This window comes from Rutilus rutilus (assembly GCF_951802725.1).
Source record: "Rutilus rutilus genome assembly, chromosome: 20".
NCBI lineage: Eukaryota > Metazoa > Chordata > Actinopteri > Cypriniformes > Leuciscidae > Rutilus > Rutilus rutilus.
This window is the reverse complement of record NC_140225.1, coordinates 6,184,907-6,242,863: the sequence shown is the minus strand read 5'-3', so window position 1 is coordinate 6,242,863 and position 57,957 is coordinate 6,184,907. Positions and strand designations below refer to the sequence as shown.

The window sequence follows — 57,957 nt, the reverse complement described above, 5'->3', positions numbered from 1 at the left end:
AAAAAAAATCTGTCATCATTTGCTCACCCTTAAGTTTTCCCAAACCTGTATTAATTTCTTTCTACTGCTGAACACAAAAGAAGATCTTTTGAGGAATATGCCTAACCAAACAGTTGATGGGCACCATCAATGGGGCCTATCAACTGATTCGAATCTTCAAAATATAGTAAATTATGAGTAATAACGAGTAAATGATGACAGTACTATTTTCATTATGCATCATGCATGCTGTTGACACAATAAGAAACATTAAAAAAAGAAATCCAAAGACAAAATTTGTCATGAAGAAAACAATGTTCCAAAAAAACAATGAAAGCTACAATGAAACGTTTCCCGTGTCGTGTGTAATGCTACACTTCCACCGCTAGATGTCAGTAGAATCCACAGTTCCGCATCAGCGCTCAGTCTCGTGAAGACAGTCCTGACTCCTGTTGCTGCTTCATCCTGTCAGCGCGCGACTCAGACTCGACCGATCGCTCACATGAGGACAAGCAGCGTTTCTCAATTATCCACAAATAAACAGCTGTGGAAACTCTATTACACCCTGACAGGTGGTAAGTAGTAATTCAACATTTGCCTGTCCGCTGCGTTTAATTTCGTTTAATATCAAATTTGCAGAAACTGTATGTCATATTTTATTCAATTTGTTCGTTTGTGAAGGTCTTTCAAGTTCATGGTCTTAAATGACAGTCTAATTGTTCCTTCATCTTAAATCAAATCTCTCGCTAATGCCAGGTGTAGTCTTGATTAATTCACTTTTGAATGAGCATATTCAGCTGCTCAGTTCAAAGAATTATCCTCCATTCATAGTCAGTAATGCTGTTGGTCTTTTTTTTTCATTAATGTCACATCATTATTGTCATGTGTTTTAAATGTATATAAATATATATTTACACAAGTTATTATTTACGATATTAAGCATATTTTCCCCTGGACAATAGCAGTGTAAAATTACAGTGTTAATAGTTTTTTTCATGCAATATTTACACAAAATTCAGAAAAAACATTCAGTCTCATGCTTCTAAATAATATTTGATCAAATAATTTGTTTTAAGGAAACTGGTAGCACTTTATTTTACAGTCCTGTTCCGCATGTACATACTATGTACTTATTATTGCAATTACAATAACTGGGTTATAAACTAGGCACTAACCCTGAACCTATACCCCTATATTACCCAGTACTTTCTTAGGCAAGTACAAGTACATGTACTGTAAAATAAAGGGTTACAATTTATGGTTACACTTTATTTTAAGGTGTCTTTGTTATACTGTAATTAAACATTTAAGTATTAAGTAATATTGAGTAACTACATGTACTTACAATAGGGTTAGGATTAGGATTAGGTAACACTTTATTTTACAGTGTCCTTGTTACATATTTTACATGTACTGTACTTACCATAGTAATAACAGTAAATAAGGCGTAATTACATGCAACTAACCCTCAACCAAACCCTAATCCTACTCTAACCCTATAGTAAGTACATGTTGTTAAATAAGTTAAATAAGTACTCACTACTTAAATATATAAGTACACTGTAACAATGACACCTTCAAATAAAGTGTAACCGGATTAGGTTTGGTTTGGTTTAGGGTCCGTTGCATGTAATTATGCACAATTTATAGTTATTACTATAGTAACTACATGCAACATATGTAACAATGACTCTGTAAAATAAAGTGTTACCCATTTTATTTTGAGGTGTCAGTGTTACAGTGTAATTATGCATTTAAGTACGGTGTAATAACAATTAACTACATGTACTTACTATAGGGTTAGGATTTGGGTTTGGTTTAGGGTTAGCCGCATGTAATTATGCATAATTTATAGTTATTTCTACAGTAACAACATGTAATGTTTAACAAGGGCACTAAAATAAAGTGTTACCAAATAAAGTGTAACCAGGAAACATAATATAGTATTTATAAATATGTTTCCTTTAAAAACATTTTTTTTTATTAAATATCATTTAGAAGCGTGAGATTTAAGTACTGTAGATTAAATTGACATGCCCTGTCCAGATAACTAGAAAATCTGTATTTTGTCTTCTGATTGCAGTGGCCAACCAGTGAACACATTTAAAAGCCCAAAGGCCTCTCTATGGTTCCTAGTCACTCTCTGATCATGGGGAACGGTTCGATCAAAGCTCCTCGACTAGAGGAGACCTGCCTATCCTCCGGTATAAAAGAAGCCCCTGTTTGGGAATCTGTGGAGCCCCTGAAGATGAGGATCGCCCATCTGGAGGAAGAGTTGGTACGGAGGGACCAGGAGTTCCGTGCGCAGGAGAAGCGGTTACAGAGCCTTCAGAGGGAACTAGAGGCAAAAGTTTCCCAGATCGAAAAGCTCCAGGATGCCATCGGGTATAACAGCCTCGGGCGCTCCCCGCCGGCACCACTGAGGCACAGCCGCAGACTTCTGAGTGTGATCAACCAGGGCTCCACACGCTTTCACAGAGTGGCTGTGGAGGTGCATCGACGCCTTAAAGCTAAGGAGGGCGTTTCAGCCGAACCTACATCGAGAAACTTCTGTCATGACCACAGGGTCCATCACATCTCCACTGAGAGACCTCACATCCGCAAAGACTCCAGGTGAGTGTGCGGACACTGACTGCACCACTGGATTGTTTGTTTCACTATGGAGTCACTGGAATACTGACTCCCCTGGAAAGGTGGAGATAGGAGTAAGGTTTAGCCAAGCCTTTGTAGTGTCTCCAACCCCCAAACGGGCTTGAAAGCCTTGATTTCCATAACACACTCTGAAGGGGATGGAGTGGCTAAAGAGAACACAAACCGTGGGCTATTTGTATGCATGGACAGGAATCATTACTGTTTTAATTAAACACGCTCTTGATGGCAGTCTACAAATCTCCGGCACTAATTCATTCATAAGATCCATTTGAGGTCAGTAGAGAGTTTCAGATGTGATAATGAGAATCAGCCATAGTATAGTACTGAAGACAAAAAAGCATCTGAAACTGACATGTAAAATGTAAACGTGTCCCCAAGTCAAGATTTTTCAGCCCTGCAAAAGAAAGAATGAAAAATGTATCCAAGTAAATTTATCCAAGAATTTAAATTCCCCAAATTAAGTCTATTTACACATTTCTACATTATACACATAATTCCATACTCGTATACTTAATTTTCTGGCAAAAAACACCATTAAGTATAAAAACTTGCCTATATTTTAGATTTATGTACTGCATTCCATGTCATGTGATGACTTTGTGTGAGGAGCAGACCAAAACTGAGTAAGAATTAATAAGAATAGGAATTGTTCTTATAACTAGATGTACCGCATGGCGGTACAAAATATGACCGCCGCTCAGGCCTGCACTGGCTTTCCACAAAAATAAATGACGTGGAGCAATTTGGCTGTATTGCGTGTTTATGTATATACCTAAAAAAAGTAGTAGTATGTGCATGTCTGTCTGTGTGTGTGTGTGTGTGTGTGTGTGTGTGTGTGTGTGTGTGTGTGTGTGTGTGTGTGTGTGTGTGTGTGTGTGTGTGTGTGTGTGTGTGTGTGTGTGTGTGTGTGTGTGTGTGTTTGTGTATGTGTGTGTCTGTGTGTGTGTGTCTGTGTGCGTGTATGTATGCGTACGTACATGTGTGTGCGCGTGTGTGTGTGTCTGTGCATGTGGATTTGTATGTGTGTGTATGGGTGTGTGTCTGTGCGTGTGGATGTCAGTGTGTGTGCATGCTTGCGTTTGTTTGTATTCCTGCATGTGTGTGTGTGACTGTATCATCCTAAACCAGCAACCCTTCGCTCAACAGCACCATCTACAGGCCGATGAGTGTACAGTCACTAAATGTGCACATAAATGAATTTATTTTATACCCCCCCATGGATGAAATTCTACGAAACTTAGCATACCCCCAGAGGATGTCAAGTTAATCATACACATGAAATATGGTGCAGTTCTGAACATCTCAACTGAAGATAGGGGCGATTAAAGCAGAATAATATTGCATTTTCATTTTATATGGGAGTGGCGTAAATCACAAATGAGTGATTATGGGCTAGGTTGATGTGGGCCCTTAAGACCAACATACCATAAAAATTTCTTCATCCTCGGTGCCACGGTTCAGGTAGTTATGTAGGAAAAACTGCATTTTTGGGGTTTGGGGGGGCCCAGCTCGGGGGGGGAGTGGCCCCCGGGGACCAAAAGAAATTTTTCCGTAAAAGTCTAGTGGGGCTACATGCCCACAAAATTTCATGTTCCCCGGTGTTTCGGTGTGTCCCTGGTATCGTTGACGGAAAATTCAGTAGGTGACGAAAAAAAAAAAAAAAAAAAAACTTTGACAATCCCTATATGACCGCTTTCGCTAGCTATGCTAGCGGCGGTCATAATAATTCATAATAATTTCTTAATTTCCCCACTGATCATCTTCCCCTCCGCCTCATCATGTAGTTTCATTTGAAATTAAACATACGCTGCCATATAATATTTAGACATTCTTGCACCAGATTTGAATTTTTTACTTAAGTTGATTTCAGTTTAGTCTGTTCCTCACACAAAGGTTGAGAACACTTGAAATGTAAAGCATGTATCATAGCACTTTATACAATACAGATTTTTTACAATACCATAGACAATACAGCATCGCTTCTTTTCCTGTAGCACTAAGAAACTGATCAATGAAGCCATCATGAACAATGACTTTCTGAAGAAGCTGGAGCCTCAGCACACTCGAGAGATGGTGGACTGCATGTATGAGAAGATCTTCCCTGCTGAGCAGCTGGTTATTCAGGAAGGAGAGCCGGGGAACTACCTCTACGTGCTTGCTGGTAAACTCCAGATGTTGTTGTTACCTGCTTTTCATACTTTTCGTATTTTTGAAATCAAAATATTTCACTGTACTCTTTTTTTCTCTGATTTGATTGTCTGTGTTTAGAGGGTTTATTAGAGGTCATTCAAAATGGAAAGCTTCTGGGTCAGATGCGTCCTGGGACAGCCTTCGGAGAGTTGGCCATTCTCTATAACTGTAAAAGAACAGCCACAGTCAAAGGTGTGTGTGTGTGTGTTCTTGTTTTGGTGTATTTTTGTGTTTAATAGTTTACAGCAAGATAATAAATAAAAAACTGTATGAGTAAAATATGAGGGTTTTTTTACAATAAAAGTCAGTGTGGTCTAGTGTTGTTTAGACCACAAAGTCTATGGACAAAAACAATTGAAGCTTTCTTCAAAATATCTTCTTTTGTGCTTTTAACAATCCTTTTAAGAATACTAATAAATCTGGCTAAATGTGAGTGTAGTTCATAATGTTTAAAACATCAAAACATCATATAGATGTGCTCATGTTCTGATCTTTTAGCATATGTGCCTTGTAGACTGTTTGAGTGTATTGCAATGCTGCAGTGGTACTGGTTGAAGAGCTGCTGTAGGTAATGATGTTAATAAAAATTGCAATGTCAATGTAATAATTAAATCCTCATTTATTTATTTTTTCAGTGAAATGATTTTGCTTCCGTTACCTAAAAACTGATAGGTGATACTTTTTACTTAATACAAGTCCAAAGCATTACATTTGGATGCAGTCTGCAAAAAAATTGGGTTATATCAAACATGACCTTTTTTCTATTATTGTTGACCCACTTTTATTGCAAACATTTGATTTGTGTCATAGTTATAGATTTGTGAAGTGGAACTGATGGTGATTGCATTTCATTAGCTGTGACTCAGTCCCACATCTGGGCTCTGGACCGGCAGACGTTCCAGACTATCATGATGAGATCCACTCAGGCCAGACATGAGGAATACTTCAGCTTCCTGCGCAGGTACATTCATGCCACTAACATTTGTGCATATTTATCAGTTGTCAACTTCACACACACTAACAAACAAACACTTCTCTGCTTGGCTGCTTCAACACACGTTCAGCGCTTATTTAAATGCTTATTGTAGACCTACAGTAGTCACAAATGCGTATCAGTGCATCATAAACTGATGTAAAAATGTAACTGTTAAAATAATGTTGGTTGGCGCAAGGGTTGAATGTGTTATAATGAAGAATTTCTGTCCTTATTTTTTTGTGCACCTTTTGACATAATCTTCACGGATTCGATTGCATGCTGTTTACCTTTAATGCTGATTAAACATATTGTTACTTTTTTTTTAGTGTGTCTTTGTTGAAGGATCTACCAGAGGAGAAACTTGCCAAAATAATTGACTGTCTAGAAGTTGTAAGTTTTCAGCATTTTATAATGCATATTTATTTCTGAAATGAAATAAAACCAAATCATATTCATGTTTCAATCTTTTTTTAGGATTATTTTGACAAAGGAGAGTACATTATTCGTGAGGGCGAGGAAGGAAACACTTTCTTTATCATTGCTAAAGGAGAGGTATGCATTATTGCATTAAGTATTAATTTATATATAATCCATTAAATATTATTTTATTTTTTATTTCAATATTGTAGCATTGTGCTATCTATCTGCTTTGCCAACATGAATATGCCTGTAGGAGTCAGCAGACACATGGCCCATCGAAGCCCCAATGAACTAGTGCTTAAATGGGAGTCTATGGCAGATACCTGTACCATTGATTGTAATGGAGCAAAGATTGATGTTAATTAAATAAGAGACTGGAGATTAATTATTTTGAGTCCCACCCAGAAGCCATAATTCACTAGTAACCTGTATGAGTATGACTGTTACTTGCATGGGATAAAATGTTTTTTCATTGGACATTGAGCTGTCAATCCATATATTTTAGAGAAGCCTGGCTTCTCTATATGATCATAGGTGTCAGGGTTCTGTGTAGTTTCTGTTCATGTGTCTTAGTTTCTTGTATATCCTTTCATTTTGGCATTCTTCGGGACCTCCTTAGTCACTGATTATTGTCACCTGTGTCTTGTTTAGTTTCCTTGTTTGTTCTTGTGTATTTATACCCCTGGTTCTGTTCAGTTCTTTGTCAGTTCACGTCTGATGTTAAGTTTGTTTAGTAGTATTGTTCTCTGTGTATTTGATAATCTCTGTGTTTATGAAAAGTTTCTTTGATCGATAGTCTGTGCCATGCGTCTGCTTAACATCACTGTGTATGCGTCAGATAAACCATAATGAAGAAGGACTCTTATCTCCAGAATTCCTGATGCTGGAGGAATATGTTGCAGGCTTCGTGGATCTATACAATGAGTCACGCTGGGACGATGAAACTCTAAAACATCTCTTCTGGAGCAGGATGGACGACATCCTCGGCTAGATGCTGCTGTTAGGGGTTGAGTACACCTTGTGGCTGCACAGATCCTCCCTCACGTGGGAGTCATCAAGGACAACAACACAATCTTCGACTCCGCGGCACATGTTCCATTGATAGTAGCAATCTTACTGGCCGCTCCAGACAGGACTAGTCATCCCAGCCCGGAGTGTCGCAGATGGTATGAGAGATCTTCCGCTATGGAACTGAGTTCGATGCCCTGAAGATTGAGCCTCAGCCAACACACGCCACGGACCATATGTGAGACCTGCCAGCCAACAGGTCTGTCCTGGAGCTAGAGCCGGAAGCCTCCTCCATTCTGAGACTGGAGCCCACTACCAGGTTCCTCCTGGAGCCATGCCGTGGGGTCAGTTCTTTACTGATCCGGTAGAAGTGTGCTGGCTCATCCACCTTATCATGGAGCCATCTCCCACCCTTGTCTCCACCCTTGTCCCCACCCCTGAACTTTTCCCAGAGACTTCTCTAGATTATCCTATCCTCTCTGGTCACCTGGCCACTCCGTTGTCTCCATCACCATTGCTGGCTCCGTCCAGTACCCAGGACTCACTTACTCCACTGGTTTCGCGCAGCTCCTTGGCTCCGCCCCCACCGCAGATTCCCACCAACTCCCTGGCTCTGCCTCAGGTCTCCTCTCCGTCTGCCAAGCTCTTCAATACAGATCCCCTGGCTTCACCTCAGGCCTCTAGGCCCATGACTCCACCTCGGCCTGTCAGCCCATCGGCTCCACCGGGTTCCTCCTGCCTTCTGGCTCAGCTTTGGTCCTCTCTCTCTCGGTTCTCTCCCCGTTCTTCCAAGCCCCCATTGTTGCCTTGGTCCCTTAAGCCGTCTTCCAGCCCTGCGATCGGGTCCGTCAGCCCTTCAGTTATGCTGGGGTCTCCATCTTGCCAAGCTCCGCCTCCGTCAGCCGGCACCCAAAACTCTGTCCATGAAACCCAGCACAGCTCTGCCTTGACTCCTCCCTCCGTCAACTTCGCCATGGTGTTCCCTTCGATCAGCTCCTCCTTTTTCCTGTCCTTCGCCCGCCCCTCGTCTTCCTCCTAAACCCTCTCCCTGAGTTCTGTCAACCTTCTGTCAGGGTTCTGTGTAGTTTTATTGTGTTTCTTTTCATGTGTCTTGGTTTCTTCTATATAATTTTTAGCGTTTTTCATGACCTCAATTACTCCCTGTTTGTTTATATAGTTACTCATTATTGTCAACTGTGTCTCGTTTATTTAAACCGCTGGTTCAGTTCAGTTCTTTGCTGGTTCACATCTAATGTTAAGGTTGGTAGTGGTATTGTCCTTTGTGTATTCAACTCTGGATAATGTACGTATTTATTAAAAGTATCTTTAATTGATAGTCTGCATCATGCATCTTCTGAATATCACTGCGTATGTGATAGTAAGGAGATTTCAGATGTAGGACAGTAATTCCAATTGTGATGGCGGTGAATTTTGTTAGTCATACAATCAAGAAGTAAAATGTACAGTAAGATGTTTTTGTGTGTCCTTTTCCAGGTGTCTGTAACACAGACTACAGAGGGCTTTTCAGAACCACAGGAGATTAAGACTCTTGGAGTGGGTGATTACTTTGGGGAAAAGGCTCTCATAAGGTTTGGAGAGGGTATAATTTTGAAGTGTTTTTAACAATATTGAACACAACCAACAATGACTCCTTTGTGACCGTGGACTTCCTGTAGGCCAGGAAAAAGACTTATTACATATCTCTACAATGTCTACAGATTGTTCGCTAAGAGCTTTAAGAAACAGAGATTCTGTAGGAGTGGATGTGGGAGGTGGAATGTCAGTCATCTGAAAAGATGTTCATTCTCAATGTACCATTGTTGAAGAGCACACTCAGTACTGAAACAACCACAGAGATGCTCACATAGGCTATTTATACACAGGAGAGCCACTTGTCATATTCACAAATTTGTAATAATGATTTAGATTCATTTAAAGCTGAGATGAAATGCTCTCAATATGGAACAAGCAAATGTTTTTCTGGATGTTTTCAGTCACTGTTCATATATATATATATATATATATATATATATATATATATATAATCTCCAAACTGGCACAACATCATTACATATGTCTTATAATTCCATTTCAGTGAGGATGTCCGCTCGGCTAATATCATTGCAAAGGAAAATGACACACAGTGTTTGGTGGTGGATAGAGAGTAAGTGATGTTATTAAACATCCTGTGTTTTTTTTTTACAAATCTAATATTAATACCGTGTCATGTAGCCTTCAGGTATTTCTTAATTATGTATATCTTGTTTCAGATTTTTCAAATAATTATCAAAGAAAACAGTAAATTTACAGTAATAAAATAAAAGAACAAATTAAAAATAATAAATATATAATAATAAAATGATAATAATAATAAAATGATAAAAATAAAAAAGATTGTCTTTGTTATTACTCTATTGGATACATGTCACTAATAAATTGGTGGTTGTCTGGTATAACTTTAAAATTATAATTGTATAGCTTTTTGCAGCTTTTAAATAAGTCTTAATTATTAAGAATCACTGATAAACATACAATGAAAATAAATGGGTATAGGATTTACTTTGTTTGAAACAATTTTCCCTCAGGAATTGAAAGTAAATTTGACAAATAATTACAAAGAAATGAAAAAAAAAAACAATAAAAAAAAAGAAAACATTGAATTAAATTGTAATCTTTGTTTTATTTACAACTTTGAAAAATACAATTTTACAGCATATTATTCTACCTATATGACTAAAACAGTTACTATCACGGTCTCTGGATTTTTAAACAGTAACTTCAATCAGATGGTGGGAACCTACGAGGAACTTCAAGCCTATCTGAGGGAGTATGTGGAGCAGCTTTCTCTGAGTGATGAGATGAGGAATGCCATGTAAGAACACACCTAATGGAAACAGACACAGCTAACTACCGTAGGCCTACTCTATTCCTGTATGTGACAGTCACAATCATTTCCCCACATGCAGGCCTCAGTCGCCTCTTTACGAACGCTCTCCAGAGGCAGCAGAGTTCAGGAGGCTGAAGGAGAAGGCTGCTGGTTTGTCCAGTTACTCGTTCATGAAAGAACTTCAAGTAGTGGCCACACTAGGGATGGGAGGCTTTGGACGAGTGGAGCTGGTTAGATTTAATTTATACAGCATACATATCACTCTGATGCATGAATGTATCTAGTAAAAAGTTTTGCACCAATGGCATGTAAAACAAAAGTGTTTTATATTGTTTATTGCATGCATTTTGTGTCTTAGGTCAAGCTTAAAGATTCAGAAGATACTGCATTTGCTTTAAAGTGTATTAAGAAAAAGCACATTGTGGACACCAGGCAGCAGGAGCACATCTATTCAGAAAAGGACATCCTCCAACAGACCCGTTCTAACTTTATTGTCAGGTCAGTCTAATGAGCATATCTTTCCTGCCGCGTACTGACATATTGTAATTGGAGAAGTGTAAACACATGGGAATAATAGTACAATTTATATTCATATAATCCTCAAGAGTGATCTGTACAAAGATTGGGCTCAAGAACAAGACTTATGTTCCCCCTGAAGGCCACTAAATTAATTAATTAATTAGTTAAATCAATATAATTGACTGAATGAATGGCTTGCTGCTAGACCGCAAGACCGGTGGGAGAAACGTAGGTAAACAGACTGTTGTTTGCTGTTTGTTAATTAAGGTCTGATGGATGAACTTGCCCTTCGATTAGACTTGTTTATTAGATAATGTTGTGTCAATTATGATAAGACTTTCCGGTGTTTTGAAAGCTGGCAACTTTGATATTTACTTATGTCACTGTCACTAGGGCTACAGACACTATTTATGGCTATCATAGCTGTACATAGAAAATGGCCAAATAGAAAATGGTCTTGACTTTGATTATGTGTTCATACAGGGGTCAATGACATGATGCAAAAACTTTTGGTCTGGATTTATTAATTTACTCAAAAATACATAAAACATGTAGTTCATGTAGTTCATACAATGACATAAACACACAATGAACAAATAGAATTTCTGAATAAAAAAAAGGATGATTTTCTTTTTTAAATAAAACCTTATTAAGTAGTTTGGCATTATAATTTATTATTATTTATTGATTCCTATTGATTTCATATTATTGATTATTATTCCTAGAAGCAATTAAGCAGTATTGTTCAAGTTAAAATATATTTAAATTGTTTGCCAAATCTGACGTTTTTAGAGCCATTAAAATAAACTTGTTGAAAATGGTATAAAAGCTTTCAACACGTTAACTGGTACATTTCTACAAACTTGGCACATGTGTTTTAAACCAAAAGATTTGTCCTTTTCTTCATCTTTTTTTTTTTCACAAGATTGGAACTGCTGAGTGTGCTTAATGCATTAAATCTGCATTCAATCTAACTATTTAAATCTACACATTAAACCTGAAATTTGTTCACTTTTATCCAAAGCAAATGGAGGCCACAGTGGTCTCAGAGCTCAGTAACCTGCTCCTTTCCTTCAAAAAATGTGGTGGAGCGGATGAGTCATACTGACACACTAGACATTTGTCTTATATCTGTCACAGTGGTGTCAGTGCCATTGTGCTTTTCATCTGTGTCAGAAAAGGGGCTTCTACTTTGCATGTTTCTAGGAAACTCCTCAGGGAATTTCAAAGCATGCTTATATTCCTGTCTGAGTGTGTGCTCTAGCTCATTTTATTGCCTCTCTGGCATTTGTAGACGAAAAGCTAGCACAGCTTTACATGCAAGTCTAGTTCTCGATGAAAGCTAGCAGTAAGAAATGCTAAAGAGACACTAATCGAGTGTGTCAGGCTGCCCTTGTGTGTTTCAGGTTGTTCCGGACATTCCGGGATGATAAGTGTGTTTACATGCTGCTTGAGGTTTGCTTGGGAGGAGAGCTGTGGAGCGTGTTAAGGGACATGTGAGTGTAGGTTGTTTTGACACTGTGCATATTGCATATCCCACCATCTTTGATAAACATTTATTTTGATCACATACAAGGTTATTACTGACTTATCGCTAATTGATTCATAGCTGCTAATAGATGTAGAATACGTAAGTCTCTTAATTTAGGACGTCATGATGTTTTGATTTCATTTAGGAGTTGCTTTGACGAGCACACTGCCCGCTTCTGTACTGGATGTGTGCTGGAAGCTTTTGATTACCTGCACGGCAGAGGCATCGTGTACCGAGACCTGAAGCCAGAGAATCTTCTTCTGGACGGGGAAGGCTATGTCAAAATGGTCATTTTATATGCATCACTAAATACCACGGTGAAAGGTCCAAAAGTCTGAGGCCACATTAAAAAAATGTTTTAATGTGGTAATAAAAATTAAAGCAAAAAATAATAATTATGTAACATGAATAAGAATTATTATTATTATTTCAGATTTGTTACTATTTCAAGGCCTCGAAGCCAGTGATGGTCTTATTATCGGGATATACGAGGGTCCGTGGCTCTACCGTTGGAGAAAGCATAACCGCTAACTTGGATCACGTGTGCCTTGAAAACCAATCACATTGCAGCATTGACGTCATTGAATTTCATTCAGAGTTGTGCTTCAGTCAGTCACTGTTTGCGGATACCATACCTGTCACGCAATTGTCTGTGACCTCTTATAAAACAGCTTTTTTTTCAGTGTGACTGTGAACTCTAAAAATGTATTAATCCAAAACGAACGTTTAAGAGCAAGCATGTTGAAGATTAGCCGATGGGCTGTCGATTAATAAAATAAGCCATCTTCCCACAAAAGACGTTTATTCAACGTGGTGAAGCCTCTCCTCTATTGACTTCCATTTTTTTTCAATTAAACTTTTCATGCAGATATGATGATCATATAATTTGTAATTATTAGTAATACAATCATTTTCACTAGTGGTCTCAGACTTTTGTACCTCACTCTGTATGGGAGTCTGGAATATGTAGCGATGTCTCAGACTTACACTGAGCATCCTTATTATCTACGTTTTGTTTTTTTCAGACTGATTTTGGCTTTGCCAAAAAGATCGGACTAGGTAAGAAGACTTGGACGTTCTGTGGCACTCCTGAGTATGTGGCTCCTGAGGTCATCATGAATAAGGGTCATGACTTTGGAGCTGACTGCTGGTCCATGGGCATCCTTATCTTTGAGCTCCTAATGGGCAGGTAATCATGTGTGTTTCATATCATGTGTTTCATCCACCAAATGCTTCCACAGGACTGAGTTTGCAGGCTGACTTCCCAAAAATGGAAATATTGAAAAAAAAATGTAAACTTTTAAAGCAACTAATGGTTCAACCAATACTGGGACGGACAAACAATGGAAAGTGTTTGGTAGAAATAATCAGTTTCGCAATTCCATTTGGTGCCACTACTGGCACAGAAAATTGCTCATTTCACCTTTCAAGAGCACAGATTTCCCAGACATTCAGAGAATCGGTTCGGTAACTGATTTGGCACGGCCTTCCCTGTGCCTCTGCCAATACTCTCTGCACCATGATCAGCATCCGTTTTATAAAGGGCAGGGCTCTCTTGACCAGAGCAAATGGTCCTCTACGGTGAAATTAGCCGTCATGGCTTTCACTGTGTACTCTATTGCCTCAAGCTTCAGTCAGCATCACCATGACAACAGAGTATTGGGGATGGGACTATGTAATATATGCAGTTGCAGTGTGATTAACCAGCTGGATGAAATCTTTATGATTTAATGCCACATGAAGTTTACATCTTCTCAAAGCTTACTGATGCATACTGTTAGCTGATCTCATTTATTTACATTCTTGTGCACAGTTGCGTTATGCATTTTTGTGACATCAATCATGTATTGTTTAACTCAAATTCACAAAGTGAAATACATTTTAGGCATTGTCTGCCTTATGGTTTAATTTGAGATGTTTAAGTGGCTTAAATGATGATAAATGACCTTTGATTGTGTTTAAAATATAACATCTCCCACGCGACTGTCAGCCCTCCATTCACAGGCTCTGATCCGATCAGGATCTACACTATGGTTCTTCATGGGATAGAGAAGGTGGACATTCCCAAGAGGATCAGCAAGCGTCCAGAGGATCTCATACGGAGACTTTGCAAGTATGTTTCTATTATGTAGTATTATGTATTATGCAAGTATGTACATTACTGTGCATTTCTTTTGAAACGTGTTGTCATGTATTTAAATATATTTGTAATGATAAAATTGCAAGATTACATTTAATATTATATTAACTTTAAATGTAATATCAAATATTATAATGAAGTACTTTACATGTGCTTTTGTATGTTAGTCAACACATCAAAATAAGTGTACTTCTTTAAAGCACAACAAATTATTATAAAAATATGATTTAAAATGTAAAGTAAAACATTTAATATGCCATTTTTACAAAGTGCACTCTTTAAAAGTGTACTTAAGTGTGTTAAGAAGAAATATGGTCATAAAAGAGCACATTTAAATGGCAAGTTATCTACAAGTACAGTTTCTTAAAAATATACTTTTAAGATTTGACCTACACTACAAGTGCACATTCAGTACAATTAGGCACACATCCTTTTCATGCGAGTATTTATAAACCACATCCCTCTTTGTCCACCAATTTTAATGAATTCTTTCTGAGCTTATCGCACTAGATTGCTAACTTGAAACATATGTGCGGTGCTGCCATATAATTTGGCATAACATAGTCTTCTTGACTGGAGTGTTCTATTGATGCCTTTATATGCTGCCTAGGTAGGGAGCTTACTAGATTTTGGAACAGAGCCTCTGTCATTATATGCTCCAGACGTGCTTTCACTTCAAATTTGATGATCTGTACAGATTGTAATCAAGAATAAAATAGGATTTGATGTTCACTGTGATTGCAGCAGGTCCTGATTTTGCCACATTAGACAAGTTCCTGGGTCAACATATTTTGTTGATCCTGGAACAACATTCCTGTCCGAAAATTTTATCCTAACCATATCCCTAAACCCAACCCTACCCATAACTTACCCTAAAATCAGAGGGAAATGGTAGGTAAACAACACTGATGTAGAAGCACCAAACCCTAACCCTGAACTTTACATCAGGATCAGGATCAAAAAATATGTTGCACTTGGTGAAATCAGATTCTGCATGTATCATGCATGTGTCAGTGTCAATGTGTCCCTGTCAATGTATGTTATATACAGTATATTTATTGTTGTGACTTTATGAGAACAGTCAGAAACTCACTCATCTTCCTCACTGTCTCCAGACTCAATCCAGCAGAACGGCTTGGGAATAAAAAGAATGGCATCATTGACATCAAGAAACACAAGTAGGTCAATTCACAAGTTCACTTAATCATATAATCATGTGAAAATATAGTTAAACAGGTTAGGTGTGCTGTCCTTGGTTAAAGGACACTACAAGTGAAGATTAAATACAATTAAGTGTACTTATTGAGTAAATAGTGATAGATATTTATTCCTTATATGTTTTATAATATTGATTTCATTAGGTTTAGTGTCATAACTCCGTCTCTGTAGCCAATGTTATGAATCCACCAATCCTGCCCATACATTTTTGTTAATATTAACTTTAGTTGTCTCACTGTACACTGCAGGCCTTACACTCTCATATTCTCATGTAAGTGTTTCATTTTTCAGCATTAAAGAACATTAGACACACCCGGGAGTAGACTGAACCACTGATCCATGTGTCTGATCACGGGTTGTGCATTGTTGAGTCTGTTTTGCTGCTGGTCTGTTCGCTCTTTTGTATGTCACAGCACAATGGGTAGCTGAGCTAGCCTGCCAAATTAGCCTCAATGCATTCACAGGGGGAGCAATTAGTGACCAAAATGAGACGCACAGCTGTTGTCATCTTCCACAGAGCAGTGAAGCCGCAGACAGCAAGGTGAAGCGCTGGGCCCATCCTTTAACAGTCACACAAGTGATAGAGCCTAAAATGCATGTGCTCTGATGATGCTCACTGGACCAATAACAATCAACTGGGACTCACCACACTTATTATGTTACTAACTCTGTGTGTTTGCACTAAGAAGCTGTTGTTTTTATATTCATTATGCTTGAGTATTCTTATCACGCAGGGGTGATTCAGGTAACGTACACACAAAGAGCTCAACATCATTTGTATTATGTCTCTAAATTATGTTCAGAGCATTATGCAAATGAAGGCGCATGCTCTTGATACAGGCATGAATATGCATGTGCAGGTAACAATGTGTCGTCAGACGAGTGAGATCCGAGATGTGAAACCGTTCAAAAGTCAGATCATTTTTACAAATAAAAACCCTGCAAGGACATGTTAAATTGGTTAAAAGTGAAGACATTTATAATGTCTTAATACTGTTTTCAACATTGATGATAAGAAATGTTGCTTGAGCAGCAGATCAGCATAGAATGATCATGTGACTCTGAAGACTGGAGTAATTATGTTGAAAATTCAGCTTTGCCATCACAGGACTAAATTACATTTTAAAATATAGTAAAATACTGATGTATTTATTTTACAGTATCTGTATTTTTAATCAAATTAATTCAGTTTTGGTGAGATTCTTTCAAAAACATAAAAAAATCTTACCGACCCCAAACTTTTGAACGGTAGTGTATCTTCAGAATTTTATAGTCATATTATGAGGAATCAAAATGTTTGTCTATGAAAATATACAGTAACTTTCAGAACTCAATACATCCTCCCCAGTCCAAAAAAGACCATTAAACTGCAAACATGCAAAGAGGCTGTTATGGAGCAGTTAAAAACTATTGAAAAAGAGAGTGTGTGTGAAGAGAGCACTTACGAATGCATCTTAAAGGAACCATAGCAAAAATAAAAGTGCACATGGCCTGTTGAATTCTAAAGGTCAGTGAGAGTGTGGAAATGGGCATCAAAATTAAATTAATTTTGAAGCAGTAAAACATTTTCTAACAATAATAGTGGACCACAGGGGAAAGAAAAAAAAATAATGTACAATATGTTCCCTTGAAACATTTTCTCACTACAAGGAAAGTGACAGATGAGGCTGAAGATGTGTGCAGATGCTGTTACTGTACTGTGGAGGTTTAGTTTGTTCCATTGTTTTCTCACAGGTGGTTTCAAGGCTTCAACTGGGAGGGACTCAGACGGCGGAAGCTGACGTCTCCTCTGAGAAGAGAGGTGAAGCATTGCTCCAACAGATTTTAGGCTGTATCCCAAATCGCATACTCTCTTGAGTAGGTGCTTATTTTGAATAAGTAATTACTTTGCGAAAAGTAAGTTATATACAGTATGAGTGCGTGTAGTATGAATGTAATCCGGACTTACAGTATTCGCCATGTTGTCATTATCACGTCAGTTGTGTCGCTTCCCTGACATTCATAAATCCTCTCCCGTGGCCTCGTGGGATAGTAAAGTGTCCATTGACTGCACACTTCAGAATCTCGCCGGAAGTAGTAGGTCATCCAGGCACTTTTTGCCTACTCTTTTATAAGTACTGAGAATTCGGACACACTACTTCTGTCACAATTTTTTTTGCCTCCTATATAGTAGGGAAATTTGCGATTTAGGATGCAGCCAATGTTTTTACATATGTCTTAAGAAATGAAAGCCAGTTATCCTAAACTTGTGGTATTTTCCAGCTAAAAGGACCTCTGGATCACAGCCATTTCGACATGTTTCCCCCTGAGCTTGAAGAGCCTCCAGATGAATTCTCTGGCTGGGATAAAGACTTCTGAAAACAAGCTGTTTCTATGAGAATGTTCTGCAGAGCATCGCTGTGCTCTCAACTAACTATTTTCAGACCGCTTCACTGACCAGTTTGCCTTTATAAGTGAGCAAAGGCTTAAAGACGATCTAATATAAAGTGATGGTGGACAGTGTCTGGACTGGAGAAGTCTCAGTATTACCTCGATGTGCTTTATGGAGCATTCTGCAACCTACTGACTTGTTCAGATGGAAAAGAATCTTGTTAAATCTCATTTTACAAAATGAAAGGTTATTGCAGTGATATCTCATTATATAGATAAATCACTGATGCCTTAAATCTGTCTATTTGTGACATTTAAACATTTTTTAAGACCTAATATGTCATTTATACATTTTGATGGAAACTTCCTTTCCTTTATAATACTAACAATATTTTATGTACAGATGTAAATAATTTATTTTCTGTTGTACTTATTGTGGTTTGTCTAAATTAGTGTATTTCATTCTTTGGATCAGAGTCTAGATATTTCACTAATGAGAAAAACAACACTGTCATCTACTGGTAAAAATCTGCAAGCACAAGCAAGAGAGACTTCACCAATGTGTTTCTAGTAGCACTCAAAGTAATCAGTGTTCATAAAGGTTGTGCAGATGGATCACTTAAAGGGATAGTTCACTTTGAAATTAAATGTTGGTATGTTTTAGCTTACCTGAAGGGCATCCAAGATGTAGGTGTCTTTTTTTCCTCAGTAGTTTCAATTTTGATATTTTAGGTCAAACCGTTCTTGTCTGTCAGTCATATAATGCAGGTCTGCGGTCACTGTCTCAAAGAGCATGCACAAGTCCAAATTAAAACAATTCCCCATCGTCCAAATGAAACAATTCCCCATCGTAAGTACACTTTGATGGCCTAAGACACGAAACGAGCGGTTTGTGTGAGAAAACGAACCGTATTTATATAGTTTTTGCCTCTTGAACAAAGCCGCGTCCAACTGATCTGACGGCGCGGGCGGGTATAGATATATACACTGATGTCGCCTTGGCTAATGAACTGCAATAGCGAAGGCGACATCTAGTGCTAGTGTTTCTATACCCGCACGCGGGCGGATATAGATATAGAAACACTAGATGTCGCCTTCGCTATTGCAGTTCATTAGTCAAGGCGACATCAGTGTATATATCTATACCCGCCCGCGCCGTCAGATCAGTTGGACGCGGCTTTGTTCAAGAGGCAAAAACTATATAAATACGGTTCGTTTTCTCACACACACCGCTCGTTTCGTGTCTTAGGCCATCAAAGTGTACTTACGATGGGGAATTGTTTCATTTGGATGATGGGGAATTGTTTTAATTTGGACTTGTGCATGCTCTTTGAGACAGTGACCATAGACCTGCATTATATGACTGACAGACAAGAACGGTTTGACCTAAAAATATCAAAATTGAAACTACTGCGGAAAAAAAGACACCTACATCTTGGATGCCCTTCAGGTAAGCTAAAACATACCAAAATTTAATTTCAAAGTGAACTATCCCTTTAAGATGTAGTAGCCTACACACACGGTTTTGTGCATTTTATGCTGGTCTTCCACATGCAGGTGCTCAGACCTGCGAAGATTCTGTGGCATGTGCTTTTAAGAGAAGCTTCATTTTTTCTAACATAAAAGAGACTGGTAGGCTAACATAATAGTTGAATATTTCTTCATTCCGTGAATCACAAAAAAAAAAAAATCTTACCAAGTCAAATATCATCCCAAAATAAAAATAAGTAAATTAATACATTTAAACTAGGCACATTTTCCCACCAAATTATATTATTTTTAATGCATCCACGCAGCCTAATGGTTCCCTTTTGTCTAATTCTTAAAAGATAAATGCAAGAAAAAAGCGCTACACTTGCTAATGGTTCCAAATAAATACAATACAATAATGCAGACCACGTGGTTAAGCTTTCGATTAGTGATGAAGAATACTGTATGAGTTGGTCTGTCATTAAATATTTTTTGGAACAATATTAATATTTATCATAATAATACAATAGTATTTATTGCAATTCATAAACTCACGACACATGAAATATCCTCTCAGAGCACCGGAGGCTATCAGGACCGCCACAGGAGGGAGACACAGAGCAAAGATGACATGTTTACTACAGTAAAGAACTGTGGAGACTAATGGGACTAATACAACAGTTAATTATACACTTACCGGACCTTTGCTAGTACCGAAATGGACCCCTTTTGCCTTCAGAACTGCCTTAATTCTTCGTGGCATAGATTAAACAAGGTGCTGGACACATTCCTCAGAGATTTTGGTCCATATTGACATAGCATCACACAGTTTGGCAGATTTGTCAGCTGCAGATACATCAATCGAATCATCCGTTCCACCACATCACAATGGTGCTCTTGGACTGAGATCTGGTGACTGTGGCCATTTGAGAATAGTGAACTTATCATGTTAGTTCAAGAAACCAGATTGAGATGAATTTGAGCTTTGTGACATGTAGCGTTATCCTGCTGGAAGTAGCCATCAGAAGATTGGGTACACACTGTGGTCATAAAGAGATGGACATGTTCAGCAACAATACTCATGTACTACTAATACTCTGTGATGTTTAAACGATGCTCAGTTGGTCCAAAAGTGTGGCAAATATCCTCCACACCATTACACCAGCAGCCGCCTGAACCGCTGATACAAGGCAGGATGGGTCCATGCTTTCATATTTATGCCAAATTCTGACCCTACCATCTGAAAGTTGCAGCAGAAATCGAGACTCATCAGATCAGGCAACGTTTTTCCAATCTTCTATTGTCATATTTTGGTGAGCCTGTGTGAACTGTGGCTTCAGTTTCCTGTTCCTATCTGACAGGAGTGGCACAAGTGTGTTTTCTGCTTCTGTATCAAGGTTTGATGTGTTGAGCGTTCAGAGATTTTCTTCTGCAGACCTCGGGTGTAACGAGTGCATATTTGAGTATACTGTTGCTTTCTATCAGCTGAACCAGTCTGGCCATTCACTTCTGAACTCTTGCATCAAGAAGCCATTTTCACCCACAGAACTGCTGCTCACTGGATATTTTCTCTTCTTCGGACCAGTAGATCAGCAGTTTCTGAAATACTCACACCAGCCTATCTGGCACCAACAACCATGCCACATTCAAAGTCACTTAAATTCCCTATTCTGATACTCAGTTTGAGTTTCAGTAGATTGTCTTGACCATGGCTGCTTTGCCAAAATGGCTGCTTTTCCAAAACGTTGGCAGCTGACTTGTTGCCTCACTGCCTTATAAGGCAATGACTTTGCAGGCAGTGTTTGCGCACAAAACTGATTTCAGATCACTTCTGAGGCAGCGTTATTGTTTAACTCAACTGTCATGGAATGAAACGCAAAGGGTTGTGGGATATCAAAGGAGACATCCAGCCTTCAAAAATCTATCAGATGAAGGTATATCTAATGAGACAGGAAGTGACACTTAGAATGGATTCAGACGGGCCTTAATGCCTTCGTACCTTGGAATGCATCCCCCGAAGGCAGCATTTTTAAGCTTTCAGACACAGCCCATGTCTACTAATGCATTGAGTTGCTGCCATGTGATTGGTTGATTAGATATTTGCGTTAACGAGCAGTTGAACAGGTGGACCTAATAAAGTGTATATTACTTATTCTGCTGAGCAACATTTATTCTGACTGACTCATAAAGTATCACTGTAATAATATAATTTATGATATAGTATCACTGTAGAGATATCCATGTATGCTATATCTGAATTACCTTCTTTCTAAACTGGAACACAAAATAAATAATGGGAATAGTGTGATGTATTTTTGTTTTCATTATGGGGAGCTATCCTTACTATGACAAGGTCAATATTTGGCTGACATCCACTCACCTAAAGGATTATTAGGAACACCATACCAATACTGTGTTTGACCCCCTTTCGCCTTCAGAACTGCCTTAATTCTACGTGGCATTGATTCAACAAGGTGCTGAAAGCATTCTTTAGAAATGTTGGCCCATATTGATAGGATAGCATCTTGCAGTTGATGGAGATTTGTGGGATGCACATCCAGGGCACGAAGCTCCCGTTCCACCACATCCCAAAGATGCTCTATTGGGTTGAGATCTGGTGACTGTGGGGGCCATTTTAGTACAGTGAACTCATTGTCATGTTCAAGAAACCAATTTGAAATGATTCGAGCTTTGTGACATGGTGCATTATCCTGCTGGAAGTAGCCATCAGAGGATGGGTACATGGTGGTCATAAAGGGATGGACATGGTCAGAAACAATGCTCAGGTAGGCCGTGGCATTTAAACGATGTCCAATTGGCACTAAAGGGCCTAAAGTGTGCCAAGAAAACATCCCCCACACCATTACACCACCACCACCAGCCTGCACAGTGGTAACAAGGCATGATGGATCCATGTTCTCATTCTGTTTATGCCAAATTCTGACTCTACCATCTGAATGTCTCAACAGAAATCGAGACTCATCAGACCAGGCAACATTTTTGCAGTCTTCAACTGTCCAATTTTGGTGAGCTCGTGCAAATTGTAGCCTCTTTTTCCTATTTGTAGTGGAGATGAGTGGTACCCGGTGGGGTCTTCTGCTGTTGTAGCCCATCTGCCTCAAGGTTGTGCGTGTTGTGGCTTCACAAATGCTTTGCTGCATACCTCGGTTGTAACGAGTGGTTATTTCAGTCAAAGTTGCTCTTCTATCAGCTTGAATCAGTCGGCCCATTCTCCTCTGACCTCTAGCATCAACAAGGCATTTTCGCCCACAGGACTGCCGCATACTGGATGTTTTTCCCTTTTCACACCATTCTTTGTAAACCCTAGAAATGGTTGTGCGTGAAAATCCCAGAAACTGAGCAGATTGTGAAATACTCAGACCGGCCCGTCTGGCACCAACAACCATGCCACGCTCAAAATTGCTTAAATCACCTTTCTTTCCCATTCTGACATTCAGTTTGGAGTTCAGGAGATTGTCTTGACCAGGACCACACCCCTAAATGCATTGAAGCAACTGCCATGTGATTGGTTGATTAGATAATTGCATTAATGAGAAATTGAACAGGTGTTCCTAATAATCCTTTAGGTGAGTGTATAGCCTATTAACAAAAATAAATCTTATATATAATATATTATACAAAAAAAAACATATAGGCCAATATAAAATATATTTTGAAAAAAAAAAATTAAACTTTTTTTTTTTTGCCTGATTGGGGGCTGCTACTATTTGCTTATTTTATATCACGCCTTTATCACGTAGAAGTGTGATAAAGGCGTGATAGGCTATCAATTTTATGTGGATAAAGGCATATTTTGTCCTTATAAGGCCAAGAAAATATGCATAACATCTCGTTATTACGAGAAAAAGATGTCGTTTTAACGACATAAGATCTCGTTATTACGAGAAAAAGATCTCGTTTTAACGACATAAGATCTCGTTATTATGAGAAAATATGTCGTTTTAACGACATAAGTTCTCGTTATTACGACATAATTGAGGGGAAAAAATAATATGTATGTGGCAGCAATGTGTCACCGTAGTTATTGCCGGGAAAATCAAAAGAATGTGACGTTTATGCGCGCTCCCGAGAGCCTCTCTATGACACATGAAGTGATTGGTTGATGCCAGCGTTCAGGATAATCCCGATTCCCGAAAGAGCTGTTCTATACTAATGTCAATGTGTCATGCAAAGAAAAGGGATTAATTTAAACATCCCTCACATAGCCATATCCGTATAGTCTATAGTAACAGATATAGGCTAGCCTACTTTATAATCAAACAGACAAGCAAATCACTTTGACATGTTTCCCATTATGTCGTAACATGCTCATCATAGAAAATGTATTAATTTCACCATCTATTTTGAATTATACTCAATGGCATAATGTTATTTTTTAAATAAATATAAATGCAGACAAATAAATACGTGTCACAGAATAATTGACCCATTACATAATAAGGATTTCATTCTGATCTCAACATGTTCTCTGTGGATATGTCTGGAAATCGTTGCTACAAGGAAAACCTTATTTGCTCCCTCAATGAAATGCCAAAGCAGTCTGCAGCTGGATCTCAGCCAGTGTGTGTGTGTGTGTGTGTGTGTGTTTCAGGACAGTGGTGGCCTGAAGTGGGATATGCTTTGTGACATTAGTGGAGATCTCATCCAACTGGCCAGCCATACTTGAGGAAATGCCAAGAGGCAGGGGTGAGCTGTTGTCATAGCGATGCATCAAGTATGTCCTCTTTCTACCATTCTGCCAATCAGTAGTGTATTAATCTCAGTATGACTCAGTTCTGCTCAATGAGCAAATCACAATCTCCTGCACAGGAGGAAATTATTCTCTAGACAGATATAAAAAAAATCTGTGTGCCCTGGATGGGGAAACATCCACCTCCTTTAGGATATTGCAGATCTGACAGATAATTTTTTGTATATTTCAAAACAGCAAATCAGAATCTATTTTAGTTGTGCTAATTATGACACACAACATACACAACAGTGTGATTATAATTATTAATTTTAGGCATTTAGTAAGGCATCACTATTATGATAAAGTGCGTTTCATATTGCACAGTTACAAATAAAACTAAGCTACATATGCGTAATGTTTTGTTAAACTGTAAGACTTAAACATTTATCGCAGTTTTGTCATGGACTCCTTTTCAAACACAGATCAGTCGGTTTCCTGTTTGATTTTTTCACCTGCACTGACCCACTTTTGCATGTTCTCTGTATTAAACTACACAAAAAGACATAAAATAATAATAATGCTGCCCCGGTGTCGCCCCACTGGAGCACAAGTATGCGTTTCTGTAAATCATCAGTCACTGGCACACATCCACTTTATATTTCCCCGAGTCATTCGTCTGTTTCTGTGGTATCTGTAGATGCAGAGGGTGGGTATATGACATATTTTATGACTCCATTGTGTTGGGAGTTGCTGGAATGTGTGCGGCTACACCGGCCCTCCTGAACCTCTGAGGGTACAAAAAGAGGGCTCTTATGTTCAACAAGTCTCTCAGCTCTCATAAAATGTTCTATAGACTGCCCCAAATACATCAATTGACAACAATTTTGTTGTATTTCTGTAGAGAATTCAATTAAAATGTGCTGTATCATGCTTTTGTTACCGCAATTTCCTGGTTGGAAATTAAGAAAGGTTAGAAATTGTGGCGTTAGTAATATGGTCTAGCTCATAAAATGTTCTATAGAGTGTTACTATTATTACTACTAATATATATTTAGTATTTACTTCAATGCTACAATTCATTCATATCCCTCTGGTGCTTTTAACCATTACCGCACAATGACTAAAGTTGACTGACTTTTACTCATGCATTACCGCTATCTACCAGATGGAGGCGCTAATATCAAGTGTGCTCAACTTTGCCATGCTGATAAACAGCTTGACTCTCAAGTGTTGAGATTTTATAGTACATTTTTACGAGTGTGGTGCACACTTATAGAGTCTATGACTTCATAAGTCCCACATATGCTATGATTTTACATTTATTGTTTACTGTGGTGGAGAAAATCACATTAGACCGTTTATTTAAAGCTGTTCTGTTTGTGCCGCAACCGCTTGAACTCTGCTTATCATCTGTATTAAAGGGTTAATGAAAATTCTGTCAGTAATTACTCACCCTCATGTTGTCCCAACCCCGTAAGACTTTCGTTCATCTTCGGAACACAAATTAAGATATTTTTGATTAAATCTGAGAGCTGTCTCACTCCTCCATAGGCTGCTAGGTAATTGATATCTGCCAGCCCAGAAAAGTTAGTAAAGACAATGTTTAAAATAGTACAAGTGACTACAGTGGCTCAACCTTAAGTTTATCAAGTGACAAGAATACTTTTTGTGCGCAAAAAAACAAACAAAAATAATGACTTAATTCAACCATCTCTTCCATGTCATTCTCCTAAGCCACCGACGTAGTGTAACAGCGCAGCGCTTCTGGGTTGTACGTCAGAACGTAGGCTCACTATTGGCCGATGCTGGTCATGTGTGTGATGCGTGTGATGCTGGCCAATAGAGCTGGTAAGTCCCGCCCCTTCTGAGAACCCCGCTGGACCTCTAGGTTGAAAAATCGTCAATGCAAGTGAATGGGAGAAAATAATTATTTTCTGGTCCCGTTTGAATTGTGCCATGAATGTGAACATATGTTGTCTGTGAATTTTTTATATAATTTTTCATGTTACGAGTTTGACAGTATATGGTATGATTCTTCGGCTAGCAGTTGTGGAAAAGACATAACGAGAAAGACTACATGTCGCCTATGTGACGTCACCCCATAAAGTTGACTTACCCGTGGTTTTCGCCAACCTCAACGATTTTGTCCTCTCCCTGAAAGAAGGCGGTGAAGTGCACCAAAGACACAGTCATGTTTAGCGGGATCCGTGAGCTATAGTGTCCGTGTGCGAATGGTGGTGACGTTTCAAACGCGTCGAAAGCAGCGAAGAGTTGTAGTCCACAAAGTGCTCTCACACAAAGTCTAACCGTATCAAACTTCTACCCGCTAAATTGTAGCATTCTTCACACGAAAGATTATATAAAAAATTCACAGACAACATATGTTCACATTCATGGCACAATTCAAACGGGACCAGAAAATAATTATTTTCTCCCATTCACTTGCATTGACGATTTTTCAACCTAGAGGTCCAGCGGGGTTAGCGAAGGGGGCGGGACTTACCAGCTCTATAGTGAGCCTACACGTTCTGATGTACAACCCAGAAGCGCTGCGCTGTTACACTACGTGAACTCATTTGTAAAAAAAAAAAGTGTAAAAAAAAAAAAAATTGCACACAAAAAGTATTCTCGTCACTTGATAAACTTAAAGTTGAGCCACTGTAGTCACTTGGACTATTTTAACGATGTCTTTACTAACTTTTCTGGGCTGGCAGATATCAATAACCTAGCAGCCTATGGAGGAGTGAGCCAGCTCTCAGATTTCATCAAAAATATCTTAATTTGTGTGCCGAAGATGAACGAAAGTCTTACGGTGTTGGAACAACATGAGGGTGAGTAATTACTGACAGAGTTTTCATTTTTGGGTGAACTAACCCTTTAAGTGAGAGAAATCTGAGATTCTTCATACTGAGAGTAATGCTTATATTTGCTGTCATTCTGCCAATGACCTCATGACCTAGATTCTGATGTTTTCTCACCTGATCCTTTAGTCACTGCATATCTTATAGTCTAAATATTAACATTGAAAGGTGTACCTCCCAACATTTTGAACTATGACAAAATAGGGGGGAGAGGGGGATATGAGATGGGTGGAAAAATCATATTTCAATGCGTTTCGGTTCTCTCACAAATCTTTTGCTATTCACCGAGAAATTGAGTATTCTCTTCCATCTAATTTTATTTTACATCATCATTTCCCTTTTGGGGCTTTGTAAGAATCAGAGTATGTACAGTATGTGACTATAAGGTCTATTTTTTAAGTGCAGTACAGTACATCAGTACATGATGAAAGAAATGTAAACCAAATTATGTTATTTAGAAATATCTTATTTATTAAAAAATACAATTGAATAACAATGCAATATGCATAATGAATTATTCCGTCCATTTGGTACACTACAATACACAAGATGAGTACAGATCGCTCGTCATCATATCACTTTTCCCTAACAGACAAAGAATTCTGCCATACATCAGCTCTCATTAATTTTTACACACAGATCAACACCATTACTCAGAACAGTGACTGAAACGATAGGTCAAACGTACATCAAAAGACAGTACTACATGCTTTAATACACTTTTCTGGCCAGAACAATATCATGTTACAAAAGTTTGATTAGAAAATGTGTTTCATCTTTCACACGGAAGGCTGCAAGTGGTCTGCAAAACAGCAAGACCTTATCTAGACATCAGTATTTTAGTACCTCACTCGCCCAGCTGTCAACAACGACAGTCAAACACTTAATGCTCACTTTCGGAGCTTAACCTAATGTTGTCCAGTATACCTGACTGTTTTCACTTGTGGATTAAGTTTAGAGTGCAGCAGTTGGGTTCTGGAAGTACTCCATTAATTTTCTCCTTTGGGAAATTGATTTTGAATGATAAGTTATAAACCCTTTAAGACAGACCTAGTCTAAGCTACGAGTTTGTTAATCCATGGTATTTGCTTCTCCTGAAGCCGTCAGCCCGCATTATTTCAGCTTATTTTTTAAAATAAGTGTTTAACAGCAGAATTCCTGGTGAAAAACTACATTATTACTCATTGTTGCTATACAGAATATTAGGTGTATCATTTTTAATATAATTTATATATATATATATATACAATATTTTGCAATTAAATCAAAATATATTGCTTTTATATCTAAAATAAACATTAGTAAATTAGTAGTTTTATATTTCTCCATCATTTTTAATTTGATTATGCTGTTCGCAATGCTTTGTGGGATTGTAGTTCTTTCCCTCACTAAAGCGGTTAAGCACACAGTCTTGTACCTTTGTCTTTTTGTCCGATTTTCAAAAACTTTTTTGCGTAAAATCAAAGTTTGTAGTGTTGTGATTCAGCTCGTAGCTGATTGGCTTGGTTCATGGCATATAACTCTTTAAGAAAGACAAAAATCCATATGGGAAAAATGAGTGGGGAAAAAAACTCTTCCAGAACCAGCGCAGCTGAAAAAGAGCGTGGGCACTGTTGCACTCTTAATAACTTTTTTATTTCATTATTGTCCCTGAGGTCCACTAATAACTTCAGTAAAGTTTATGATCATTGAACTTTTCCAACTTTTTTTTTATTGTATTTTAGCTATTTATTTGAGCTATTTTCAAACATTTTTACTGTCATTAGGTCTTCTGTTGTTTATGATTAGCAGCACTTATCTAACTTAAATTAACTCACTATGACTGGGCATAACGTTTTGGGTTTCTGAAATCATTTTTTTAAAGGAGTTCTGATAGTGACAGACTGATTTACAGTATGTAATACTGCTTTAATCCAGCTTGGTTTGGTTAGTTCACTGTATACTGCATTTTATTCAGTTTAATTAACCACTTTGGACTTAAATTTGGCAGGCACAAAGGAAGCACTTGTTAATTCATAGTTTAGGATGATATTTCAGGTTCATACTCTGGGCATTGCTTCAGTTTTAGGGAGGCGAAAGGCCGCACACATTATATAACGTCAGACAGGCGAGCAGCGTACAGAACTGCCATAAGTAATTTACATGTTTTCATAAGCCCCGTCATCACACTGATATATGTCTGTAGATGGAGGAATTCACATGTGGGAGCGCCCCTCTTCCACTCTCATCCACACATACTGTATGATCCATGCATCATGGATACATACATGCATATTTGTTATGTCTGTATATACACACTTACACATGGCAATTCTTATAATCGTGGTACAAAAGAATGTATATAAATTTATAGCATGCGTGTTCAACATTTGTTATAAATTGGGTGTATTTCAAGTATTTTACAATTAGGACAGTGTCTGGTAAATTGTCCCAGACAGAAATTTACATTAGACTATATTAAGAATTTACTGTAATTCCCTTTTTTGGAAATCGCTTTCTGTAAAGCATCTTTCCACGTTTATATAGTCTTTAATAGTACCTCATTAGCTGACAAATCTAATGAGTGCTTTATAGAAATGTCACGTCACTCAAACAAGCTCCATCAACAACTTTACACTTGCATTAACATATACACATCTCACCTAGTATTATATACAGTACACACAATACCAGTATTTTTCTCTCATTACTCAAATCCTGTTCATCTTTTTCTTGTGCATTCCCTCCCATTTTGTTCCTCAGTCTGGAATAACCTGCAAACTGCAAAAACCATCACTTTGTCCTTTTGCTTTTTGGAAAAGCTGCCCCATCGCCGGCCATCTGCTCAATGTCTGGTGAGAAAACAAAAGCCGAGAGTTAACATGCTGCTCATTCACTGTGTGCGTGATATCAGTTGTACTGAAACAACACTGCCGAGAGATAGAGCCTTACTGTCCAAACAGTGCTAAAACAACAACTGACCTGGAACACAAACCCTCCTCTGCACTCTGGACAGCACTGGGGACCAAGCACTGAACACTCTGTTGTTTCTGTTTTATATTGTTTCTGTTCTGACCTCTATTTCTTCTTCCTCTACTATGGGAGTCCTTGACAGACCATAAATAACTGTATGATGAAAAGTTGTGAAATTTGGTTCACTAATTAAGGTGAATAGTATGAGCAACTTGGGGCCAATTCGGACCTTTAGGTTCATTTGTTAACTTTTGTTTTTTGTTTTTTACAACTACTCAATTTTTTTGACCCAGTCATTTCAAAAGGTGAAACTCTCACCAAGCTAAGTGCAATGAAATCAACAGTGCCATTTACAAACAGGAAATTAGGCGATATCTCTGCAACGCTTGATAGAAAACTGCCTCTAATGACTAATTTAAAGGGATAGTTCATCCAAAAATGAAAATTCTGTGATCATTTACTCAGCCTTATGTTATTCCAAACCCATTAGACGTTGTCTTTGAAACACAAATTAAGATATTTTTAATACTCTCTCATTAAACCAGTGAGATTTGTTCAAATGCCATTTATCATATTTGATGTGCTCTGTGTATGTGTGTTGATCAGTGTTTTTATGTGAACAAAAGCCTAAATTAAATCTGTTCATCATATAAAGCATCATATAAATGTTTTTAAGAGGACTTGGATTCAACCACTTATACTACAAAATATAAAAAATATCTTCATTTGTGTTCTGAAGATGGTAGTATTTTGGGTTTGGAATGTCATAGATGATGTCTATTTTAATTTTTTGCTCAACTATTTAAAGTAAAATTATAACATTTGCAATAATTGGCTCTAAAATCTTACATTTTTTTCTGAGGAATGCAATGTACTCAATGCCATTAATGTGCTTGGCCACAATTTTGCTGCTGGCAGCTATATTTTACATTTACATTTATGCATTTAGCAGACACTTAAATTTCAAGATACATTTTGTCTATTTACTAGTCATACATGTTATGATTAAATTGTCAGTTTTTGATCTTCATGTTCATAGTTATTGCAATAGGAACTGGCAGATGATGTGTTTGTTGGCCTACCTGATCAATGCTACTGTGGCCACTGATAGTCCAGTTTCTGATGGCCCAAAGCGATCATGGAGTTTCTGTTTGTCCTGGGACGCTCTGCTGACATCACATCTGGGCTGTGGGGAAGATTGAAACCATTTTAGCAATCTTAATCGTATCAAATTCTGACACATTTGCAGTCATTTGGGATTGAATTTGAAGCATGCTTTCCTTATCATGGCAAATATTGGGAAACTACTTCAAATATTTTGTTTTGAATAACCTTTTCTATATTGGCCTCAGTAAGTTAGTCTGAACTAATGGAAGACAGTCTGACCTAATTTTTCAAATTGCATTGCACTTATGCAACACACTGAATATTACGAAATGAGAAAAACAAATACTGTCATGAAATACAGTAAGCGTAATGTATGAATCACCAGTCCATATGGATATTCCTCAGAAAATATCTACTCTCGGGAGGAGAGTGCGTTTAGCATAGCTCCCATATCTCATCTAATGAGTGAAAAACATGGGGAATTCTCCTACTCCCACAAACATACCTCCAACCTGACACTGCAGCCCTGAAACTATTCATCTGAGTCTGTGCCAACCTGTGTGTGGGATCACTGCTAACTTGGAATAAGTTGAGATTCAAAATGTCGTTTGTAGAGGAAACTAAAACGCTCTTCCTTATGCCACAGTTAAAATGTGTCTGTTATTAGTTCAGAAAGTGATATAGAGCTGCAATTTGGTCAGCAAACTTGGATCTAGCTTCTAGCCTTGCAGAAAACCAATAAGCACCTTGGTTTAACCAATCAGTGTCACAGTATGAACTGATTTATTAACATTGTGAAAAATGCAGTTATAGATGTACTAACAGCAAGTATAGTGACTGAATCAGGGTTGTTATTTTTAACAAACTATGAAAAATCATAGTTGATATAAAGCTGAAATTAAACTTTAATGAATATTTGAAATGTTGCTTTGGCAACTAACTGAAATAAGTTCAAGTTTTAGTAGCCTAATAAAATGAGTAAAACTGAAATAAAAATAGATTAGGCCTAAAGCTAATTAGAAAAATTAAAAACAGTAACAATACCGGTGCACTAATATGTATTCATTCATGCTTAACTAATGCACAGATAATCATGAGTTCATGTATGACTCATGAAGAGCTATTCATGGTATCCCGTTGCAGACAGCTGAAAGTTGAAATGCATGCTTCGACCCATTGTGAATTACACAAATTTTCACTATTCATACTAAATGATTGAAGAGAATTAATCTTTGATGACACATTTAATTATTAGCAATTAATATAAGATTTAAACTATTAATCAATCATTAATGAATGGCTTAGTTCTTTGTGACCTAGAGGTCATGTGTGCATTAGTTAAAGGGATACTCCACTTTTTTTGGAAATAGGCTCATTTTACAACTCCCCCAGAGTTAAACAATTGAGTTTTACCGTTTTCGAATCCATTCAGCCAAACTCCGGGTCTGGCGGTACCACTTTTAGCATAGCTTAGCATAGATCATTGAATTGGACAAGACCATTAGCATCTCTCTCAAAAAAATGACCAAAGAGTTTAGATATTTTTCCTATTTAAAACTTGACTGCGATTTTCCAGGCTGATGTGGCTAGGAACTATACTCTCATTCCTGCGTAATAATCAAGAAACTTTGCTGCAGTACCATGAGTCCAGCAGGCGTAATGATATGACGCAGCGCCTGAAAATAGTCCCCAGCTCAGTAACTTCCAACGTGACCGGGACTAAGTTTGCCTAACCTATTAGACCTATTTTCAGGCGCTGCGTCATATCATTACGCCTGCTGCACTCATGGTACGGCAGCAAAGTTTCTTGATTATTACGTAGGAATGAGAGTATAGTTCCTAGCCATATCAGCCTAGAAAATCGCAACTTTTCATTTTCCGTCGGTCTTAGTACACGATGTAACTACAGAAGAGTCAAGTTTTAAATAGGAAAAATATCGAAACTCTTTGGTCATTTTTTTGAGAGAGATGCTAATGGTCTTGTCCGATTCAATGATCTATGCTAAGCTATGCTAAAAGTGGTACCGCCAGACCCGGAAATCGGCTGAATGGATTCGAAAACGGTAAAACTCAACTATTTAACTCTGGGGGAGTTGTAAAATGAGCCTATTTCCAAAAAGAGTGGAGTATCCCTTTAAGTATGAATTAAAGGTGCAGTAAGTGATTTATAAGAAACGCTGTTGAAAGAGAGAGAGAGAGCAAGAGGGAGATTTGAAGAAAGACTGTAGAAAGAGAGATGGCTGAGAGACATTACAAAAGAGAAAAGGTCAGAGGAATATCACTGGAAAAATAAGTATTCTGATCAGGCAAGAGCTTTTGGACCCGTGTTAATATTAGAAAAGCTTTGCAGTGCTGGAGAGATCTCAGCAGGAAGACCTGAAAACGGACGCCAAGGTTTCTGTTCCATAACTGAGTAACATTGGTTTTGGTGTTTCACAGGACCAAGATATGCTGTTGTTGTAATGTTAGCTGTAGTAACAGGACAGTTTTGAGGGTCAAAGTCTGTCTGGAGCTGCTGGCGACTAACTACCAACTCTTACTTGTATTTACTGAATGTTTATTTTTTGTTCTTCCTTGTTGTTTGTTCGTCATCTTCGCTTTATTTTCCATTAAGCATTATATTGCTGCTTATATTGCTTTATAGTGTTACCAAAACTAATAAAAATTACAAAAGCACATTACAAAATCATTAAAACTTAAACTTCAAAATACTAGAAAAGTATAATCCTGGACTGAATGAGATCCAATACCTAATCAGTGTTCTGCTCTCTGCTCATTCATACAACGTGGTGCTAGTCACCGACTACCACATGAGCCCTGTGCTGAGGTATTTAAGAGGAGGCAGCGTTCAGACGAGATTAGGACGCCCAGCAGTTTACCAGCGTTCGGTTGTGATGAGAGTCTTATCTTGCATCATGGACACATAGTGAGTCATAACATCAAAAGAGCAGAGCCATTAGTACTACTTGTGTTTGTGATGCAGTTTCCTAGAAGTTACTGTAGTCCAAATGGGAACAACACAATAGGGCAGTGTGCAAAGCTTGAATTAATTTCCATTCTGATTCATTTTTAATATCAAAACTAATTGTCTGTGAAATAATGTTGATCAGGCTTTTAGAAATAATATATATTCTATTTATTTATAAAATAACATTCAATGAGCCTTCAGAGGGAGATCAAATCTGACCATTGTTTTGAGTGCTAATGATCCGAAACTCCTGAATTATTATGAAAACAGGGATGGAGTACCGGTAAAGCTGTGGACATGATCTCTTCAAGGAGCCTGAAGACAGTCCCAGCCTGCTCTGGTTCCTCAGTTTAGTCTTCTTCACCAGTTCCTTCACTCTTCCCCAACTATAGTTCTCACTCAACTACAGACACACAAAGGTACAAAATTATTTTAAACAGTACAAATTATATGGTTAAAACCTGGGGTTAAACGTAAGTTCCTTTATATATGGCGAAAAAGTGAAATGGATCTAATGGGAAACTGTTTTACACAGTTATATGTACAGTTTGTAGAAGTGATAAAAGAACAAGTCATTTTGTAATTGACATTCCCAGAATTACCTGTGTGACACTTTACAGTTGATGTTTCTTCTTAGTTTTTTTGTTATCAGTTATATAAATTAAAGTTTTGTTACATCTTGTGTTGTTAAATCATTATTGCATTATAGCCTTTTAGTGTCGTGTGTTACCATGATGGTGTTTTTGTATATGACACCATGCACGTTTTATATAATTAGTATTTACTTCAGCTTGTGAAAAAGCTACTTGTGATTAACTTTGATTCATCATGTGGCTTTCTCTTTACCACCTTTTTTTAAGTTCTTTAAAGTTACAAAACAGATTTTAGTACTTTGGAATATTAACATGATTTATCAGTTAATGAAATATACAATTGTTTTTAACTATCCCTCTTATGTCATAATTTCCACATCCCTGAAGTGGAATGCTTTGTCATCTAAATAATTGTCGCTAATGTGACTAACAGTTTCAACTGGCTCTACTTCCTTTTCGGTTGACTAAACTACCAATCGAGACTAATTTAATGAGTAAACCAATGCATGAGACAGAGAGGCTTGACCAAACATTCACTATAATCCACTTCCCCTGAGTGTTGAAAGATGTGTGTTTGTCAAAGTGATTCAGTGTGTTGAAATTCAACTGCCTCACCCGTCTGTGAGGCGCAGAGAGGACCTCAGCGCTGTCGCTCAGGTACTTGGCTTCTCCCTCTGTGTAGCTTCTTCGATTCAGACCCCTTTTCCAAACGGGAAGAGCAGGTTGACAGCCCATCTCACCATCTGTACAGGAGAAAACATGCTCGTAAATAGTTCTCTCTATGAGAGGAAATGACTATGTACTCTTGTGAATTTGTGATCTATGACTTAACTCTATGTCCTCTGAAGGGTGTGGTGCATATAGATACTGAAACATGCATTAGCTCTGTTTTCCCGCCCTCAAAAATTCCCAGAATCCCTGAGATATGCGTCTTCTCTCTATATGGAATTCCAGAAATTCCACCTATCACTAAAGTGTTCATTTCCCATTTCTCCAGAGACTAATGTTTGGTCGCCCACCCACCTGATGGAACATGAGATGGAAGGAAAGCAACCAGGAAAAACATGACTTTAGTGCTACGTGGACAGCAAGGGTTTATATGTGGGACACTTAGAGGGGGTTAGATAGATAGATAGATAGATAGATAGATAGATAGATAGATAGATAGATAGATAGATAGATAGATAGATAGATAGATAGATAGATAGATAGATAGATAGATAGATAGATAGATAGATAGATAGATAGATAGATAGATAGATAGATAGATAGATAGATAGATAGATAGATTGATAGATAGATAGATAGATTGATAGATAGATAGATAGATAGATAGATAGATAGATAGATAGATAGATAGATAGATAGATCGATAGATCTATCAGTCTGTCTGTCTATCTACATAATCTTCTATAATATTCAAACTTCAAAACATTTTTGAACTTTCATCCATGGCTTTTTCAAACTAATCATCAGCATTTGTCAATGTAAACACAGATTAATCTTATCCCTGTATGTATGACTTCAGGTGTGTTTACACACTGACCTCTCACGCCTGTCCTGAGGGGGATACGCGTGACCTCAGGGATTGTGGTCAGGTCAGACAGCGTGCTGCTTGATGCTGTTAGGCTGTAGTGATCACTGTGAAAGTGTCTCTTGAGCTCTTGGAAGGCCAAGCTGGCTGCTCCACAGCTGCAGTGATGAATGAAAAAGTCCTGAAAAAGAGTTTGAATTGAGAATTTGTCTCATACATATAAATATTGAGGCCATTTTATTTATTCATTTTGTTAATCATCTATTTATGAATGCATATGCATACATTGTAAATGTACACATTTGTAAAGTTTTTGTTTTGTATAGATAAAATGCTCCAAAACTAAATTAAAATGTGGTCATTTGGGATGGAAGAGCACTCAAAATAGTTCGCTGTGTGAAATCTAAATTCAATTTGTTGATGTTCACGCCCATGGGTCAAGGATGATAGCACATACTTGGCCCGTAGATTAGACATCTGGTTCAGATTTATACAAGTGTAAAATTACTGAAGCCCTCAAACACGTCCATTCACTGACAAAATCAATATATTTTGGGTTTTCTTGCTGCTACATAAATGTTACATTAAAGATATGGTTAATTTCTAATCCTACATTATTTGATGTTATCTTTATCTTACATGACATGATTTATCCAGCAGTGATATAGACCATATACTGTACTATTAAAGGTTACTCTTTTCATGGAGATATCAGTCATATTTCATTTAAATATCAAGGTTTACTTCTAAAAAGATCTTATGAGAAAGTCATCTTCACTTGTGTCTCTTTTTTTTCTATTACACATTCTGTGTACAGAGCTCTAAAATGATGATAAGAGCTCGGGTAATTAGGTCTTGAAAGTTTAAGTTCATATTGAGAAGCAAAAGTCTCCATTTGCTCTACAGTTCAAATTCACTCTCAACAGTTAAATCATGAGACAAAATCAAAATGACTCTGATTTTGCTTTTCCTTTGGGAAATGTCTTAATCTGGGTCACTATTTTAAGCATTTTCCTCATCATCATTTGGACCACCTCAACATCTGAAATCTGCTGGTGTCATTTCCACCAATCTTTCTTATAGTTACACATTCTTTTTCCAAACCAGATGTGCAGTGTAGTCGATATGGCTGATGCATTTTAATACACAATATTCAAAATACAAGAACCTATGCTTTTTAGGAAAAAAAGAGTTTGAGTTTTAAGCCTCTGAAAATCACATGACAGTGTTTTGTGTAAGTGATAAGATGTCTCCCAAAATCTGTTTACCCAAGATTGTCCTATTGTTTCCGTTACATCTGTATTTGCATGGTAAACGCTTTCTGATTGATGAGGTGAGGATGCCATGGTGGATCGGTTTGCTAAGGATTTTGTTGTTGTTGGCACTGAGAGCAAAGACTTGCTGAACACTGAACACTGATTCCTCTGTAAGTATCAATGCATCATGAAGATCTTTTGATGTATTTGAGAAGAAAGAAGCATGAGCATAACCTTAAAGAAAGAATTCACCTTAAATGTCCCATAAACCAAAACACCAGATCCTTCAACATATCTTTTGATCGGATTGGTCACGGCTGATAACTGAAGAGATCAACATGTAGGACTAACAAGAGAGTAAGAGGACACTGCATATTGTTTGAGTCCTGAATGCTTTTTATGAGTACAGATGAAAGCATCCTGTGTGGGTTTAGGGGTAGGTGGGTAAAACAGCCAGAGAGGAGACTGGCGAGACAGCTTGGTCCATTATAGTGGAGACTGAGGCACGTTTCAGGAGTTCCCCTGCCTTTTGATGTGTGTAACAGCATGTTGCTGCCTGTTGCTTGTTCTCCAAAGACACACACAGCCCAGGGAATCGAAGACCCAGGGAGATCACACTGTGTGGTCCATAAATTATTCATGTGTCACCGTTTTTCTTCTTGGAATTTTAAGGAATTAAGAATTTGACAATTGACATTCAACTGAAACATGTTTGATTCCTTGACGATTCCACTACTTTTACTACTGAGCATTTCACTGAGTGAACAAGTTGTTTGACTGATTCAAAGAGATAATTCATAAGTTTAAATTGTATCAACCTGAGGCCCTATTTATAAAATGAGCAAAAAATAAATAAAAAACATCCTACATTTGATCTTACGCTCATTTCTCCAATGTGCTTATGTGTGATTCAGAGAAAAAAAAAACTGCATATGTCTCTTCTAGAAGTGACATTTATAAATCGCAAATGATCAGTGCACAGCTGAATGGTTTCAGATCTCTGTCTTTTAAAAGATATAAAAGGGCATAAAAGAGCACTAGTCAACGTCCAAATCCTTTATTTGAGAATGGTGAGTTGCAAGAATTGCTTAGATTTCCAAATACCTGCAGTACTCCGACTCTCTACCATAAGGAACAGTGTGTACGTCTGCTTAGACCCTGACGTGGCACTAAGCACTTTTCCTCATCAAAGAGCATTTTTATAAATGTGAACGTTGGCGTGGATTTTGGCGTACACACACTCAAATCCTCCCCCGATCTCACAGGAAGTGAGGTTTAGATTCCCAAACCTAAAACTAAGGCAAAAATATTTCAGGCAAGCACGCATGCATGGTTTCTGTAAAAAAAAATATTTTTTTAAATGTCCTCCTTTCTTTTGCCCCTCTTTCTCTCGTGCTTTCTTTGATGACTTTGAAGAGCAGGCTCCCCACTGAGCTCACTCACTGTGACCATGTAAAGTCTTAAAGGCAGAGGCAGAGCCAGACAGAGCCCACCTGACAGAGCCAGTTTAGAGTTGACTCTCTGAAAAACCATGAACAAAACTGTTCTTATCCAACAGCACAGCATCCAGAGGTCAGGAAGACGTCTACGCAATATATTGTCACAGCCTTTTAGTCGGTAAGCAAAGGACTAGAGAGAAGAGACTGGGGTAAAGGACTGGCAAAAGGGAAGGTATATTAAATACGTTAGCAAATTTCACTCAGGAATTATAAAAATGAGTTTTATCCTCCATCAGTAATAGAAAAAAGCAAGAACACCGAGAGATATTGAAACCTGCCACAACAATGAAAGTATTCTCTCAACCTATAGCAGTTTCAATGAATTTTTGTATTGTACAGGATATGATATACCGTGATTTACTGATTTTATTTTGAAAATATTTAAAAATACATAATTAGCCAAATAAATGTATGTCATGAATACGTTTGGGACATTTTCAGTTCTTTTCCTTTTAACTATTTCCCTGCCTTTGGCGGAATTTAGTAAAGCAAAGCCTCTGTTCTTTCTTTTGATTTATTGCATGTTCAGATTTTCATAAAACAAAATATTCTGGGGGTCTCGTAAACGTTTTTTTTTTAATGCTGGCGGGGAAAGAGTTAGTAGGCTTTATCCCATTTCTGGGGGTTGCACCCAGCTTTCTAACTTGCATCCGCATTCAACAAAGACAAGCTCCCTTCCTGGTCTCAATATTTTGGAGTTATGTTACTAATTCAGGAGAGGTACAAATCCAAAGGGAAAAACAAAGGCCGACATGTTAGAAAAACATCCATTACTTTATACAAAACGTTGTAAAAGTGCAATGTTTCTCCTGTGGCTTTTGGCTGATAACATTCAAGCCAGGTGCACTCTTGTTCTTGTTCAAGCACGTTTGCTGAGTTTTTATGGGTTCCACATTGTTAACTTAATTGAATCTGAACAGCTTTATGATTTACCAGAATTCATTCACATGTTGGCATTTTGCAGTAAATAACTGCTAAATGACATAAGGTAACACTTTAGTGTCGGGTCCAGTTCTCATTATTAACTAGTTGCTTATTATCATGCATATTACTAAGATAGTGGCTGTTTAGTACTTATAAACCACATATTAATGCCTTATTCTGCATGACCATATTCTACATCCATAACCCAATACCTAAAGTTAACAACTACTTTACTAACTATTAATAAGCAGTAAAGAGTTTATTGTGGTAAAAGTCATAGTTAATAATTGGTCAATAGTGAGAATTGAACCCTAATCTAAAGTGTGACCTGACTTTTTTTTGTTTTTGTTTTTTTGACCATTTTTAATTTTGTTTAGCAAATTAATTTTTGTTAGGTATAAATCAATACTCATCTGCTTTTCAATCAGGCCTTTCATCAAACAAAACGTATTTCATGACTGAGAGAGCTTCTCTCAATGACCCACTAAACAAAGACACAGGAAAAGACTTTCGTCCTGAATAATGTCAACATGGGACGCATAAAAACAAATGAAATCCACGTGAGGGGACATCAGGTCCTTTGAAACGAATACCCCATCTGTGTGCGGGTCGAAAAGGGCTGAACCCAGCAGCTCTGTTTATTAAATACACTTTTATCCATCATGACTGAAAACCCCTAAACCCCACTCAAAAGAGCTGGATTTACATTGACGCAGTATGAATCAATAATCCTTTGCCCCAGGCATCAATATGGGGCTTTGACCCGCAACAAATTGTAATTCCAAGACGTCATCTTTCAAACCCAGACCTACAGCAATATCTTTAACCAGTTTCAAATTGAGAAGTATGATGTGTTTTCAAAACTCGATCTACACTTTTTTTACTCTCTGGGCCAAGCTTATAAAGATGAACACTGGCAGGCGATTGATACCTCTTTAGTCTTGATTACTCGGCCATCCTTCTGCAGGCCACAGATCTGTTTCTGTAGTCGGAGGTTGTGTTCCTGTAGCTGACCGATCTTCTCTATAAGTTGGCAGATGTGCTCTAGGTACCCCAGTCCTGAGCCCAGTGGGTTGGACTGATTGGCCTGGTTCACCTGGTTGTCAAGACAGAGACAGAGAGAAAAATCATTACGGTTAACTACTCATTTTATTTCACTTTTCAAAAAACAATGTAAAAATGGGGGCTGTAAACATATTCATGCTGGCTGGGAGTGGGACTGTTCCCTTAGGTAAGGACCCCCCACCCCTCTCTGGACAATAGGTAGGCTCTAAATAAGGGTGATGTTTATGTACACTATAGGGGGTTAAGTAACTTTTGTTAAATAAGTCAACAAGAACAGTGTGAACTGTATCCTATTGTTTGAAAGCCAATGGCTCATTTGATGGGCTAATGAGCACAGAGCAAAGCAAAGGTTCCCACAGTAACTGATCAAGATCATTCCAGGTGTTCAGGTGAACCAGAGGGTGTTAAACTGGTGACGTAAGCACCATGATCTCCACCCATTATTTAACACTAAAAGTATTTTTACTATCTCAATGGAATCATTAATAGGATTTATCACAGCTCTGGAAACACGTTTAGATGAACAAGATGGTCTAAAATAGAGTTTGCCAACTAGACCGCTGCATTTCATTAAACAAATTGACACATTCCTGGAGACCAACTATCATTAGACAACTGTACATCATTCATTTTTTTTTAACCGATACTGACACTAGCTATGTTTCCATCCACCTATTTTATGCGCATTTTGGGATATCGCTTAAAAATGCTGGATGGAAACGCCAAGATGTGCATAAATTCTACAAAAATGTGCGTAAACAGCACATGAGCTCGTTTGAGTTGGAACATGAGCATAAACTACAATGGAAATTCATTTACCAAATAAATTCCTCGATGCGCATCATGTGATTTTGCAAGATGGGACGGCATATCCCAGACTAACCAGCGGACCGATCTTTTTGCACCACATCTGACATGCTGTTTTGGTTGTTCTGAAATGCCTGAGCAAAGTCTTTCGTCAAAGTGGTTCAGTATAATTACCTCCCAGAACCCTTACAAGACTGGGTTCCCAAACAGCAGCATCTGCCTCCAATAGCAAGATAACACTTTATTGAGTTTCATCTGGACGCTCTGAGATGCAAGAAATATATACAAAAATGATTATATACAGTGGCTTCTCCTACTTTTCTTAGTGATATTTAGCACCAGTTTATCAGGAAGTGACGATTTTGTTCTCTTCGACTCACTGGATGGAAATGGTGCTTCATTTGCAAATGTTTTATGCGATGTTCCAATCTGTGGATGGAAACATAATTCGCTGAAATGGCTTTATGAAAAAAAATAAAATCCAAGTCTCAAGTGTTTGGACCCCACAGAACTGAAAGCTTGAATTTGCTTTTGCTTTTGAAACTGAAGGTAACTAGTTTAAATGTGTGATTTATCATTAGGAAACGTGTTAGATCCGGTTCCTGTTGTTTATTTGTTGACTCATCCTTCCATCTTTGGTTGTAGCTGCAGATGCTCACGGTTTTAAAACAAATTCAAAGGAAATTTTGAACAAATATTTATACAATCATCAACATTCCAAAAAGTGTCCCAACAAAAGCAGGATGTGAGTTCAGGTCTCGGGCTTTTCCACCCCGAAAGCTTTTCCGTGCCACTTGCGTCCAATCCAGTCCCAAAGCCCAGCATTAATGGAAACACAGGGGCTAAACAATAGAGGACATGACGGAGATATGAAATACTAGGAGCTGACATCACTCGTTTCCTCAGAAAGAGTGTGAGATCCTCGGCAGGTCACGCTTCTGCTCCCTTGAACATGAACTTTTCTCATGCTTCTCTAGTAACACTGCACTATCACACTTCCATATTTGATTTAGATGGATCATATAAGACATTTCGTATTTAATTTGATGTCCACTTATACTCTGTAACTTTTTTGACACCAAAAATTATACAAGACCTTGTTAAAGTAAACAAAACTTGTTAAAGTGTCTCTTTGAGGCTCTTTCAGGCTTGGACTTAAACAATAACTACAGTCTTTCTCTACACATTTGTAGACAGGTGGCTCACAACCAGGTGCTCTCTCATAAAGCAGCAACCAGCACTGATGCTTGATGTGGGGTAGCCAAAGGAAAGTAATTGTTCCAGGCCTTTATGACTGCAGAAACATGACAGATCTTATCTGCTTCCCCTTGCCCAGGATCCCTAGTGACCCAGGAGAAGGGAAGACACAAATGTTTGGGAAAGCACCACTCCCTTTCTCCCCCTGATTTTCTTCTCATTGTGAAGGATCTGCGTTTCTCACGTGCGTTTCTGCACAGACCCTGAAACAAAGCGGGGAATGTTTTCCCATACACACACAAAAACAACATGGAGATGATTTTCTATAAAGCTGTTAACACTTAAGCTTGACGTTGTGGTTATTGATGATTTAGCTCTTTCTGCTGTGAGGATGTGGTTTTTAAACCGTACACTGAAGATCAAAACAAACTGGGGAAAACAATTGTGCATATGCCTCTGGGTTGGATTGCAAAAACAATATTTTTATAATTACATAAGCTCTGTGTATGAGGGAAGATATTATAAACCCATTCAGGCGTGTCTGAGAAAATAATCCTTTTTTATTTGAAATATTTCACTGGGTCTGTTTTAAAGCAATACTAAATGTGACACAACTGGAGAGGAATGAGGAACCAGATGTGTATTCAGAGATATAGGAAAAGGTATATGGATTTTTATGGTGGTAATCAAGAACATTGAAAACAATGGTGAGTTCAACATATAGATACAGAAGCTGATTAGATGAGATTTAGAAAGAACAAGATTGTCACTTCCTGGGAAATTAGCGCAAAACATCTGTAACAAAAATGGAAGTTGCTGGAATCGGGGGAAGAAATACTGGCTCTTTTATCCTAAATCATAAATGCGCAGACGAAGCGCAATAAACGCTGTCATTTTATCTTGCGTTCAGATGCTGGTGTTTGGGAATGTGATCATGAGAGGGAATTAAAACACATCATTCAGATGACAGACTTTGGCTCAGGCATTTCAGAATAATCAAACCAACATTGATCTGCTGTGCGATGCGATTGGTCCGCTGGTTAGTCCAGTTATCCAATCACATCCTCTGTTGAGGCAAAGTCACGTGAGCTTTTTGTTGGTTTATTCGGTAAATGTGTTTCCATCGTAGTTTATGTGCATGTTTTCTTATTGGATAAAAATCAATAGAGCGCGTACGTTTTTTATGTGCATTTTTAGAGTTTATGCACATCTTGGCGTTTCCATTCAGTGTTTTATTTTATGCAATATCCCAAAATGTGCATAAAAATAGGTGGATGGAAACAGCTGTTGTAAAACTACAGAACGCATAATTCCTCTGTCAGACGATTATTCCAGGTTCACTTGTTTTTTTCTAAAGATTAATTTACGGCCCATCACAACCCAATACTGTGACCTTAGGTGATACTGTTAAATCCTGAGGGAGATACATGGTGCTTGTGTTCTTCTTGAAGTTAGCACTATATTTTAATTTATTGTACTGGCGCTTATGAGCCTTAAACAAAGCTGAGAACTAATATTGTTGGCTGATATGATCTCTCACAAAACAAGCTTTGTGTATTTATCCAAAGACGTCCTGCTAGATATGTTGATATATCCTGTGTTTTTCTGTGTATCTGAAAACCATTGAAAATCCTTTAAGTGTCACGACCTGTTACGTCACATTCCGGAGTGTCAGCCAAAAGTTTGAGGCTAGATGTGGCACACACAGCGCCGGTCTCCACGCCTCATCTATCATTAGATTAAAGCCTAACACTCGCATTATGGAAATGTTGGCGTTATGACTGTGTTTATGTGCTACAGCTGAGGAATTCAACTCCTCAGCTGTAGCTGTCCTGGGGGTGGCTGAGGAGCTCCAGAAGGGCAACAGCAATTACGCTGTCTTCATTCCTCCCTGATACCATATTTCGCCCTGCTCCACACATCCGTCAACTGAGACTCAAAAATGCTTTTAATGTCCCATTATACCACATACAGAGAGACTAACATATTCAAGCTAGCTGGCAACCAGCCGAACACATGCATTTGATTAACATATGAGAGTCTAAATCTCTTTTACATGTTTTATAATTCCCAATGCCATCTTTAAATATTGCGAATGAGCCTTTCTACAAGCTGTCCCTTCGCTGGTCCGTATCTGATTGCTCTGGGCCACACATAATTTGAGCTCACAGGACTCCACAGAACTGGAAGTTGTACATCATCTGCCCCCTGTGCATTCATTTCTGAAATATTTGGGCTAATTTGATTATGCTTTCATCTATTTTGAGTTATGGCTGTATAAAGGCTATGCTATGCTATGCTATAGCCTATGATATGGCTATGCTATCTTTAGTTTTGAGTTATGGCTGTATAAAGGGTTTATTAAGTGCAACTGTGACATGTTTTATGTCACATATGGGGGGTTTGGAATGCTGAAACACTAAGACACCTTCTGTGTTTCACAAAAGACACAGTCATACAGGTTTGGAATGACAATGAGGGCGATTAAGTGATTTATTTTTATTTTTGAGTAAAATATCCCTTTAAAAGCGTAGAACTGTTTTCTCAATTTCCCCCTAAATAAGTGCAGAAAATATGATATAATATAAGTAAACAATCAGTCTATTGTGATTGGCATACACCTGCTGTACAGTTAAATCTTCACTGTAGCTCTGTGTCCTTCCTACCCTCATAAGTTGGGAACAAATCAGATTAGAAACGAGGAGGAGGGAGGCCCTTTGAAGTCGCCATGTTTGAAGCGGATGGGAAAAAAGCTCATAGTCCCTTTTCAATATCCTCTTCCTCAGGCCACAGAGCTCCATTTAACAGGCAAGGGAATTAGCTTATTAGCTGTGGTGACAGGTGATGATGAGGGCCGAGTTTACCGCCCTGGCTACCTGTCATCGCAGCTCCCATAAAGTCGACCATTCGTCAAAAAAAAAAAAGTCCAGTCACTGGCCACCAAAAGACCTAGGAGCTATCAAAGAGGCATTATTTGGATAAATATGTGAGTAATTTGAGCTATTTGACACCTGTTTGATGCATCCAGGGAGGCTTGGACGAGCATGGTGGACTGAGGGAAACAGTCCAGATGAGAGGCATTGCATTGGCTGTTGCAGCTGTAATCGACTCAGCCATCTGCATGCTCTCTCAACACAGATGAACAGGTGCTGTGTGATGTGGCGGCCACGTTAAAGGGGAGAGATCTGTACAGCACACCCCGCAGAACATCCTCTCAGCTCCCAAAACTGTACTCCAGCACACATCTCAGGCCCTGTTTACACCTGCTATTAAGATGCGTTTTGGTCGATCGGATCAAAAGTAGACGAGGGAGACTCACTGGCCACTGGCATTTTAATACGTCTCTTTTGTCCACTTTAAACAACTTCTGTCCTGATTTCATCGAAGAGAGGGTTTATAGGCCTTTCGATCTAATGGACAAAATAAGCTCACGCAATTTACATATGAACGTGCCCACTGACGACGGAAAAACACACGGAGAGCATCAGCTTTCTGCTCTGGAAGCCGCAATACCACGGCGAACACTGAGTGCGTGTTAGAAATCAGGAATGGTGAGAGAACATTGTGCTTGGTACATTTTTCGTCTTCAAACCTAACTTGGGTCTCCAGCCGGCAAAGTTTAAAATCCCGTCTGGTTAGTGCGCTTCCCATAATGTTTACGCATCAAGTCTGTAGGCAGAGAGTTTGTCGGTCTTTTGTGGCTGTTCGAACACATTCGACCACATAAATGTCTACTATATGGAAGCAATCCGGTTGAATGCGTTTTCGACTACCTGGAAGTGGTCGAAAGTGGACAAGCTCATAACGTTTTAGATCCAGTTGGAAGCGAGCTGAGGTGTGCTCATTTTTGTGTGCTATATTTTCATTTCGTGGGGAAAAAAACTTTACAAATCAGCAGAAATGCTAAAAGAAGCCGTTTCTTTAGAAAGAAAAAAAATTCTACGGAAACAGTGCTGACAGGAAGGCTTTTATCCTGTTTGCCTTTTTGGTCATATAGCATACACACTCAGTGATGAGCTGATGACGTCAAGCTGTGGAAAGAGCGTCATTACGGCTAATGAGAAAGGATATGTGTGTGCTTCTAAACTGTAAACAGAAGCTATTCATTTTACCATGTTCACAATGAATATTTCACTGACACCCTTCATCTCTCAAACAGCTTAATTTCACATTCTGCACTTGCATCTTACATTTTAAGAACAAAGGACTGTTTTCAGTTCACATAATTTCAATGAAGTGCTTAACTTCTGGATGCATTATATTATGTTGTGTTTAGCAGTGGTAAACGATCGTTGTGAACTTGATTGACAGGAAGAGCATTTCACTCTGATTTTCACTGGGGTATGAAACAACTTAATTTCAAAGACATTATTTAGACTGCGGATCTCCTAAAAAAGTTTTTGTTGTTTCTTGTTTTCCAGTAAAATAGGTAAACACCATTTCAGATGTTTACTTCTATTTGATAGACATTCCTACATATCTGTAACTGTTTTTACAGTACACGCCTTTGTTTTTGATTTTCATTAAAAATACCTTATCTTTAGAAAAGACTAATAAAAAACATAATTCTCCCATAAATGCTGTGTAATTCATAGCAGTGAGGTAAAAAAAGAGCATAATGTTCTTGTTTAAATCACATTTAAATGCTTGCTATACCTCACTTAGCCTGCAGCACTCTTCCATGTACTCATCCAAGCTGTCGCTGGTTGTGCTTTTCCTCAAAGGCTGTTGCTGAAATTCAGGTCCTGTTTCACCATCGTAAGCTTCAATAGAACACTGGTTCCTTGACACCGTGTCCTCGGCCATTGCAGTGCCTGTTATTTCCACCTGTGCTGATATGATTTCAATTTCATCTTCACAGTTCTCCATGGTATTCCTCAGGGTTCTGTCCTCGGACCTCTCTGAATCTGCTATCAGGTCTATTAAATCATCATCAGCAGCATTCTCATCCTCTCTTCTGTCTCCCAGAATGGTAAGAGTATCTTGTTCAGCACATTTACAAGATATTTGTTCAGTTTCCAAAAAGACTGAACTGTCTTCAAGAGGATTGTCAGCAGGTACATGAGAGTTCAGGTTGCCAGAGTCACATGAAGACCCTCTACTGTGGACCACAAAGCTTTGCTCTGAACCAGTTGGGGTGGATGGGGAAGTTGCTCCACTAGTCATCTCGACCCCAGAGTCCTCAGATTCAAATTTATATAATCTTTGAAGCTCAGAATCAGCAAAAATCGAAGATAGATAGTCTGTTTTAGATTCAGTCACGGTTGTATCAGGAGCAGCGCTATGGATGGAGATCACCTCATCAGCCTGGAGAGGCTCTCTGTTATCCTGCTCAGACATTGAAATGGAGATGGTTGAAATGGAATCCTCAACATTTAGTAGTTTCTCAGGGAAGTTGTTGAGGAGCTTCATTTTTGTTAGTACAACTTCATTCTCTAAAACAATATCCCCTTTACCTGCAAAACAAATAAAAACGTTTTAATAATTTTGTATTTTCACAATATTAAAATCATTAAATACCATCAATTCATAAAATCCCGTAATCATTATCCCTGTTAAAGTTATTTTGAAATTTTGTAATGCGCAACTAGTACCACCAGATGGAAATGCAAAAATTATGATTATTTTCAAACTTGTTTCCAGAAGACTATCAAACAGATTGCCCCAACCAAACTCACTCCATTGGCTGGACAAAATGCTCAAACAAACAGTAATATTTCAATATCACCACAGAGCCACAATGTTTACACTTCTCAGGGAAACCAACTATCTTCTGGACTTATATCTGTCTCTAAACATTAAATTGGGAAAGGGGAAAATATTTCAAATTGCACAAAAAAAAAAAAAAAAAAAAACTTTAGCAGCTTTAAAGCATTGGTATTAGAAAAATTCTCACTTGTGTAGAGACAGTAGTAAAGCTAAATTTCACTGCATACTTCAGCTCACATTATTCAAGTCATTTAAAAGAATTTGTATGCAGACATGCTTTCCTATGCAGAAAGAAGAGAGCTTATCTCACTATAAAGCATTCTTTAGCGTCAGTTTTCTACAAAGAGCCATATAGTTCTGTCCTGTTCTAATCTTTGATCTGTGCATTAGCTTCATGATGAGGCTCATCTCTTTCATAGTATTAGAAATCTAATACATTTCAGGTGTCATTCATATAATGTCTTCATCTCACTGTTTCCATAATAAAAGTCTGCGCTTGCATCTTCAACTGAAAAAAGTGGAGGACTTTTAAATGCACTTGTCAGTCGAGATAAATTAAATAAATAAGTATATAGCACAGTTCTCTTTTAGTTTTTAGTTTTGTCTCTTGTTTTGTTTTGCTTTTATCTTGATTGTCAGGAAGAGGTGTGACGAGAGGCTCTCAGTGGAGTGGAAATGAATGGTTAATTAGAAGATTCACAGGATATTCATTCTGAATATTTTTAGAAGGAAATGCTTCACTAATTTACATACTGTGAGGAAATTGGCTTTTAAACAGCTTTTAGCCATGACCTCAAAGTTTGACATACTCTTCACACCGATACAATGTTAGGTTAGAAATCATATGGTAGGCTAAGTTATTTCATGAGGCCTTGAAAAAGATAACAATAATAGCGACTTTAGCCATTCCCAGCTCGATATAGTGTTTTTTGTGTCACTTTTAATAATAAGCACTTCCATGTGTTCTAAGAGAAAATAATTTATTATCTTTTTTTTTCAGATTGGATAGTAACTGTGAAAACACTGATAGTGTTTCAATTACGTGAGGTCATACCACCTTCGCTTCTGCTCCAGGTTTTTTCCCATTCAAATCAGTGCCTGTGTTTTTACAGTCCTTTCTCATAAACCCATGTGTGTACACAACACCTGGACTCCAGTAACTCTTGTGTAAAATCAACTACAAACAGACTTCATTGTTCAATTTTATCTAATCTAAATAAAAAAAATTTAAAAATCTTACCATATTAAATTTCTCGTACCATTTATACACCAAAAATAGTTTTTGCGCGCATATGATACGCAGTTTTCGCATGCATATGATACGCACTTTATGGCGTGTAATACGCACGCCCTACACACCTACCCAATGGGTTTACAGTGTGTATTATTTGCACGCAAAAACTATTTTGGGCGTATGAATGGCACGAGAAGTAAAATTTGTGCTACAGATACGCACTTTCATGGGATCGTGTTGAACAAACAGGTCCTGTTTCATATTACTCTAATCCTTTTTTTGCGAACTAGGTTGAATTCAAATTTCCAGGAACGGTAATGTGTCTGTCCATGTTGAGTGCAAGAAGACACTATAATATCTGAAGAAACATCCGTGAAATACAGCAGCATCAGAGTTTACTGTAGTGGGCTGCTCTGCACCATGCCATGCAAATATGAAACATAAGAGACTGAAAAAAACAGTATATTGTCCGATAATTACCTACAAGCAGTCCCAACATGAAACCCAAGCATACAGTAATTGGAGTTCTCTATGTGAGGCCCTGAATAATATTTTAGCTAATTTCTACAGGTCAATTAGACCGACCCATTGGGTCAGTCTTTCATACACCCGTGCTCTCCAGCTGAGACTACAGAACTGCTGATGGTGGGACATTTTTGATGCCACTCAGTAGGGGCAAGTAGTCAGCATCTAAATCCCCCTCGGTTTTCAATTAACATCGCTCAGACGTGGCCGCTTGTAAAGAGAGATCAAAAAGCCCTCGCTAGCCCCTGGCAGCCAGGAATGTAAGTAATGCTAAGGTCCTTCATTCTGCAGAGTATAATGCATTGAAAATAAAAACAGGTCAATGATAGTGTTGGCGGGAATCAAACCCCACATATTTCTGGTCCTTATCACTCGGGAGGCTGCAAAAATCTGATGGGGGATTATTTCAGGAGTGAAAGGCAGGTACAACACTATAGGAATATCGACACATCATTTTGCAGACAGTCTTTGTCAGTCTTCTTTGGATGCCACATAAGACAAAATACTGCTTAGTCCATCATGAAACTTTGTCATAATTTTGTGCTTAAAAATTGTATTATGGCATAAAAAGTCTAAACTATGAGATAAGTCATTATGAGATAAAAAGTCGAAATTACAATATGCAAAGTCAAAATTATGACATACGTGGAAGTTGAGAAAAAAGTCATAACATGTAATAATGTAATAATTATGATGTTTTATATCATAATTTTGACTTGTGTTATAGTTATAATTTTAACTTTTATTTCTTATCTATAATTATAACTCAGTATCTCATGTATAATTTTGACCCAGTATGTAAGAACTTTGACTTTTATGTCATAATTTTATCTTTTATCTCACAAATATGTGAGTATGTCGTAATTTAAACTCAAAATGATGACATAGTATGTTATAATTTCGGCTTTTTATGTCATAATTATTATTTACCAAAGCATGATTTATTTTCCTTGTGTGGCGGAAATGGGCCTCCATAATCTTTCGAGGTTGCTTTGTGCATATTTTCTTATTCACTGATTTTTTTCTCTCTCTTTTAAAGCAGCACTGTTAGTCACATGCCACCTGCAGTAGTGTTTTTCTTCTAGGTCAGCGGAGAATGTTTTTCACTGTGTACAACTGGCAAGTTCCTCACATTTTTGAGCTGATAAAATACTCTGTTCACATTCAGGAATCCTGGAATCATCTGCTCCAGTGTAAAGTGTGTGAAGGTAAAAAAAATACTGATATGTTCCAGATGGATATTATAGGTCAGTGATGTTTTTAAGGCAAAGTCTAATAAACATTTAATTTGAAGAATTTCTGCGAGACATAACTACTCAAAAAACATATTGTGTCAATTATCTGTCCTGAAAGGGAGAGGAAAAGTCTGCTTCAATAACCAAAAGTTTGCTGCTATTCATTTGAGATGAAGAATGTGACAATCATTAAAGGCCCTCGATAGAAACATTCACGGGGATGAAATGTGAAGAATTCACAAGCTTCGACAAGAACATGTTTACTCCATCTGGCCTCACCCACTCATGTTTACCACATTTCAACACTGCTATGTTTGTGAGTTCTGCTTTACGAACACAAAATTAGAGGCTACGGACTCAGTTTACCTGACATTATTAGTATCATCAGTCAGTACGATGATATACAGCTATGCACTCTTGACAGTGATGGGAAGTCTGATTCACTTCTCTGAACCGGTTCATCAGTTCTTTTTACATCATCACGTCTGACATGACGTGCAACTGAAGCCATATGCAGACAGACACCCTATTTTATCATAATTATAAGGGTGTTCATTGCCATAAATATTACGTATTTACTGCTCATGACTGATAAATGGTTTTGGATACATACATTTAGTCTACTTTCATGAGTAAAGCCTTAAAACTTAGCATGCTGAATGTGGTAGGTGAGCTCTGTTTAGGAGTCTTCGTTTGTAAACCAAAAATAGTTCTTAGCATAAAAAACCACAGCTTTTGTTGAATTGAAGTGCAGCGTTTTTCTAAATGAGTTTCAGCTACGACAGTATTGTTAGGGGATGCAGTGGGATAAGTATAGTGGGACGATCTTGTCTGTAGACACATCCATTGTGATTATGGGTGGAGAGGTCAGAGGCAGGCCAGGGCAGGTCTTCTATTTTTACAGCCAGGAGAATGTCAGAACCCTGTTAGCACATGGGTGGCCAGACTGAATGACCCCGAGAGCACGTGAGCTAATAATCGGTTTGCTAGAATCCATATATGGACTGTTTTAACATAGCATTGAAGTTCTGGTCTTACAAGCCATAACACAGGAACTTATATATTATATTTAATAAATTGCATCAGTATTACTATTTCTCATTTTACCCTTTGTGCTAAATACAGTGCTATGCATAAGTTTAGACACCCATGCTAAAGTTGACTAAAAAGAGGAATAAAATAAAATCTTTTGGAAATTGAACTTAATGCCTTAATTTAAAAAATTAGGAAAAATCCAACCTTTAAGGACACCAATTTTCTTTGTGAATGAATAATGCATCGTAAATAAATAAATGTTCTTCCTTAAAATACAGGGTGCATAAGTTTGGACACCCCTATGTTATATTCCCATAGAGGCAGGCAGATTTTTATTTTTAAGTATTTTATTTTTTTTTAGGATACTATGCATCCTGATAAAGTTCCCTTGGCCTTTGGAATTAAAATAGCCCCACATCATCACATAGCCTTCACCATACCTAGAGATTGGCATGGGGTACTTTCCATAAGATCATCTCTCAATGCAAATCAAACTAGCTATTAGGCTAACTGAAATAAAACCATGCCAATCTCTAGGTATCTCAATCTCAAGGCCAAGGGAACTTTATCAGGATGCATAGTATCCTGGATCCATGAAGTAACTGGCCTTTAAAAATAAAAATCTGCCTGCCTCTATGGGAATTTAACATAGGGGTGTCCAAACGTATGCACCCTGTATTTTAAGGAAGAACATTTATTTATTTACGATACATTATTCATTCACAAAGAAAATTGGTGTCCTTAAAGGTTGGATTTTTCCTAATTTTTTTTAATTAAGGCATTAAGTTCAGTTTCCAAAAGATGATTTTTTATTCCTCTTTTTAGTCAACTTTAGTATGGGTGTCTAAACTTATGCATAGCACTGTAAAACCACTAGAGTGGTTGAATGGAAACTGAAGATCTGCATCATTTACTTACCTTCATGGAGATATTTTAAATGAAGTCTGAGATATTTCTGTCCCTCCATTGACAGTCTGCGCAACTACCACTTTGACATTTCAAAAAGTTCATAAAGGGATCGTATAACTAATCCATATGAATTGAGAGGTTATTCCAAATTTTCTGAAGAGACACAATCGCTTAATATGATGAACAGATTGAATTTAGGCTTTTCTTCACATAAAAACATTAACTCACACATCAGATGTGGTAAACGGAAGCTCAAACAGGTTCGCTTGACGTGAGAGAACCAATGAGGTTCATTCTCGTGTTACGCAGAACGTTTGAGCTTCTGCAAGAACCAATGAGGTTTGTTCTGTTCATCATATAAAGCGGTCGGTCGAAATTTGAAGATTTGTGTTCCAAAGATGAACGAAAGTCTTATGGGTTTGTAACGACTTGAGGGTGAGTAAATGATGACAGAATTTTCATTTTTGTGTGACCTAACCCTTTAAGTTCATCTTTATATGTAACTTTAGAATTACAATATTGTCTTTGAAGTATGTTCTGACAAGACTTTATGGTAAAAATATACATTAATGTCATTTCTATTGAAACTTGTATGTCATATATTTAAATTGTAATGATGAACATTTGTAATAATGAAGTTGCAATTTAGTTAAAATGTAAGACTAAAATTATAATCGAGTATGCACGAGTCCTTTAGTATGTAAGTCAACACATCAATATAAGTGTACTTCTTTAAAACTTGGAAAAAGATTATTAAAACAATGATTTAAAATGTACTATAAAGAGAAACTTTTAATTTGACATTAGAGCATTTTTTAAAGTGTACTGAAGTGTGTTAAGAAACAGTCATGAAACATACAGTATAAAGTACACTTAAGTTGCGTTTTATTTCATTATCTGCAAGTTTAGCTTTTTAAAATATATACTTTTAAGATTTGAAGTACACTACAAGTGCAATACAGTACAATCAAGTGCACTTCTTTTTCCCAAGGGGCAAAACATAAAAAAAAAAAAAAAACACCCAAAACCCCCTAGTGTAATTGAGATGAATTTCTTATAGGCAAACCGCACATTCACGATTCCCAGATTGTAAATAAAGTTGTAATCCATTGACTTTTCTGCCTGAATTGCTCCTTGCTGAAGGAGGTGACAGAGGCCAGATGTCAGGTTTGATGAGGTGTGAAATACAGCCCTACACCTTTTCTCCCTTCTTCCTAATCTAAAGCCAGCAGACCTTTAGTGCCTCACACTTCTCTGTCTCTCTCATCACAATGCCAGAGCATTTTCCCTATGCTCCCCCAAGGCAATGGTTTTGACCCTAAGGAGTCTTTCCAGAAGCACATTATCAATGTGAGCTGAACGGCCCAGTCTTTCATTATCTAACAGCATTAGGATAAGGCAAGAATGTGCGGGAGCAGTAACATCAGTCAAGCCTTCAGGCAAACTCACCCCACTCTTCTCCCCCATCCCCTTTTTTTGAGAGAGAGAGTCAAATTTGATTTTCTACTTACAGTTTTCCACTTATGACAAGTACAAATAATGCAGAATTGACAAACAACAGTGAAGAATTAGTTTTCTGTGAGACCCTCTCAATCTGAATGTCACTACAATAATGGTGACATCTCTCGTCTTGTCCCTTCAGGACAGCTTCATATCCGTATTACCTGACTGAGTCATGTGTGTCTGTGATTTCACACACTGGCTGATCCTACGCATGAAGAATTTGACTCTGTGCCTGTTTGCAGTTATGAGTCACGTATAATATAACTCAAGTAGAGGAGAAGAGCCCCTCTCAAGAATCTGTCACCACTAAAACATTCACATCTGATATCACTCTGTTTCTTATGTGAGTTTTGCTTGAGGTTGAAACACCTGTCTACCTCACTGTCTTCCTCTATGGTAACACTGATCATCTTGAACTGTCATATTGAGAATCACAATTGCTTATTAAACTAATTTAGTCTGTACAAGACATAAACATTCACATGAGAGACAATCCCATTGATATCTGTTTTGCAAGGTTCTAATTACAACCAAAAAGGGTTTATAAGTGTTTTATTATAGCTTTTTAAAGTTAAATTCTCTATTTCTTTTGAAATACAAATGTACTGATGCTTTATAAGTCCAGAAACCAATAGATGAATGATAGACTGAAAAAAAGTTGCTGCCTTAACTGAGTTGAATCTTGTATAACCTATAAAAAAAGTTGAAAATTGCAATGTAAAAGCAATGTAAAAACATATGTTGTCATAACTTATTGATCATATAATTATTTTTACAGTTAATAGAAACAGATTATGTATTCAATTTCTCGATTTCAATTTTTATATAACTGATATTTTAGGTCTTGCTATGTTCATAAACTGTTCTGGTTATATGATGTTTAGAAAGGCATCTGAAACAAGAACCCTATTGAACAATCACAATTAAAATTGCATAATATAAAGTCTAGACAAAATGCTTATGTGATTCACACTAAAACAAAACAAATGGCTTATAAATTGTTTCTCATTAAGCTGATGTTTGATTTGAATTTCTTACTAATTAAACACAAATCTGCCCCTTGTTTTGCCACATGTTTTTCTAGTTAACACCAAAGCAACACTTACAACTGCAGTTGAAAACAACACTGTATATATATATAATAAAGTCTGTGGCTAAAGCTTGTGGGTTTTCTATATGAGCTCAGCTTTTAGAGCTAACTTAATTGAAATGACATCAGCCCAACTACCTGTGGAACTCATCTGATGATAGTTAGATGAATGTTTCTTTGAAGATAACACTAACCATGTTCAACCAAGCAGATAACAACTCAGAGTTCAAATGACAGGTTTCTAAATATCCTCCAGCACCTCAGCCAGACAAATTACTACCTGTGCTGCAAATCCAGGTGTTGCATGGAGCTGACTGGGTGAAGCAATGACGAAAAGATCGCATATTGAGTCACACAACTTACCTTTCCTCCAAGGAGCAAGGATAGCAAAAGACTTGTGCCAGCTGAACACCATGCTTGGTTTCCTCTTCTTAAGACTCATTGTTGATGTGCAAAACTTCAGTAGCTTTCGGTGTCAAGAGGAAAAAACCCTCCTCAGTGGCTCATTCAAGCACACCTCATAACTTAATGCTGGTTGATCTTCCTTCTCCTCAACTGAGTGCTCAAATTGTTCAAATGTTCCAGAAATCTGTGCTGCTCGGGGGAAAATATCCAGTTTTGAACATACTGCCGGAAAAGTTTCATACACGAGTGTATGTGAGAGAAGGAGGCTGGTTGTGAAGGAGTGTGTGTGCTGTGCTCTCACTGAGGAGAATGAGCAGACCATCAGCAGCTGGAGGAGGAGGGGTGACGGACTGCCAGATGAAGGGAGGGGAGAGACTCCGGAGAAACCTTTGTGTGCGTGTGTAGAGAGAGAGAGAGAGAGAGAGAGGGAGAGATAGTGGGAGAAGTTGGAAAATATGCAATCATATACCAATGAATAAGATTTCTTCATTGCTTGAGGAATCCTCACTAACTGTTATTGTACAAACTTGGGTTTGAGGTCAATCTACAACCACTAAACTTTGCACAGAACTGTTCTGACTTTTGAAATGTATTTTGCCTTATTTTCTTGTGCACCCCCCCCCCCCCCCCACACACACACACACACACACACCCACACACACACGCTTTCATGACTGTTTCTTTGCACGCTTTAAAAAGTATACTTTTTACTTTAAAGTGCATTTTATATGATTGTTTCAATAATCGTTTGTCAAGTTTTATAGAAGTATTTTGATTAGTTGATTAGCATACTAAAGTACATGTAAAGTACTTGAAAATGTTTATAACTTTAGTGTGTAATTCAATATAATATTTAAAGTAGCTATATACAGTATTAAAAGTACTAAATTGCAACAGTATCATTACAAATGTGTAATTACAAATATTTTTAAATACATGACATACAGGTTTCAATAGAAATGGTCAAATATACATTCACTTCTTTAACCACATTTCAAAAACAGTGGATTAATGAAATTACATATAGGCTAAAAGATGTACAAAGGGTCAAAAAACACTTTAAAATTTGGCTAACTGCATTTAATATAAATTTAAGCTATATATAATACATTTTAAGTGTCCAAAAACATTATATTCAGTTCGAACTTAAGCTTATTCTTTTAAAGTATTCTATATATAAGTACCCTTTTTCAATATGCTTAAAACTTCAGGGCTTTTTCAACCTATTTTAACTTTTAGACAAGATTTTGTAAAGCCAACATTTTACAGAAAGAAAATACCCAAGAAACATGAAACTGAAAAATGTCTTCTCATATACAAACACATTCGGGCGTATAAAGACTTCGAGATGTAAAGAAAATTGATTTAGTATAATCAACAAATTGCTCTCAGCATGAACATCATTATGCAATACTGAATTGTAAAAAATATGTCCTACTTTTCTTAGAAAAGGATGGCATTCAGATGCACCCACACACTACAGTTTTCAGGGTCAC

General features: G+C 37.7%; 2 protein-coding genes across 3 annotated transcripts; one reads left to right on the top strand and one right to left on the bottom strand.

Moving 5' to 3' along the window:
* Positions 1-446: 446 nt before the first annotated feature.
* prkg2l (protein kinase cGMP-dependent 2, like) lies at positions 447-18,568 on the top strand. Of its 2 annotated transcripts, XM_084390545.1 has the most exons (19): positions 447-554; positions 2,063-2,592; positions 4,626-4,792; positions 4,900-5,013; positions 5,677-5,782; positions 6,124-6,187; positions 6,272-6,349; positions 8,720-8,814; positions 9,321-9,389; positions 9,999-10,097; positions 10,192-10,342; positions 10,471-10,610; positions 12,038-12,127; positions 12,308-12,449; positions 13,188-13,351; positions 14,153-14,275; positions 15,418-15,480; positions 17,255-17,321; positions 17,783-18,568. In XM_084390545.1, the coding sequence occupies exons 2-19, from the start codon at positions 2,105-2,107 to the stop codon at positions 17,876-17,878; spliced, it is 2,316 nt and encodes a 771-aa protein (XP_084246671.1). In that variant the 5' UTR covers positions 447-554; positions 2,063-2,104; the 3' UTR covers positions 17,879-18,568. The 2 variants fall into 2 exon arrangements, with proteins under 2 accessions (XP_084246671.1, XP_084246672.1); XM_084390546.1 differs by lacking the exons at positions 447-554; positions 2,063-2,592 and adding an exon at positions 2,804-2,904.
* A 9,687-nt stretch (positions 18,569-28,255) lies between these two features.
* Positions 28,256-56,784, bottom strand: LOC311279795 (uncharacterized protein). The gene is made up of 8 exons (XM_084391525.1): positions 56,420-56,784; positions 47,473-48,272; positions 40,679-40,843; positions 36,081-36,249; positions 35,150-35,277; positions 34,223-34,344; positions 30,949-31,052; positions 28,256-29,745 (listed from the first exon to the last, which is right to left on the bottom strand). Exons 1-7 carry the CDS (start codon positions 56,496-56,498, stop codon positions 30,959-30,961), a joined length of 1,557 nt encoding a protein of 518 aa, XP_084247651.1. The 5' UTR covers positions 56,499-56,784; the 3' UTR covers positions 28,256-29,745; positions 30,949-30,958.
* Between the last annotated feature and the right edge of the window lie 1,173 nt (positions 56,785-57,957).

Bases quoted from the DNA above. Each gene is read 5' to 3' on its own strand.
- prkg2l (XM_084390545.1), top strand. From the start codon at position 2,105: ATGGTTCCTAGTCACTCTCTGATCATGGGGAACGGTTCGATCAAAGCT. The intron at 2,593-4,625 runs GTGAGTGTGCGG...CTTTTCCTGTAG, and splicing joins CACATCCGCAAAGACTCCAG to CACTAAGAAACTGATCAATG. The intron at 6,188-6,271 runs GTAAGTTTTCAG...ATCTTTTTTTAG, and splicing joins TAATTGACTGTCTAGAAGTT to GATTATTTTGACAAAGGAGA.
- LOC311279795 (XM_084391525.1), bottom strand. From the start codon at position 56,498: ATGAGTCTTAAGAAGAGGAAACCAAGCATGGTGTTCAGCTGGCACAAG. The intron at 48,273-56,419 runs GTAAGTTGTGTG...TTTGTTTTGCAG, and splicing joins CCTTGCTCCTTGGAGGAAAG to GTAAAGGGGATATTGTTTTA. The intron at 36,250-40,678 runs GTATCAATCGCC...ACTCTTTTTCAG, and splicing joins GAGTAATCAAGACTAAAGAG to GACTTTTTCATTCATCACTG.